This window comes from Squalius cephalus, assembly GCF_949319135.1.
Source record: "Squalius cephalus genome assembly, chromosome: 8".
Lineage (NCBI taxonomy): Eukaryota > Metazoa > Chordata > Actinopteri > Cypriniformes > Leuciscidae > Squalius > Squalius cephalus.
In genome coordinates, this window is record NC_137129.1 from 32,336,265 (window position 1) to 32,397,212 (window position 60,948).

Here is a 60,948-nt window from a genome sequence, read left to right on the forward strand (position 1 = left end):
TTACATTAACTATTTATATGCAAAGGTAGTCTACTGAGTTGTAGGCTACATGCTGTACAGTCGGTACAGTGTTTTAACGCCACACACACATCCCAGAAAGCAGTGACCGAGAGCCTGAACACACAGCAGTGTGATGCTGACCAGTGAAACACACACACACACATCACACAAAGACATAGATAGCATGCATAATCATTCATTCACACACACACACACACACACACACAGCACACACACACACACATGAATCTTTCGTTCTGTTAGTATAATGTTCAGATATTCTCAGCTGTTGTAACAGTGATGCTTTGTTGTTTTATTGCTGCCAAATAAAAGCATTTTGACTCAAATATGGTGTTGACTTTCTTGCTGTAAAACAACCTAAAATAAGAAATCCCACTTTTTATTGATTTTTTTGGGGTATGTCCATTGCGATTATTGTGATGAAAAGCATGATATTGCAATAATATTTTACTAAAAATATCGATTACAGTAAACGAGATATTTATGTTAGTATGACATCTTAATCGTATATATAATGAAATAAAATATTTCAGCTACATTTAATTTATAAAAATATACATTAAATAAACTCTAAAATAAGGTATTTGAGAAATCCTTTATTTTAATCTTACATGAAATAGGAAAAAGGGTCTGAATTCTGACTGTCAAGATTTATGCATTTACTGTAAACAGGATGAATAAAAAAAATTAAGGCAATGCACGAGAGACGAATAGGGTAAAATGTATTATTATTTTTTAATTAAAAAACAACGCACATTATGGCGTGTAATATGCACGCCCTCCTCACCCCTAATCCTACCCAAGGGGTTTACAGTGCGTATCATTTGAACGCAAAAACTCGTTTTGGCGTATAAATGATACGAGAAATATCATTCGTGCTATAGATACGCACTTTCATGAGATCGTGTTGGATTTTCTGTCTCAGTGCATGCGAAAAAATCATTTTGAGAATGGCCTTTAAAGATATATAGCCTAAGTATACAGACAAAAATAGATGAAGTGCAATAAATGTTTTTGCATGTGTCTTGCCTTAACTTTTGTCACAGAGTCATAGACAGAATGTGTAGATTGATAACCTATTCTGTTCACACTGAAAAATTAATTTCTCATTTAAAGTAAATGAGTTTATTTAGTGTGTGAGTAAATTCATTGTGCGTCTGACTGAGGGAAGTTTTTGTACAATGCCGTTTCGCTGTATGAATACTGATCCAGAATAAAACACCATAATAAAGGACCAGAATAAAGATAATTTTTTTTTGAATACTTACGAAAATTATCTTTAAAACTTTAACTGTTGCTCAGCTGTTGTACAAGGCAACTACCCTGAAATGAGTCTCATGTTCTCTGTAGCATCTGACTGAGAGAGGTTTTTGTACGATGTTGTTTCACTGTGTGCACACTCCGGACCAATAATAATACCCCATACAGTAATAATCTCCTGCATCGTCAGGCTGGACTCCACGTATTTTCAGCATAAATTCATATCCAGAATAAGTTCCACTGAACCGGTTTGAAACTCCAGATGCAAGGTTACTCGATCTGTAGATCAAAAGTTTAGGAGCTTCTCCAGGTTTCTGCAGATACCAGCTCATGTCATAATTAATTCCAGAAGACGCAGTGCAGCTTATAGAGACTGAATCTCCTGCTTTAACACACAGAGACTCAGGAGTCTGGACCTCTTGATGAGACACTGAGAGAGAGATAAAGGATAGATAAAAAAGGGTAAGTGTTACATTTAGAAAATTATTAGACATTTATGTCCTTTATAAAAACACTTGTATTTAAAAAAATAAAACAAAGCACAACATAATCCAAAGCTTTACAAAATGAATACCAAACTTGGATAATGCATTTTAACCTTGAGCAAGCAGAGCCTATAGCCAGAATTAGAAGAGCCATTATTGTTTGGTGTGTGAGTGACTCTGGCGGGACTGAACACACACTGATCATGAGGAGTTTTGTGAGTATAAACATGCAAAACACTCTCCACTCAACAGACTCCTGTTAAACACACATTCAGTTTCCTCCTGGATTTACATAATGTGATAAAACAATCAAACATGCATTTTTGCAGGATTCTATTACTGACTTCTATTGCTCTTTAAATATTCTGGAGGTTTTTGTTCATTGAATGAATGAGAATCACTGTGGACTTTCAGTGGAGGAACTAAACTGAGTGCTGGAAGTAAGTGCAGAATGAAATAAGAAATTAAATATTATACTCAGTTAATCAAATTATAAATGTCAACCTGAAGAGAATCTTTAGCATTTTTCAAAAAAGTAATCTTTTCATTATGTCCTGTAAAAGACTGTAAATGGTAAAATTACCTTAATATTTAATTAAAGAAAACTACATTAACGAGATGCATTCAAATATAAATCTACAGGAACTGAATGATGTACATGTATTTAAATCAATATCATTAGTAATATTGTATTGATTGTATTTTTATATTTTATATTTAGTATTCTGATTATACAAAATGCAAAAGTAATTTATGTGATGGACATTTGGGAAATTTCTAATTTTGCTGCTGTATCTTACATAAATGTTTATTATTAGATCAGAGACAAAGAGTCAACTGATGATGTCAGCTCCATTTTGAAGACAAATAATTTCCTTTACTTTCCATACATTTCACATTTAATTTAAAACACAATTAAAATTCCCATTAGATATATTCTGTTTTAATTGGAATAATTTAATCAGAAAAAAAATATAAATATTTTTCAAATATACAAATATATCGACATATATTGGAAGGTCTGTGAATTTGGGAATTTTAACCCTGAGATATGTTAGTTTTCAGCTTGTACAGAGTGTAGCGTCTGGACCAATCGGACACACACAAATTATTCATTTATTTAATGAATAATCCAGCAAACTCACTGTGAAACCTTCACCAAAAACTAACATCCCAAATGAGGCTAACACACTGGCAGGACGGTGTCTTGTTACAGGGAACACAGACAGTTTTTACGATCGAAAGGTATGTGGCCGCATGTGCAAGAGAGAGACAATGGGAAGAAACAATCTTCCATGCAGACTTCGCTGCATTAATCAGAGACGAACTGAGCTAGAAATGAACGTGCCTCCCAGAAACTGTGTGAATGAGTGTGATGTTTTGTGTCCTATTATGTATACACCATGGTATGTATTTCATTATACAACCAGCGGTCAATGTAACTTTACCTGTTTCATGTCTCCTATCTAATTAATCCTCATTTGATGACTCATGCTTTGATGTACATCACCTTCTCTTAGAATGCAGTGTGGATTTGTTATATCTATCTGAGTATTAATTAACAGAAAAGAGGTAAGGCAGATTTGAGATAGCATCATAAATCTTCACCACAGAGGAAACTCCCGCCAGACAGTCCACCCTTCTCATTGGTACAGAAAACCCAGAGAGGGGTGGCCATTCTCAGGCTTTATTAGAGACTGACCACAGTGACCGCCCTCTCTTCTCAGCGCTTCTCATCTGACAACAACGCAGTTTCTGCTGTTACTGGGAGGGGGGGGGGACCCCTTTCCCCCCCCCCACTGGGGCCCTGGGCCCAGCAGGCCGGAGCACTGCCTGCCATGCTTTCACGCTCCCCAAAGGGAGACACTCTGCTTCTTCTTCCATCTGGAAAAACTGCAACTTTACCATCATTGAATTGGCAACGATCAACTCCTGGCCTTCTGGGCACTTCAGGAGGCCGCACCGTCCAGCGTGCACTCAGCAGGCCAGGACAGCAGGCTTCGACTCACCACAGCCATGTGCTCGAAGCCACCATGCAAGCTCCGACCCACAACAGCTAAAATAAAATATCAGTCTGGATTATGGAAATAGATGACTATATGTTACAGGAGAAGGAGGATGGAATAGAAATTTAAATACATATATTATTGTTTGGATGATTAATAAGATTAGTGCGTGTGTGTATTTATTCCACTTGCAGCTTCATCAGAAGATGTTAATAATGTTAGCAATCTGATTCTGAAGAAGGGAGGGTTTTTGTAAGGGGTCTTTTCACTGTGTGAACACATAACTATCACTGATCTCATGATAACTCTGACAGTAATAATCTCCTGCATCTTCAAGCTGGGCATCACTGATGGTCAGAGTGAAATCAAGACCGTTTCCTTGTCCACTGCCACTGAATCTTGAAGGAATTCCTGACTTTTTTTCATTTGTAATAAACCAAGAGTTTTGGAGCATCTTCAGTTTTTTGGCTGTACCAAGACACATAATAACATCCTTTAGATACTGGCCTTGCTCATATTTGTAAACCACAGTATCAACTTTACAGTCAATAGAGACGGTTTGACCGTGCTGACTGATTTAACCTCAGACTGAGTCACAACTATTTGTCCTAAACAACCTGTGTAGAGCAAGAGATAACAGCACAGATTATTATATAATATATATCTTATATTAATACTGAAATATATTTAAAAAAGTCACATGTAACTGTCTGTACATTGCATGCTGTAGAGTGTCCAAATGATAAAGGAGATCAGAGTCATTTTGGCTGTTAGATCTGTTATCATGAAGAGAAGCTCAATGAAGAGTTAAACAGACTTATGAACATCTCAGATCACTGACACTGTCTATGCAAAGCATCAAATATGACCAGAAGTGTCCCATACTGGCAGTTTCCTGAAATCTGTTCATTATTTTACAATTATGCAACTGAAGGCTGGACGCATTTTGCATTTCATGCCCCTTATTTATCATTAAAGAGCCAAGCGGAATGAAGTGTAGAATGTGAAAAGAATGAAAAGTATTGTACTGTATATTTTTATGAAAGCACAATTTTAAATGACATGTCATTTTTCTACTTGTAACTTACTATGTCAACATTACAATATACAGTTTCTTTGATTTCCCCTGTGAGTGAGAAGACACTGTAAAAGTGATTCTGGATTGTAATGTGCAGAAGAAGGATGGACTGTGGAAACATGATTTTGCCATTTAGTTCATCATATATCAACATCTTGTTTGTCCTTGTTGTCAGTTAATTGGACTTTGGAGTATAGGGAAAGTGTTATATTTAGGTTATTGACATTTTTATCAACATATAATGTCCCTCTGATTTGTTTTATGTGGTTAGTGTTGGATTGAGGAAATTACGATATTTCTTTGACACTCATTTTGTTCAAGGACCAACTGATACAAGAACAAGTCTTGGCATTTAAAGACATTCTCATGTTGTCATGTACCAGCAACTTTAAATACATTTTTAAATACATGTAAAATATATTTTTTTATGTTTAATAATTACTAGTATACATTTTTAAACAAAGCATACTTTACCTTGTAGATATGAGTAACATGATACTAACATCATATATTTTAATATTGAAAATATCTCTTAAAGAGAATAGTTTCAGTATGTTAAGATGGCATGAGTTCACATGTTCATATACAGTATAATGTGATGTCAGAATGAAATATGTATTCTGCATATAATAAAGCTTATAATTCCAGTCTTTAAAGATAAAAACAAGCTTCTGTCCACAATGATGCTAATCTCAAAATTTCACGTATTCATTTCTGCTGAAATCAATAATGAAAATTAAAGTGAAAATTAAACAAATGATGAAATAACTGAAAATAAAATCTTCATTGTTGCTTTAACTGTTAACAGGGCAACTAGCCTGACTTTGCTATAAACAGTTCAAATGAATGCATAGAAATATAAAACAAAGTACAAATAAAAAAAAAGAGTTAACAAATCAATTAAAAATTGTATCATTATAATGTAGAAAACATATTTTTGAACCTTGAGCGAGCAGACCGAGTGTCCACAGCATTGGAATAAGAGAAATCATTATTGTATGTGTGTGTGTGTGTGTCGGTGTCACACACTAATAATCATCAGTTTTAAGCGCAGTGTTCAGTTAATATGCAAAACACTTTCAGATGCATCATGGAATAAACCTCAAAAAACAATCAAAATACATTTAGCAAGATTTTATTCATTAAAAATGTATTTCTTTTTTCAGCTGACTGAGCGAAACTAAACTAAGATACAGTTTCAGTGTCAGTGTCAGTGTTAGTGCTGATGTTAGTGTAACTCTGTCAGTGTCAGTTTTAGTGCAGGAGGTTTTTGTACAGCCGCTCATTGGGTTTGTATCACTGTGGTACATATTCGGTGGAGGAACACGACTCTCAGTTGGAAGTAAGTAAATCTCTTTCTGTTTCAAAAAAGAAATATGTATATATTTATAAAAATACATAATTGTTAATAAATATTCTTGACTATATTTATGTTTACGATAATACAGAAATATATCTAACTTCGGTTTCAGGTGTTAATTATTACTGTACGGTAATTATATGCTGTATAACTGGGCACTTAAAAAAATAAATATATAACATATTGTTATAATTTAGACTTGATTATAATACTTAATGTGTATTCCCTAGTGAAAAATAAATACATTAAAATGTATTTGAAATACATTTTATGCTAAGTACTACAAATACATTTATATTTATGTACCTGTAATATAAATATCCTGCAATTGTACTTTTAGTATACTGAATTAGTATACTTAAAGTCTGCTAAATTGGAACAACTAATTTTGTACTTAATGCACTTTAGTTATTCAGAAATAGTGCTGAGTTCCAACTAAAGCTAAGTATATTTGATTGTGCTAAAGTGGAACTATTGCAATACTTTATAGGTAGACTTTAAATATCTTGTATTTAAAGAATCATATTATACAGAGATCATACTATCCTTAATAATGGTGATTGTAAAACAGATTTTAGGCTTAATATTAAGAAATGTGTACTCCGAATAAAGTTATGTCAATAAGTCTCATGCAATATGTCAGTATATATGTTAATGGATTTGTAGTATTCTGAGTAAATAAATATATTTTAAAAAGATTTTCGTATAGTTTTTTTTTATACTGAATATATACTGAAAAGAAATGTATTGTTTTACTCTTGATATTTTTTAATATTAAGACAAAGTAAATTATCTTAATTTTCATGCTTTATAAAATACAAAATCACTTTCTTATTAAACTCTATAGATAATAGAATAGATAAAAATGTAATATATACATTTTAGTCTGATATGTTATCAATTATATTATTATATTATTGTTATTACTGAATATATTAATGTTATTATTCCTGATTAGACTAAAATCAGAATAATATGATTCAGTAAAATGTGTTTTTACGGGCTGTTGCTCTTCAGATCTGCTTGATTAACTCTGAATCTCTTAAAGGGAAGTGAAAGACTGATAGAGCTGTTTTTAAGAAGAATGAAACTCTCTCTCTCTCCCTCTCTCTCTCTCTCTCTCTCTCTCTCTCTCTCTCTCTCTCTCTCTCTCTCTCTCTCTCTCTCTCTCTCTCCCTCTCCCCTCTCCCTCCCTCTCTCTCTCTCTCCCCTCCCTCCTCTCTCTCTCCCCCTCCTCTCTCCCCCCCCCTCTCTCTCTTTCTCTCTCTCCCCCCCTCTCCCTCTCTCTCTCCCTCTCTCTCTCTCTTTTCTCTCTCTCTCTCTCTCTCTCTCTCTCCCCCCCCTCTCTCTCTCTGTCTCTCTCTCCCTCGCTCTCTCTCTCTCCCTCTCCCCCCCCCCCCTCTCTCTCCCTCTCTCTCTCTCTCTCTCTCTCTCTCTCTCTCTCAAATTCAAATTCAAATGAGCTTTATTGGCATGACTTGTACAGTATTGCCAAAGCATTGGCCATTACATAAATGGACATTACATACACAAATAATCAATAAATTCAATAAATCAATCAGTAAATAAATGCATGAATACATTTATATATATAAAAAAACAAAAAAAAAACCTATGTACATTAGTACCAACATTCAGACAAGATAAGGATGATTCTGACTTTAGTTTTGTCCACTGGCTGACTCTCGTAGTTTGTGGCAGGCTGTCACATATTTTGCTGCTGTTGTGATTGAGCTGGAGTTCTCTCCCAGAATATGCTTTAATTTTTCTGAATTTGGTAGTGCCATAAAATTTGGTTCTATTTGTTGGAATCTAGTGAAATAGTCTGATCTAATGCTGTAATAGAGATCACAGTGTATCAGGAAGTGTTCTTCTGTCTCCACCTCTTTCTGAGAGCACAGTGAACACAGCCTCTGCTCTCTCGGCTGCCATCTCTGCCTGTGCCGGCCTCTCTCTACAGCCAGACTGTGGTCACTCAGCCTGTACTTGGTCAGGGTCTTTCTCATTTTATGCTCTTTCACACAGCTCAGGTATTCTGCTGGTGTATAGTCTCTTTTCAGGTGTAAATAGAGTTCCATCTTGTTTTGTGCTTTAGTAGCATCTTTCCAATAGTTAATGTAATTTTGTTTTTGTAATTTAATAATTTGGTTGGGCCAGATAGTGCTGTGCTGGTCTGGCTGTAGTTTCAGCATGAGCTGTGAGAGTGCGCTCCGGTGCCGGTTCTGCTCCTGACACCGCAGGGCCTCAGCCTGGTATGAGCTCGGGTCACTGCGCTTTAGGTGCTGGTAGAACTTCACAGCTCTTTTCTGGATAGTGATCAGCAGGGGGTATTGTCCTAATTCAGCTCTGCACGAGTTGTTTGGTGTCGCTCTGTTTACTTTTAGGATGCTTTTACAAATTTGGGTATGCAGAGTTTCGATTTCCTCTTTTTCCCATTTTGAGAAATCTTGGGTTTTGAGAGGTCCCCATATCTCGCTGCCATACAGAGCAATGGGTTCAATTATTTATTATTATTTATTTATTTATTCAATGGGTTCTCTCTCTCTCTCTCTCTCTCTCTCTCTCTCTCTCTCTCTCTCTCTCTCTCTCTCTCTCTCTCTCTCTAGCTGCCACTCGCCCCACCCTCACGGTCCTGCCCCCCTCCAGAGCCGAGCTGCAGCAGGGTAAGGCTACAGTGCTGTGTTTGGGCAGTAAGGGATTCCCCTCTGACTGGAAGCTGAGCTGGAAGGTGGATGGCAGTAGCAGGAGCTCTGCTGTGAATCTGAGTCCCAGTGTTCTGCAGAAGGATGGACTGTACAGCTGGAGCAGCAGCCTGAGTCTCACTGAGAGTGAGTGGAGCAGAGCAACAACCATCAGCTGTGACGCCACACACACATCCCAGAAAGCAGTGACCGAGAGCCTGAACACACAGCAGTGTGATGCTGACCAGTGAAACACACACACACATCACACAAAGACATAGATAGCATGCATTCATTCACACACTCACACACACACACACACACACACACACACACACACACACACACACACACACACACACACACACACACACACACACACACACACACACACACACACACACACACACACAAACTTACATAGGACTGTCCTAAATCAGTCAACGCTCAACAATGAATCTTTCGTTCTGTTAGTATAATGTTCAGATATTCTCAGCTGTTGTAACAGCAATGCTTTGTTGTTTTATTGCTGCCAAATAAAAGCATTTTGACTCAAATATGATGTTGACTTTCTTGCTGTATTATTGATTTTTTTGGGATGTTCATTGTGATTATTGTGATGAACAGCATGAATATTAAAATCATATTTCAATATTGAAAATATTGATTACAGTAAATAAAATATGTATGTTAACATGTCATCTTAATAATATATATAATGAAATAAAACATTTTAGCTACATTTAATTTATAAAAATGTATATATAAAAAAAACTCTAAAATAAGGTGTTTGAGAAATCTTTTATACTATTTTTACATGAAATAGGAAAAAGGGTCTGAATTCAAGGGGTCAAAAAGGGTCTGAATGAATAGGGTAAAAAAAAAATGTAAAAAAAAAAATGAAAGAACTAGTAGATTTCACCGTACTTCCCCAATTGATTGATACATTAAAAATCACAAACATGTTTTATCTAGTTTTCTAACATTGTATGTTTAAATATACAAAATTTTCTAATTAATTATGCACTAATTTGCATTTATTTCCAGAACAGAAATCTGAACATTAGATAAAGGCAGTTTTCAAAATTGTGTTTGTCAGATTTAGTTGACATATTGTCAAGACTTTGTATGGGGGTGTTTTTGGAAATCTCTTTTTATCATTTCAAAATGTTGATAATATCATTAACAGCCAGATTTTCTGTCTCAGTGCATGAGAAAAAATCATTTTGAGAATGGCCTTTAAAGATATATAGCCTAGCTAATCTACAGACAAAAATACATGAAGTGCAATAAATGTCTTGCCTTAACTTTTGTCACAGAGTCATAGACAGAATGTGTAGATTGATAACCTATTCTGTTCACACTGAAAAATGATCATTTAATGTAAATGAGTTTATTTAGTGCATGAGTAAATTCATTGTGCGTCTGACTGAGGGAAGCTTTTGTACAATGCCGTTTCGCTGTATGAATACTGATCCAGAATAAAACACCATAATAAAGGACCAGAATAAAGATAATTTTTTTTTTAATACTTACGAAAATTATCTTTAAAACTTTAACTGTTGCTCAGCTGTTATACAGGGCAACTACCCTGAAATGAGTCTCATGTTCTCTGTAGCGTCTGACTGAGAGAGGTTTTTGTACGATGTTGTTTCACTGTGTGAATACTGTATAAGAATAATACCCCATACAGTAATAATCTCCTTCATCCTCAGGCTGGACTCCACGTATTTTCAGCATAAATTCATATCCAGAATAAGTTCCACTGAACCGGTTTGAAACTCCAGATGCAAGGTTACTCGAATAGTAAATCAGGAGTTTAGGATTTTTTCCAGGTTTCTGCAGATACCAGCTCATGCTATAACCAATTCCAGAAGACGCAGTGCAGCTTATAGAGACTGAATCTCCTGCTTTAACACACAAAGACTCAGGAGTCTGGACCTCTTGATGAGACACTGAGAGAGAGATAAAGGAGAGATTAAAAAAGGGTAAGTGTTACATTTAGAAAATTATTAGACATTATGTCCTTTATGAAAACATTTGTATTTAAAAAATTAAAACAAAGCACAACAGAATCCAAAGCTTTAAAAAATTAATACCAAACTTGGATAATGTATATTAACCTTGAGCAAGCAGAGCCAGTGTAGCCAGAATTAGAAGAGCCATTATTGTTTGGTGTGTCAGTGACTCTGGCGGGACTGAACACACACTGATCATGAGGAGTTTTGTGAGTGTAAACATGCAAAACACTCTCCACTCAACAGACTCCTGTCAAACACACATTCAGTTTCCTCCATTCAGGATTTACATGAGATAAAACAATCAAACATGCATTTTTGCAGGATTCTATTGCTGACTTCTATTGCTCTTTAAATATTCTGGAGGTTTTTGTTCATTGAATGAATGAGAATCATTGTGGACTTTCAGTGGAGGAACTAAACTGAGTGCTGGAAGTAAGTGCAGAATGAAATAAGAAATTAAATATTATACTCAGTTAATCAAATTATAAATGTCAACCTGAAGAGAATCTTTAGCATTTTTCAAAAAAGTAATCTTTTCATTATGTCCTGTAAAAGACTGTAAATGGTAAAATTACCTTAATATTTAATTAAAGAAAACTACATTAACGAGATGCATTCAAATATAAATCTACAGGAACTGAATGATGTACATGTATTTAAATCAATATCATTAGTAATATTGTATTGATTGTATTTTTATATTTTATATTTAGTATTCTGATTATACAAAATGCAAAAGTAATTTATGTGATGGACATTTGGGAAATTTCTAATTTTGCTGCTGTATCTTACATAAATGTTTATTATTAGATCAGAGACAAAGAGTCAACTGATGATGTCAGCTCCATTTTGAAGACAAATAATTTCCTTTACTTTCCATACATTTCACATTTAATTTAAAACACAATTAAAATTCCCATTAGATATATTCTGTTTTAATTGGAATAATTTAATCAGAAAAAAAATATAAATATTTTTCAAATATACAAATATATCGACATATATTGGAAGGTCTGTGAATTTGGGAATTTTAACCCTGAGATATGTTAGTTTTCAGCTTGTACAGAGTGTAGCGTCTGGACCAATCGGACACACACAAATTATTCATTTTTTTTTACATTGAATGAATGAGAATCACTGTGGACTTTCAGTGGAGGAACTAAACTGAGTGCTGGAAGTAAGTGCAGAATGAAATAAGAAATTAAATATTATACTCAGTTAATCAAATTATAAATGTCAACCTGAAAAGAATCAGACAGCATTTTTAGAAAGTAATTTTTCATTATGTCCTGTAAAAGACTGTAAATGGTCAAATTACCTTAATATTTCATTAAAGAAAACTAAATGATGGAGATGAATTCAAACATAAATCTACAGGAACTGAATGATGTACATGAATTTATCAATTTCATTAGTAATATTGTATTGCTTGTATTTTAGTTTTTATATTTAGTATAAGTATTCTGATTAAACACAATGCAAAAGTAATTTCTATGTATAGTAGGATGGACATTTGGGAAATTTCTAATTTTGCTGCTGTGTCTTACATAAATGTTCATTATTAGATAGGAGACAAAGAGTCAACTGATGATGTCATTTTGACATTTTGAAGACAAATATTTTCCTTTTCTTTCCATACATTTCACATTTAATTTAAAACACAATTAAATGCCATTATATATATATATATATATATATATATATATTTTTTTTTTTTACAATGAATAATTTAATAATTAAAAAAACAAATAGACAGTTATTGGAAGGTCCAATAGACAACATTTGTGAATTTTGTTTAGTGAAGCCTGAGATATGTTAGTTTTCAGCTTGTACAGAGCACAATAATAAACAAACAATACAATAAAACATATGAGCATAAATATTGTAAAATTATATATACATATATACATATGTTCATATACAGTATAATGTGATGTCAGAATGTGATGTATTCTGCATATAATAAAGCTTATAATTCCATAAATACAATAATTCCATAAATACAAGCTTCTGTCCTCAATGATGCTAAGCTCAAAATTTCACATACTCATTTCTGCTGAAATAATGATAATTAAAGTGAACAAATAATGAAATAACTGAAAATAAAATCTTCATTGCTGCTTTAACTGTTAACAGGGCAACTAGCCTGAGTCTCATGTTCTCTGTAGCGTCTGACTGAGAGAGGTTTTTGTACGATGTTGTTTCACTGTGTGAATACTGGACCAGAATAAACCCCCATACAGTAATAATCTCCTGCATCCTCAGGCTGGACTCCACGTAGATTTAGTGTGAAATGAAGTCCAGCTTGACTTCCACTGAACCGATCTGGGACTCCAGATTGAAGTCGACTTGCTTTATAGATCAGGAGTTTAGGAGCTTCTCCAGATTTCAGCAGATACCAGCTCATGTCACTATCAACTCCACTGGTCCCAGTACAGCTTATAGAGACTGAATCTCCTGCTTTAACACACAGAGACTCAGGAGTCTGGACCTCTTGATGAGACACTGAGAGAGAGATCAAAAACAAATCAAAAGAAGCTTGCATTCGCTATACAACAGTTCAAATTAATGCATAGAAAATAAAACAAAGTACAAATTTTAAAAAAAGTTAACAAATAAATTAAAAATTGTATCATTATAATGTAGAAAACATATTTTTGAACCTTGAGCGAGCAGACCGAGTGTCCACAGCATTAGAATAAGAGAAATCATTGTTGTATGTGTGTGTGTGTGTGTGTGTCGGTGTCACACACTAATAATCATCAGTTTTAAGCGCAGTGTTCAGTTAATATGCAAAACACTTTCAGATGCATCATGGAATAAACCTCAAAAAACAATCAAAATACATTTTGCATTTTACATTTTACTTTAAAAACGTATTTCTTTTTTCAGCTGACTGAGCGAAACTAAACTAAGATACAGTTTTAGTGTCAGTGTTAGTGTTAGTGTTAGTGTTGATGTTAGTCTCTTTCTGTTTCAATTTATATACAGTATATACATTTAATTGATATAATAGTTAATTTTGACTATATTTATATATTTAAGATAATAAAGAAATAAATCTAATTTCTGTTTCAGGTATTACAGTTTTTCTCGATTGGCTGGCAAACTAGGCTGGTTTTATCAAAATGCTTACAGTAACATGGCATCTTAATCGTATATCTAATGAAATAAAATATTGTAGCTACATTTAATTTATAAAAATGTATATATAAAAAAAAACTCTAAACTAAGGTATTTGAGAAATCCTTTATTTTAATCTAACATGAAATAGGAAAAAGGGTCTGAATTCTGACTCTCAAGATTTATGCATTTAATAAATAAATAATGTAATAAAAAAATTAAGGCAAGGCACAAGAGTAATAATATAATAAAGAACTAATAGATTTCATCATACATGAAGAATCACAAACATTGTTAACTAGTTTTCTGAAATTATATGTTAAAATATACAAATTAGGCCTTTTCTAATTAAATATGCACTAATTTGCATTTATTTCCAGAACAGAAATCTGAACACTGGATAAAGCAGCTTCAAAAGTTTGTGTGTCAGATTTTATTGACATATTAGAGTCAAGAGTTTGTATGGAGGGGAGTTTGGAAATCTATTTTTATCATTTCAAAAATCTGAAAATATCAACAGCCAGAAAGAAAAACACTCCATATTTTTAGGAATAAAATGAAAATCAGGCATATGTGAACAAACCCCTCTGTAATATAGGAATACATCTGTAAAGTAAGTTCTTTACTGAAGTGAAGATTTTGGCTTTTGAGTATAATCTACAGACACGAATAAATGTGCAATAAATGTTTTTGCATGTGTCTTGCCTTAACTTTATCACAGAGTCATAGACATAATGTGTAGATTGATAACCTATTCTGTTCACACTGAAAAATGATCATTTAATGTAAATGAGTTTATTTAGTGCGTGAGTAAATTCATTGTGCGTCTGACTGAGGGAAGTTTTTGTACAATGCCGTTTCGCTGTATGAATACTGATCCAGAATAAAACACCATAATAAAGGAACAAAATAAAGTGAAAAAAATTTTGAGTACATAAGAAAATCTTCTTTAAAACTTTAACTGTTGCTCAGCTGTTGTACAAGACAACTAGAAATGATTCTCATGTTCTCTGTAGCGTCTGACTGAGAGAGGTTTTTGTACGATGTTGTTTCACTGTGTGCACACTTCACTACTAGCATAAGCCCCCATACAGTAATAATCTCCTGCATCCTCAGGCTGAGCTCCACGTATGTTCAGTGTAAATTCATATCCAGAATAAGTTCCACTGAACCGGTTTGAAACTCCAGATGCAAGGTTACTCGAATAGTAAATCAAAAGTTTAGGAGCTTCTCCAGGTTTCTGCAGATACCAGCTCATGCTATAACCAATTCCATAAGACGCAGTACAGCTTATAGAGACTGAATCTCCTGCTTTAACACACAGAGACTCAGGAGTCTGGACCTCTTGATGAGACACTGAGAGAGAGATAAAAGGAAGATGTGTTACAGTGTTAAATACAAATAATGAGATATTTATGTCCTTTATGAAAACATTTGTATTTAAAAATGAAAAAGCACAAGAGAACCAAAGCTTTACAAAATGAATACCAAACTCTACTAATTAAGGGAAAAAAATGTAACCTTGAGCAAGCAGAGCCAGTGTAGCCAGAATTAGAAGAGCCATTATTGTTTGGTGTGTGAGTGACTCTGGCGGGACTGAACACACACTGATCATGAGGAGTTTTGTGAGTGTAAACATGCAAAACACTCTCCACTCAACAGACTCCTGTCAAACACACATTACTCCAGTTTAGACTAAAATCAGAATAATATGATTCAGTAAAATGTGTTTTTACAGGCTGTTGCTCTTCAGATCTGCTTGATTAACTCTGAGTCTCTTAAAGGGAAGTGAAAGACTTGACCCGAAACTCACTTTTAAAAAACATTTTAAAAATTGAGTGTTCACCAGAGGGGTCTAAGACCTTAGGACTTTTGACACACTTGAACCACGAATAGCCTACACACACACACACACGCACACGCACACGCACACGCACGCACAAACAAAAGTAATGGATTCGAGGAGTATTGTGGTTGAAATTTAAAAAAGTAACAAATCCTTCCCTTGCTGGTCAATTTGACCCACTTAGGAATTAATGGAATGTGAGGAATGCTTCAGTAGCCTACACATAGAAAAACCTAAAAATGATCAAAATTCAAACTAAAAATGCTAAAACTTAACCAAAGATTATTTTATAATGTCTACATGTGTATGATGCACTCTGAAGAGAAACTGACTTTAGGATCCAGCGAAACAGCTCATTTACTGTTCATGTATAGAGATATAAGGTCATCTAGTGGCAAGAGTCATGATATATCGTTATATTATTCAAGAGGTCGGCAAAGACACCCAATGTAAGATATTTTAAGCTGAATTCAAAGGGTTATGTGTGAAATTGTGTTATTTTGAATTTAACTTAAAAAAATGAGGAATGTGCTTGAATTACTGTTTATTTATTATTTATTGATCAAATCTAGTAATTTAAAGGTAAAAAAAAAAATTGCATTACAGTTTTTTTGGATTGCTTAAGCACAATTTTCAAAACAGGGCCCGTGTTTTCAAAACACTACACACAATTAGCATAACCACACACCCAATTAGCAAAACACTACAGATCCTTTGCATAATTAAACACTCTTGTAAAAACTATACACTTCTGTTTAAAAACCACACTTTGTTACCATATGAAACACACACGTTTCACATTACTATACTCTGTTTTCACGAGTTACACTCTGCTGTGATAAACCTAAAACACTTTTAGCACTTCTACTTCCCTATGATTAGAGTATGCTACCCATACACAAAAGCAATTTGTTTGAAATATATTTTCAGAGTATATTTTGGAATATATGCAAATATTTGAAATTGCCCCAATAAATATATTTCACACTTAACATCATATATTTTTGTTATATTTCAATGTATTTTGAATATATGCCACATTTATTTTTGACACTTTTGGGGACCCATACAGAAAAAAAATACATTGAAATATATTCTGAAATATAACAAAAAATATATGATGTTAAGTGTGAAATATATTTATTGGGCCAATTTCAAATGTTTGCATATATTCCAAAAAATACTCTGAAAATATATTTCAAATAAATTTCTTTTGTGTATGGGTACCATCAACAAAGTACAAATATAATGTAAATTCACCAAACACTACACAAGACCAATGTTGCATAGTGAAGAAACTCATTTATTTCTCAACACGCCCAAAATGTTGACATGGAGATTCATAATACTGTAACAAAATGTCACTTTACGTAGTGTACTGTAAGTTTACTGTTAAAAAAAAAAAAAAAAAAACCTAGACATTGTCTCTTCGCCTAGCTGGATCTGGCCAGAGAATTTCATCAACATCGCAGGCAATGTTGTCATTAGCATAGGCGCCGATTTATGTTTTCCTCCGTGGGTGCTCATGGGAGCACGCCCTTTAAAAAAAAAAAATGTAAAAAAAAAAAAAAAGTTTGCATTTCAGAACCTTAGGAAATGGACAGCGGCCGACACGAACACTACACACACCTATTTACTTGATAATAAAGCCGTAAAGTAGGCTATCTTTCAACTCAGGACAGCGCCACTTCTCACTATACAGACAGGATTGGAGATGAAAAGTTTAACTGACTCGTAACCGCGATCAGCTAAGCCTTTCACAACATTGTTTTCTTCAGTTTTCACTAGCTATTATTTTCTTCAACTCCTCAGCATCCATCTCGACTGCAAGCAGATCGCGCGCGCGGTTATGATGACTTTTTAAAAGTGAAAGTAGGTATAGAGACTCCTGGGAGGGCGTGGGCTCAAGGCTCAAATAAACTGATGTGGATTTTAAATTATTTTATTAACTTGAAATACAGGCATATTTTTGTACATGTGTTCCTAAAAATGTGCATATATTTTTACGTTTGCACGTGATTGTTTTAAACCCGTGTTTAGACCCGTGTTTCCCCCGTGACCGACCCGACCTGCACCCGTTTGAGTAAAATTTGCGGGTCACCCGTCGGGTACCCGAACCAGTGCAGGACTCTGTCACACAAGTCCACACAGTATAAATTTGATTTGTTGACTCACCATTGTGGTTAATTCTTCAGGAGGAACGTGTCTCTGCGTACAGAGCGGGGTCACTAAAGAGGCGTTTTCATCCGAGAAACGCTGTGATTGGTGGAAAGGATATGGAGCAGGCGACTGACAGCGACATAACCAATCACAGTGTGACAGACGCTTCACATAGCACCAACTGCTATGTTTAATTTTAAATCAATGTAGCCTACTGGCAGTCCGGCACACGTGGGTGCTCGGTATTTTCCGTGGGTGCTCGAGCCCCGGAGCACCCACGGTATCGGCGCCTATGGTCATTAGCAAGACACCTTGGTAAGAAACTTGCACTCTTGAATGACTGCTGCTTTTTATAGTGCTTATACACCTGATTGGTGTGTCTACAATTAAGCAAACAAGTGTTTGCACACCTGATGACTGTGTTGAACCAATTGGTTGGACGGTGCGGTAATTTGACAGTCAGTGCTTTGGTATTGCAAGGAAGTGACTTCATGATAGATTTTTGTGTGTAATGTATGTTAAGTGTGTTTAGTGTTTTGCAAATCACTGTGTGTAGTTTTGCAACAAGTGTGAGGTTGACAATGTGCTTATAGTTGTGCAAATATGGGCTGATGTTTTGCTTCTTGAGTGTAAGGTTTTGCTAATAGTGTACTACTTTTAATTTTAGTGGGTAAGCAATCCAAAAAAAACTGTAATATTATCAAAAATAAAAGTTACATAAAGTTACATCTTTCATAAATTTGACACCTGATTTCATGAAGTTACATCACAGCCTGGTGGATATCATAAATGTATCTCACCCCAGGGTATGTTAACTGACCCGGACTGTGGGGTGAATTGTAAAAAAAAAAATTGAAACACATCTTACAAGAAAAAATGTCAAATTCACACAGTTGCCTATTGGCCTATATTGATCTATCCAACACTCAATTAAAATTAAGTATAATTAATGTTATTCAGTTGTGTTGTAGGCACTAAAGGTAGGCTATTTTTTACTTCTATACCGAACAGCCTCTTTTAAAAAAGAATCAAAATGAACAAATGTAATATGACTACAGCATCTATTTTGAATAAAAGACACGTCCACTGAAGAGCTTTACATCTGCTTGTCCACCACTAGATGTCGCCATTAGACACTTGATGTCACCAGAAATCCAACAGAACAAGCATCCCACATCCACGTTGGCAAAAATAGCCTGGATCTCCTGTATGAAACGTGTCATAATTCCACATTTTCAAGGCTCGTTGGTCTAGGGGTATGATTCTCGCTTAGGGTGCGAGAGGTCCCGGGTTCAAATCCCGGACGAGCCCAATCTTTTTAAAGGCTTTAGAATCTTGGAACTGACAAAACTTTAAATTAACTATTTATATGCAAAGGTTGTCTACTGAGTGCTGTACAGTAGGTCCAATGTTTTCCAACAGCGAAATAATTATCTCACAGTTATCTTACAATAATTATAATATATATATATATATATATATATATATATATATATATATATATATATATATATATATATATATATATATATATATAGTTTTTCTGATGACATGAACCTCTCTAAAGTCAACATGAAATCAAAATTTACAAATCTTTTTTTATGGACTATTGCAGTATTTAACATCATTATTTAAAAAAAAAAAAAAAACATGTTTATTCAAAATAACTTCCCTCCCTCTTCTCTCTTCTCTGATGACGTGTTTACTGGCGCGAGGGCGGGACAACTCACTCACATGAGATCACAGCAACAGCAAACCACAATGAGCCAACAAACAATTCCCAACAGACAAAAATCAAGTCCTGCCCCACATTTTTTCTTGTTCGAGAAGTCATTTCACTCGGATATATTACAACAGGGAAGAAAGGAATAATCGCAACTTCAGTGTCATGCCGAATTTTTTTTTTTTTTTTTTTTTTTTCAATAGCTTCAACATTTAAGTGTCCAATTGATTTTTATAAATTCTTTTTTGCCTTGAATACATTGCCCACCCTTCAAATTTACTCGAAAATCTAGACAATCAAAATGTAATTGTGTCTGTTGACTAGTCAGATTAGATGTGGCTTTAAGTTACTGCCACGGAGACAGTAAATCGAATGCTCGAATCTTCAATGTTTTAAGGCCAATCTTTATTCTGACTGTTTTCTCCTAAAGTGAAAATCATATCCCGGCCTAGACCAATGAGCCAGTAGCAAAAAAAAAAAAAAAAAAGGAGAAAGCAAATAAAGCCAGGATAAAGTCCTACAAATAATGTCCTCAGTTTTTAAGGTATAGTCAGTGTTCTATACAGCTGATTCCCGCTGAGAAGTTTTATTGAGGGATTTTCAAATCACACCTAGCCAAACAAACACAAAGTAGGCCTCTACCATGTTGGTACAACAACTATCATATTTTATTCAGCAACATTGTTTAGTTTAATGTCTTAATTCCTTTGTAAATGTTAAGTCTTAAGAGTTATTTTAAGATTATTCTTTTTTTCAGAACACATGGACATTAACCTTTTCAATTATCTGCAGACTATCAAGCAGTGCTAATCCAGCCTCGGTGTCCATGTAATGCTTGGCTATGTAACTGGCCACTGAACGACCTCTGTAACTGCAGATTGATGCCACCAGATGGCGCCATTCGTCAAAACCAAAATAAGATCGTGTTGAAACTCACTCCATCGAATGTCCTATGGTCTTGGAGCTTCTCCCTATGCAACGTGGCACACCATATACCAAATTAACTGTCTGGCTCGTTGGTCTAGGGGTATGATTCTCGCTTTGGGTGCGAGAGGTCCCGGGTTCAAATCCCGGACGAGCCCATTTTTGCATAGATTTTTTTGTTTTAATACTTTTTTTTTTTTTTTTGGAACTGCCCTTCTATTAACCACATATAGCCTACAGAGAAATACTACAATTATTCTTAATCAGTATTGGAGTGTATAGGCTATAGTGTTAAATATAGGCCTAAAACGGGGTTCTCTTGAACTTACTGTTATAAATAAAATAAAAAACAATAATATACTTTTATGTGTGTTCAAACTTTTAAAACTGTTATGTTTCTATCAATATAGAGTACATATCTATCAAATGATGTAGCTATAGCCTACTTTAATTTTTGCATGTGCGATCATTGAATGTAATCTAGAGCTATTTGTGCAGTCTGGAAAATTCTGGACGTTCTCAGTAGTGTAAAATGACAGCAGAAGACAATCTTAATTTAATACTGTAATATATAGTCTTTATAAAAAGACATTTGTGACAAAAATGAAAACACGATACAAGCTAAAAATATTTCACACTGGTACGTGGTACATGTCGAGAGGGAATATGCATAATTTGCACTTTATGCACAACATCTTCATTCTGTTTTGGAGCGCACCACATTTATATAGTAATAGATGGTGTTTTAATACAGTGTTAGATCTACTACCTCTCCATAGGCTTCACATACTTAAAAGAGTGTGACACAGCCCCGGAGGATTACAGACACGCCTGTGAGACGTGATCGCAAAGTCCGATCCCTGCAGGCGCTCAGTCCGGGCCTGGCCTGTCACTTTTAGGGGTTTAACATTGGCTCAAGAACAGCACAGTGATTTGAAAAGGCAGTTGTTAAGCTTCAGGCTATACTAACAGCTAGGTACGTTCACGAAGTAAGACGACCTGGAGTCAGTGTAGGAAACTAATAATTACCCTCTTGAATTGTGCTCAGGGTGGGATACGAGGCCTGGGTCAAGTTTCAGTGGCGCTCTAGGCCCGAGTCAAGTTTTTGATGGCTCCAAATATAATTTACAAACAATTTTTATTGCCAGAAGCGAAATCTGACAGAAAAAAAAAGCAAATTCCATATAATCAAACAGGCCGTGTGTCTTTCTAAACAGATAGCTAACATGATATGGATAATTCTCAAAATATTTAATGAACACATACTGAACATTAACCCTTGCGCCCTAAATACAACTACGTTTTGAGTTAGCCTAAATTAGTTTACTCAAAAAAGTCTATAGGCTAATTCTTAACTGAAATGTCTTTTCATGTATTCTTTAATGTCAGTATTTGATATCTGAATGCAGTAACAATGCTTGCCTATTTAAGATTTATTTAGCTTCCAGAAATTAAATAGGGACTGGTTTTGTGTTTGAGAAAGGTCTTCAACATGTTAAAACATATAGGGGTCATTGAAGCCAATAATTTAAGGGACCATTTCTTTGTTAAAGCCTCACTTAGACTAAAATGTAGCTCTCCTTGAGAAAGAACGCATTATCTTGATGTTTTGAGACGAGACTCCTGTTTATAGTTAGAGCCTGGCCAAATCCAACCTTGGAAAAGATGTGTGTCGGTGTGTGTGTTAGTCTTCTTGGTTACAGGTTAAGGAACCACTGGCATTGTTGGAGATTAACTGAGTTATTGTTCGGGACATGCTGGCACCCAGCAACCCAAATCCCCGACCTGGAAGGTCACGACGTGCCTAACTTCAGGGTCCGAGTGTCAGCGGCATAATCTATGGAGATATGCTTCAGTCTATCTGTATATGTGTGGAAAATTACTATGTTTATCAATTTCTTAGCCAATCAGAATCATTCAGCCTGTAGCAATGACGTAGCTTAGACCTTGGTGAAGGGTATAACTGCTGTGATCTTTGTAACTGTAAGCGGGGCGGCCTACGAACTCCTGTGTGAGTCTTGAAGCTGAACTTCTGCTGATGAAACTGCAAACTATCTTCAGTAAAACTATTCTTCAATTTATTATAATTCTGACTCCGGGTCTTCTTTCAAACATCTGGTTCTTGGGTCCTAAGAAAGAAGAAAATATTTGAATATTAAATTATTAATATACAGTTTTTCTCAATCGATTTGGTACATTTCTCCAAACTCAGGTAACTGCTCTCAAAACAGTTAACACAGTGATCTGTACACTTTGTAATTGTCCTAAACAGATATTAAATGCTCCTTCATTTCATACAAATTACAAATCAAAAGCATAATTTTCTCAAAACACTGTGCACAAAATTCCCTAATGTTATCACAGCAGTTCATACAGCCAACCAAATCTTTAATATATCAGGAAAAACATTTGCAACTTTTTCATTGGTCTTCTCAAAGATCACAAGCATTTTTGTACCATTTTCAAAACACAACAAACAAAACTCTGTGAATTGTAAAATAGTCAGTTGCACACCTTATGTCCTCAATTAACCCAAAATTGATATCTGATGAGTTAGTAATCCACTTAAAACAGAAAAAGCCAATTTCCTAATTGTTCACACAGCTGTCTTAATTACAACAACTACAAAAGGGGAAGAGAAAAACAACAAAGAAGATGAATGTGGAGAAAAGACAATAAAAAAGAAGAAAAATGAGCAGTGGAAATGGAAGAGGTGTAAGAGTGAGAGGTGGTGGACAGGGTAGAGGGAGAAGAAGAGGAAGAGGAGATGGAGACAGAGCAAGAAGAGCTGAAGATGTAGGAGAAAGAGAAAGAAGAGCTGAAGATGTAGGAGAACGAGAAAGAAGAGCTGAAGATGTAGGAGAAAGAAGAGCTGAGGATGTAGGAGAAAGAGAAGGAAGAGCTGAGGATGTAGGAAGAGGAGAAAGAAGAGCTGAGGATGTAGGAAGAGGAGAAGATAGAGGAGTAGAGGGAGAAGAGATGGATAGATTGGAGGGCAATGGTATAGTGGAAAGAGAAAGAGTAAGAAGAGATGGACCGAGAGGAAGAGGAGGGCAAGGTGTTAGAAGAGGGCAAGGTGTTAGAGGAGGGCAAGGTGTTAGAGGAGGGCAAGGTGTTAGAGGAGGGCAAGGTGTTAGAGGAGGGCAAGGTGTTAGAGGAGGGAGAAGAGGTAGAAGGATAGGGTACACACGTGTTTCAAATGAAATCAGAGCCACACTTATTGACCATGTCATAAATCATGGTCTCTCACTGAGAGAAGCTGGGCAGAGAGTTCAGCCCAATATAAACAGATCCACAGTGGCTTCAATTATCCGCACATTTCAGAGGGAAAACCGGTAAGTAACAATATCATTCAACTTCTACAATGAGAGTCCATGTAGTCTTGTTTGACACAGGTCTAGATTTCTACAGTAAATGTTCCTGCTTGTCCAAACATTTTTCAGAATTGAAGTTAGAGAACATTCAGGTGGACGAACAAGACTTTTTTCAATTGAACAAGAGCATGCCATTGTTGACATGGTGGTCCAGAACAACACCCTTCGCCTCAGAGAAATTCAGCAAAGAATAACAGAGGACAGTCAACTGTTCCACAATATCCACCAATGCAGTCTCTCCACAATTGATCGTGTTCTAAGGAGAAATGCAATCCGAATGAAGCAAGTATACAAAGTGCCCTTTGAGAGGAACTCTGTTAGAGTGAAGGAGTTGCGATTCCAGTTTGTTCAAGTATGTGCAACCCAATTACTGCACTTTTACTGTCAACACAAAGATATATTTTTCCTGAATTGTAAGTGTCCATAAACTATCCCATGCTACTGTAAGTGAAAAGATTTGATTGCACATTGAAAAGAACATTGATTGCAGTCAATACTACTGTGAAACTGTTGCTGAAGTTTGAGTTCACACTTTGAAGCAGCAGTATACTGTACATAGATATGCCTCCATTACTGTAAAACACTAACTTACTGTATTGTACCTTGTGTTCTTTTTACTCTAGAGAATCTTGGAGTTGGATAGCAGTGCAACTCATTATGAGTACCTGTACATTGATGAAGCAGGCTTCAATCTTCACAAAAAAAGGAGAAGAGGGAGAAATGTGATTGGCCATCGTGCTACAGTCAATGTCCCTGGACAACGAGGAGGCAACATCACTCTCTGTGCCACGATTTCTACAACTGGTGTTGTGGCACACAATGCTGTCTTGGGACCATACAACACAGCAAGGCTCCTACATTTTTTAAACCTCCTCAATGAAATCCTATTTCCGCAGGGTGATCAGGAGCAAATGGTACGGAATTTTGTAGTTGTTTGGGACAATGTCCAATTCCACCATTCAGCACTGGTGCGAGAGTGGTTTGAGAATCACCCACATTTCAGGATGGTGTTCCTTCCACCATATTCTCCTTTCCTGAATCCAATTGAGGAATTCTTCTCCTCTTGGAGATGGAAAGTACATGATCGCAACCCTTACAACCAAGTAAGTCTTCTTCAAGCGATGGAAGAGGCCTGTGGAGATATTGGGGCACAAGGATGGATACAGCATTCAAGGCGTTTTTTCCCACGATGCATGACTCGTGAAAATATTTTTTGTGATGTTGATGAAATTCTCTGGCCAGATGTAATTTTTTTTTTTTTTACCTATGTACTTATTTGCATTAAAAAAAGAAATTGTGCGGTGACAACTCATTGTTATACACCTGAACTCCTCATTAAATAACTTGATGAAAAACATGTATTTTCAATTATTTCTTTGTGTATCTTTTGCTGAATTTGTTATCAAATCAACAGAGAACACACTTTTAGTTTTGATGTTAATATTGAATTTTAATAAATGTATTACTAGAATAAAATGCTGTGTTTCATTGTGCAGTGAATACTTAACTGTTTCGTCAACATAAGAGTGCATTTAGTTTGCTGTGTTAACTGTTTTGAGAGCTGTTACCTGAGTTTGGAGAAATGTACCAAATCGATTGAGAAAAACTGTAATACATTTTAATGTATAAATGAATATATTACTGTATTAGCCTATAAGTTATTAAAAAAATCTCTCATGTTTTTTTTCTCTCAATAAAATGGAAGTCAGTAGTGTCAAAAATGTTGTTTTGGACCCCACTGACTTTTATTCTATTAGGAACCTTAAAAATGTCACAATAGGGGCACTTTAAAAATCGGTGCCAAAATCAACTGGAACTGTAGTTGGAGCTATTCATGATTCCTTCCACCTTCAGTAAAGCCCCAGTCCCAGCTGAAGAAAAGCATCCCAGAGCGTGAGGCTGCACCATGTTTTACCATAGGAATAGTGTTTTTTTGTTGATGTCAGTTCAATTTTGGACTTGTTAGACACATATTTCCACATGCTTTTGGGAGCATGCTTTATATGTTTTTGCAAAGTTTGCAAACTTCGAACTTCGAAAAGTCGAACTTGGATATTTTTTAGTCAGAAAATATGTGTGTCTCAAAGCCCAGACAGATAGTTTATAGTTGAAAGTGCTGCGACTCTTTTACAGTAATGTCGCTGTAGGCTCTTGACAGTCTCCCGGCCAGTTTTCTCTTTGTCTTCTCATCAATTTTGGAGGGCAAATTTTCTTGACATTGTCATTGTTGTGTCATGCTTTTTCCACTTGTTGATGACTGTTGTCACTGTGTTCTGTGGTATATTGAATGCCTTGAAATGTTTTTGTAGCCCCTCACTTTAGTGATACCTTTCAAAAATAAGATCCTGTTGATGCTTCATGAGCTCTTTGTGGCCCATGGCTCTTATTAGTGTGAAACCAAGATGATGTTGGAAAAATCTTACAAGAACAGTTGAGATTTATTTGGATTTATTTTAAATTTGTGTTAATTGTATGCATTTTGTGTTAAAGCAACAAGAAATGTGTTAATAGTATAGCTTACACAGCCGGATGTAGTGCTAACTGTGTTAAGAGTTTTGGAAAATTGTTAAATGTATTGAAAAATCTGTCATAGCAATCGTAAAAAACTGTAATCAGAGTCACTTCAGGTGAATACAGGCGTGTACTATTACACATGAGCATGAACACCCATTCGTCACTTATCTTACGGATACTTACCAGCATCTTCAAGCTGGGCATCACTGAGTGAAATCAAGACCGTTTCCTTCAGAGTGAAAACTGCCTCCACCGCTCATTCTAGATGGAGCACCTGAGGGCTTCATTGTTGTGTAATGAGTTTAGGGGGTTCCTCTGGGCTCTGAATGAACCAGGAGATGTTGTAATCTTTGGATATTGATCCAGTTGAATGTCTATAAACTGTGTTGACCTTACAATCAATAGAGACTGTTTGAGCAAACTGAACTGAGTTAAACTCAGGTTGAGTCACAACGACCTGTCCCGAAGAGCCTGTGAGACAAAGAAAACTCAAATTCAAATCACATAATGCATGAGAAAAATAAATAAATAATAATAAAGGCTATATGTATATGCCTATGTATATGTGTGTGTGAAGTAAAATGCCCAAATGAAGAGAATCTTGTATGTTAAAATCGTTCACAGGACTGTATTAAATATATTACAATGCCTATAGTCATATGAGAGAGAAGATGTTTCAGTTCAGAAAAGGGTTTTTGCACTGTAATGTAATTTTGCATTGGCAGCTCATGCTTCAGTGTATATGTTTAAATACAAACAAGGCATTTTCTAATTGCACTAATTTGCATTTATTTCCAGAACAGAAATCTGAACACTGGATAAAGCAGCTTCAAAAGTTTGTGTGTCAGATTTTGTTGACATATTAGAGTCAAGAGTTTGTATGGAGGGGATTTTGGAAATCCATTTTTATCATTTCAAAAATCTGAAAATATCATCAGCAGGCAGAAAAAAAATCACCATATTTTTAGGAATAAAATGACGTAGCCCATAAAATCATGCATATGTGAACAAACCCCTCTGTAATATAGGGAATAAATCTGTAAAGTGTGTGCTTTACTGAAGTGGAGTTCTTCTGGCTCAGCATGAGGAAAAATATATTTGGCCTTTAAAGATATGTATAATCTACAGACACAAATAGATGAAGTTCTATTGATTATTTTAGTTTACATGTTATTATTCGTATGAATGTTAAACTTCAACGCCATGAAAATAAACTTTTTAAATATTTGATCTTAATAATCATACAGGAAAACTTACTGTGGTTGTTAGACTGATGTGAAATCTTCATGTTCATTACATAGGCATTGATCACGGTGAGCTTTCTTTCATATTAATTTTGGATGTATTTTATTGTTATTATAATTTGTAATTCATGTGTAATTCATGTTTTGACATTCTGATGTTTTTTATATAAAATAGAATGTGTTGATGAGTGTGTGACTATGAACATCAACAGTTCATCAACTGTCTTTGTATCTGTGTGTTTGTGTGTAAAGTCAGTGAGGTGAATAATGATCTTCAACTTCAACATCTGCAGAAGTCTCAGCCGAGGAGGTTTTTGTATGATGCTTTTACACTGTGTGAACGCCCAGTCATAGTTCTTTGAATCTCCTGTCCTAGTGTGTTTACTCTGACAGTAATAAACTCCTGAATCTTCAGGCTGGACTCCACTGATAGTCAGAGTAAAATCCATGTGGTCTCCACTTTCACTGCCACTGAATCTAGAAGAAACACCTGAAGCTCTCTCTGATATGTAATAGATCAGGAGTTTAGGAACTTCTCCAGGAATCTGATGGTACCAGGACATACATTTCTTAGAGGTATCACCTATCTTATAACAGTCTATTGCTGGTTTATGATTACAGAGAATAGAGACAGTCTGACCAGGCTCCACTGTTTGAGCTTCAGATTGAGTCAGAGTTTGTCCCACAGAACCTGAAGAGAGAGAATAAAATACATAAAATGAAGTCTAAATCTTGATCAGAGCATCTGTGGACTTGTTGATTTCTTCATTTCTGGCTTTAGGCTTGAATCTAATTATATTAATTTCGACATACTTACTCCATATGCAGGTTGTGAGTGTCCAAATAATGACGGCTATTAAAGTCATGTTTGCTTTTGGATCTGTTATCATGAAGAAGAGCTGTCAGTCATAAAACCATAAACTCACATATCTATAAAGACCTCCAGTGCACTGAAGCGTGCAGTTCATATGCAAAGTGTCTTCAATGTAAATGTCCTTTCTGAGAACAAGAAGCTCTTACTATCAAGAAACATATTTCAGGTGGTAAACAGAGACAGATCTTTTTTTTTTTCTTGAACATCTTAAAAAGTCTAATGATCTCAGTTGCTGACAAATAAAAGTAATAATCAATTTAACTGATTTCACTCTTGTTCTGCTGTTACACTGTTAAGCAGTGTAGAGTTATTGTGCAGTTGAGTTCAACTTTTAACCCTTGTGTGGTGTTCATATTTTTGTTATTCAGCCAGTGTTCGTGGGTCTGGACCTGCTGCATTTTTGGGTTTTTAATTCAACACAATCAACATTTTATGTTAAAATACATCAATCACAATTGCAAGCAATATAAACAAATATAAAGCATTAATATTTTTACCTTTGTTTACGGAGACTCTCCATAGGCATAATAGTTTTTAGTACAAAATCTATCCCCCTACACTAACCCTATCCTTAAACCTACCAATCACAGAAAACTTTTGGCATTTTTTGAACTTCAAAAAACACCATTTAGTGTGTTTTTTAAGCCGTTTGGGTGTACAGTGTGTGGTCATTGAAAATGTGTTCTGATATATATTCTTCACAGAAAATGAGCCACGGCCAATGAGTCTGAGTGTGAAACAAGTAATAAAAACTCAGTGAGTGTTTTAGCGCAATTTTCTGACGTCATGGGATCACAACACTAAGAGATAGTAAATCTTTTCCTGGATTTTTTTGTGCGTTCCCGAGATTAGACCTTCCTTAACATAATGCCGAAAACCCGAAGTCTCTAGGTGGTCTGGTTGAGGAGGAGATAGAAGTGCAAGATTGGTGCGCACAGACGCACAGAACAGAAATCATGAGTTAACAATCGCAATTTGTCCGGTGGAAAATTGCGCTAAAAATAATGAATCGTATCATTTTTCTTTTGATGAAAAATGAAAACGGGTCCTACATACCCGAACACCATACAAGTGTTAAATGGTTTTAATTACAATAAGGAGCAATAATTAGATTTTTCATTATTATTTCACTCTAATGCTAATTAACTCTGTACAACAATTACTTTATAAAATTATAAAATGTATAATATTGTTGCTGTCGGGCAGAAGCTCCATATTTCGTCATTTGTCATTTTCGTCATACATCATCATTTGTCACCCTTTACGGTTGTCTGTGCTTTGCAAATATTCAACAAATGAAAAGTATTGACAAGAGTTTGTGCCTAAACCTCAATGATTTTGGTCCGTCTCTGCTTGTTTTCAAGGGTAAATAAAGAACTGGTTCTTTGAATAAGTACAGCAGTGTTTTCTTTACTAAAAACACTATATAAATGCTTACGTTTTATGTATTTTTGTGGTACGGTGAACAGTGTAGTCAAAAATGTATTTTGCCTGTCACAAATTCACAATTTGAAGTAAATCTGGCTTTGACCACATCTATTCTGAATAAAAGACGTGTAGCAACTCATAATGTAATAACAAAGCATAATGTAATATAAAAGCATAATTTATTATGGTATGACATTATTAATGTAATAAACTGCTTATAATGTAAAAAAAATAGGTGCTGAGCTATGTATCAAATCAAAAATGCAAGAAAGGTCACTCTAAAAATCTTTTATTAAAGACAGGAGATAAAGTTGACATAAGTTTCTGCTCTTTGCCTTCGTCAGTGTCAGTGAGCAAGCAGAGTCAGTGTAGCCAGAATTAGAAGAGCCATTATTGTTTGGTGTGTGAGTGACTCTGGCGGGATGGAAATAGCCGTCAGCTCCATTTTGATGACAAATTTTTTCCTTTACTTTCCATTTCACATTTAATTTAAAAAACAATTAAAATTCCCATTAGATATATTCTGTTTTAAATTGTATAATTTAATCAGATTTTTTTTTTTTTTTCAAATATACAAATATATATCGACAGGTTATTGGAAGGTCTGTGAATTTGTGAAGTTTATAATGAACCCTGAGATATGTTAGTTTTCAGCTTGTACAGAGCATAATAACAAACAAACAGATATTTGCATAACATATTTAAAATAAAATTTAAATAAATGATCTGTCTGGATTATGGAAATAGCCGACTATGTTACAGGAGAAGGAGGATGGAATAGAAATTTAAATACATATACTGTTGGTTTGGATGATTAATTATATATATAAGATTAGTGCGTGTGTGTATTTATTCCACTTGCAGCTTCATCAGAAGATGTTAATAATGTTAGTAATTGATTCTGAACAAGGGAGGGTTTTTGTAAGGGGTCTTTGAACACCCAGTTGCCACTGATCTCATGATAACTCTGACAGTAATAATCTCCAGCATCTTCAAGCTGGACATCACTGATGGTCAGACTGAAATCAAGACCATTTCCTTGTCCACTGCCACTGAATCTTGAAGGAATTCCTGAGTTTTTTTCATTTGTATAATAAACCAAGAGTTTTGGAGCCTCTTCAGTTTTTTGGCTGTACCAAGACACATAATAACGTCCTTTAGATACTGAGCCTTGCTCATATTTGTAAACCACAGTATCAACTTTACAGTCAATAGAGACGGTTTGACGGCGCTGGACTGATTTAACCTCAGACTGAGTCACAACTATTTGTCCTAAACAACCTGTGTAGAGCAAGAGATAACAGCGCAGATTATTATATAATATATATCTTATATTAATACTGAAATATATTTTAAAAAGTCACATGTAACTGTCTGTACCTTGCATGCTGTAGAGTGTCCAAATGATAAAGGAGATCAGAGTCATTTTGGCTGTTAGATCTGTTATCATGAAGAGAAGCTCAATGAAGAGTTAAACAGACTTATGAACATCTCCGATCACTGACACTGTCTATGCAAAGCATCAAATATGACCAGAAGTGTCCACCATACTGGCAGTTTCCTGAAATCTGTTCATTATTTTACAATTATGCAACTGAAGGCTGGACACATTTAGCATTTTATGCCCCTTATTTATCATTAAAGAGCCAAGCGGAATGAAGTGCAGAATGTGAAAAGAATGAAAAGTATTGTACTGTATCTCTTTATAAAAGCAGAATTTTAAATGACATGCCATTTTTCCACTTGTAACTTATATGTGAACATTACAATATACAGTTTATTTGATTTCCCCTGTGAGTGAGAAGACACTGTAAAAGTGATTCTGGATTGTAATGTGCAGAAGAAGGATGGACTGTGGAAACATGATTTTGCCATTTAGTTCTTCATATATCAACATCTTGTTTGTCCTTGTTGTCAGTTAATTGGACTTTGGAGTATAGGGAAAGTGTTATATTTAGGTTATTGACATTTTTATCAACATATAATGTCCCTCTGATTTGTTTTATGTGGTTAGTGTTGGATTGAGGAAATTACGATATGTCTTTGACACTCATTTTGTTCAAGGACCAACTGATACAAGAACAAGTCTTAGCATTTAAAGACATTCTCATGTTGTCATGTACCAGCAACTTTAAATACATTTTTAAATACATGTAAAATATATGTTTTTATGTTTAATAATTACTTTTATAGTATACATTTTTAAACAAAGCATACTCTACCTTGTAGATATGAGTAACATACATCATATATTTTAATATTGAAAATATCTCTTAAAGAGAATAGTTTCAGTATGTTAAGATGGCATGAGTTCACATGTTCATATACAGTATAATGTGATGTATTCTGCATATAATAAAGCTTATAATTCCAGTCTTTAAAGATAAAAACAAGCTTCTGTTCACAATGATGCTAAGCTCAAAATTTCACGTATTCATTTCTGCTGAAATCAATAATGAAAATTAAAGTGAAAATTAAACAAATGATGAAATAACTGAAAATAAAATCTTCATTGTTGCTTTAACTGTTAACAGGGCAAATAGCCTGAGTCTCATGTTCTCTGTAGCGTCTGACTGAGAGAGGTTTTTGTACGATGTTGTTTCACTGTGTGCACACTCCACCACTGTAAGCCCCCATACAGTAATAATCTCCTTCATCCTCAGGCTGGACTCCACGTAGATTTAGTGTGAAATGAAGTCCAGCTTGACTTCCACTGAACCGGTCTGGGACTCCAGATTGAAGTCGACTTGCTGTATAGATCAGGAGTTTAGGAGCTTCTCCAGATTTCAGCAGATACCAGCTCATGTCACTATCAACTCCACTGGTCCCAGTACAGCTTATAGAGACTGAATCTCCTGCTGTAACACACAGAGACTCAGGAGTCTGGACCTCTTGATGAGACACTGAGAGAGAGATCAAAAACAAATCAAAAGAAGCTTGCATTCGCTATAAAACAGTTCAAATTAATGTATAGAAAATAAAACAAAGTACAAATAAAAAAAAATTGTATCATTATAATGTAGAAAACATATTTTTGAACCTTGAGCGAGCAGACTGAGTGTCCACAGCATTAGAACAAGAGAAATCATTGTTGTATGTGTGTGTGTGTGTGTGTGTGTGTGTGTCGGTGTCACACACTAATAGTCATCAGTGGAGTTTTAAGCGCAGTGTTCAGTTAATATGCAAAACACTTTCAGATGCATCATGGAATAAACCTAAAAAAACAATCAAAATACATTTTGCAAGATTTTATTTATTAAAAATGTATTTCTTTTTTCAGCTGACTGAGTGAAACTAAACTAAGATACAGTTTTAGTGTCAGTGTCAGTGTTAGTGTTGATGTTAGTGTAACTCTGTCAGTGTCAGTTTTAGTGCAGGAGGTTTTTGTACAGCCGCTCATTGGGTTTGTATCACTGTGGTGGACGTTCGGTGGAGGAACACGACTCTCAGTTGGAAGTAAGTAAATCTCTTTTTGTTTAAAAAAAAATAAAAATGTATATATTTATAAAAATACATTATAATTGTTAATAAATATTCTTGACTATATTTATGTTTAAGATAATACAGAAATATATTTAACTTCTGTTTCAGGTGTTAATTATTACTGTACTGTAAATATATGCTGTATAACTGGGCACTTAAAAAATATTAATATATTGTCATATTTTAGACTTGATTATAATTCTGAATGTGTATTCCCTAGTGAAAAATAAATAGAATAAAATGTATTTGAAATACATTTATTTTATGATAATTACACTACAAATACATTTATATTTATAATATAAATATCCTGCAATTGTACTTGTACTATACTAAATTGGTAAAGTCTGCTAAATCGGAACAACTAGTTTTGTACTTAATGCACTTTATTTATCCATATATCATATTGATTGTGCTAAAGTGGAACTATTGCAAATATACTTTAGGTATACTTTAAATATCTTGCATTTAAATAATCATACAGAGATCATCCTTAATAATTGTGAAACACATTTTAGGCTTAATATTAAGAAATGTGCATTGTGCAATAGAGAAGTACAGATAAAGTTTAATTATAATATTTATATCAATAAGTCTCATGCAATATGTCAGTATGTTAATAGATTTGTAGTTTCCTTAGTATGAAATAAATGTATTTTAAATACATTATTGGTGTTTTTCACAAATGTAATATTTTACTCTTGATATTTTTACAATAGTAAAATTAACTTATATTAAAACAAAGTGAATCATCTTCATTTTCGTGCTGCATAAAATACAAAATCATTTTCTTAATAAACTCTGAATATATTTTTAAATCAGAATAGATAAAAATGTAATATATACATTTTAGTCTGTTATGTTTTTTTTTGTTGTTTTTTTTATATTTATAAGTACTGAATATTAATGCTATTACTGAATATATTAATGTTATTACTCCAGTTTAGACTAAAATCAGAATAATATGATTCAGTAAAATGTGTTTTTACAGGCTGTTGCTCTTCAGATCTGCTTGATTAACTCTGAATCTCTTAAAGGGAAGTGAAAGACTGATAGAGCTGTTTTTAAGAAGAATGAAACTCTCTCTCTCTCTCTCCCTCTCTCTCCCTCTCCCTCCCTCTCTCTCTCTCTCTCCCTCTCTCTCCCTCTCCCTCCCTCTCTCTCTCTCTCTCTCTCTCTCTCTCTCTCTCCCTCTCCCTCTCCCTCCCTCTCTCTCTCTCTCTCTCTCTCTCCCTCTCTCTCTAGCTGCCACTCGCCCCACCCTCACGGTCCTGCCCCCCTCCAGAGCCGAGCTGCAGCAGGGTAAGGCTACAGTGCTGTGTTTGGGCAGTAAGGGATTCCCCTCTGACTGGAAGCTGAGCTGGAAGGTGGATGGCAGTAGCAGGAGCTCTGCTGTGAATCTGAGTCCCAGTGTTCTGCAGAAGGATGGACTGTACAGCTGGAGCAGCAGCCTGAGTCTCACTGAGAGTGAGTGGAGCAGAGCAACAACCATCAGCTGTGACGCCACACACACATCCCAGAAAGCAGTGACCGAGAGCCTGAACACACAGCAGTGTGATGCTGACCAGTGAAACACACACACATCACACAAAGACATAGATAGCATGCATAATCATTCATTCACACACACACACACACACTCACAAACTTACATAGGACTGTCCTAAATCAGTCAACGCTCAACAATGAATCTTTCGTTCTGTTAGTATAATGTTCAGATATTCTCAGCTGTTGTAACAGTGATGCTTTGTTGTTTTATTGCTGCCAAATAAAAGCATTTTGACTCAAATATGGTGTTGACTTTCTTGCTGTATTATAAAACAACCTTAAATATGAAATCCCACTTTTTATTGATTTTTTTTTGGGATTATTGTGATGAACAGCATGGATATTAAAATAATATTTTACTGAAAATATCGATTACAGTAAAAGAGATATTTATGTTAGCATGGCATCTTAATCGTATATCTAATGAAATATTTTATTTAATTTATAAAAATGGATATATTAAAAAACTCTAAACTAAGGTATTTGAGAAATCCTTTATTTTAATCTAACATGAAAAAGGAAAAGTGTCTGAATTCTGACTCTCAAGATTTATGCATTTAAACAGGGTGAATAAAAAAATTAAGGCAATGCACAAGAGTAATAAAATAATAAATAACTAATAGATTTCATCATACATGAAGAATCACAAACATAGTTTTCTGAAATTTTATGTTAAATATACAAATGAGGCATTTTCTAATTAAATATGCACTAATTTGCATTTATTTCCAGAACAGAAATCTGAACACTGGATAAAGCAGCTTCAAAAGTTTGTGTGTCTGATTTTGTTGACATATTAGACTCAAGAGTTTGTATGGAGGGGATTTTGGAAATCTATTTTTATCATTTCAAAAATCTGAAAATATCATCAACAGCCAGAAAAACACACCATATTTTTAGGAATAAAATTAAATCAGGCAAATGTGAACAAACCCCTCTGTAATATAGGGAATAAATCTGTATAGTAGGATTTTCTGGCTCAGCATGAGAAAAAATATATTTGGCCTTTAAAGATATGTATAATCTACAGACACAAATAAATGTGCAATAAATGTTTTTGCATGTGTCTTGCCTTAACTTTATCATAGAGTCATAGACAGAATGTGTAGATTGATAACCTATTCTGTTCACACTGAAAAATGATAATTTAATGTAAATGAGTTTATTTAGTGCGTGAGTAAATTCATTGTGCCGTCTGACTGAGGGAAGTTTTTGTACAATGCCGTTTCGCTGTATGAATACTGATCCAGAATAAAACACCATAATAAAGGAACAAAATAAAGTGAAAAAATGTTGAGTACATAAGAAAATCTTCTTTAAAACTTTAACTGTTGCTCAGCTGTTGTACAAGACAACTAGTCTGAAATTATTCTCATGTTCTCTGTAGCGTCTGACTGAGAGAGGTTTTTGTACGATGTTGTTTCACTGTGTGCACACTCCACCACTGTAAGCCCCCATACAGTAATAATCTCCTGCATCCTCAGGCTGGACTCCACGTATGTTCAGTGTAAAATCAGGTTCATATCCACTTCCACTGAACCGGTCTGGGACTCCAGATTCAAGTCGACTTGCTGTATAGATCAGGAGTTTAGGAGCTTCTCCAGGTTTCTGCAGATACCAGCTCATGTCATCCTCAACTCCACTGGTCCCAGTACAGCTTATAGAGACTGAATCTCCTGCTGTAACACACAGAGACTCAGGAGTCTGGACCTCTTGATGAGACACTGAGAGAGAGATAAAAGAAAGATGTGTTACAGAGTTACATTTAAATACAAATAATGAGATTTGTATGTCCTTTATGAAAACATTTGTATTTAAAAATGAAAACAAAGCACAAGAGAAACGAAGCTTTACAAAATGAATACCAAACTCTACTAATTAAGGAAAAAAATGTAACCTTGAGCAAGCAGAGCCAGTGTAGCCAGAATTAGAAGAGCCATTATTGTTTGGTGTGTCAGTGACTCTGGCGGGACTGAACACACACTGATCATGAGGAGTTTTGTGAGTGTAAACATGCAAAACACTCTCCACTCAACAGACTCCTGTCAAACACACATTACTCCAGTTTAGACTAAAATCAGAATAATATGATTCAGTAAAATGTGTTTTTACGGGCTGTTGCTCTTCAGATCTGCTTGATTAACTCTGAGTCTCTTAAAGGGAAGTGAAAGACTTGACCCGAAACTCATTTTAAAAAACATTTAAAAAATGTAGTGTTCCTCAGAGACCTTAGGACTTTTGAACCACGAATAGCCTACACACACACACACACACACACACACACACACACACACAAAGAAAAAAGAAAAAGTAATGGATTCGAAGAGTTTTGTAGTTGAAATTTAAAAAAGTAACAAATCCTTCCCTTGCTGGTCAATTTGACCCCCTTAGGAATTAATGGAATGTGAGGAATGCTTCACTAGAAAAACCTAAAAATGATCAAAATTCAAACTAAAAATGTTAAAACTTAACCAAAGATTATTTTATAATGTCTACATGTGTATAATGCACTCTGGAGAGAAACTGACTTTAGGATCCAGCGAAACAGTTCATTTGCTGTTCATGTTTAGAGCTATAAAGCCATCTATCAAGAGTCATGAAATATCGTTATATTATTCAAGAGGTCGGCAAAAACACCCAATGCAAGATATTTTGAGCTGAATTCAAAGGGTTATGCGTGAAATTGTGAGTTATTTTGAATTTAACTTGAAAGAATATGAGGAATGTGCTTGAATTACTATTTATTTATTATTTATTGATCAAATCTAGTAATTTAAAGGTAAATCAAAAAAATAAATAAATAAAAATAGAAAAAATATTATCAAAATGAAATAAATAGCCTAAGTTTTCTGGACAAAAAAAAAATATATATATATACTTTTAGGGCTTCGGTGTTACATAAAGTTACATCACACCGCGGTGGATATCATAATTTTATCTCACCCCAGGGTATGTTAACTGACCCGGACTGTGGGGTGAATTGTAAAAAAAAAAAATAATTAAACAAATCTTACAAGAAAAAATGTCAAATTCACACAGTTGCCTATTGGCCTATATTGATCTATCCAACACTCAATTACAATTAAGTACAATTAATTTTATTCAGTTGTGTTGTAGGCACTAAAGGTACTTTTTACTTCTATACCGAACAGCCTCTTTTACAAACGAATCAAAATGAAAAAAAGTAATATGACTACAGCATCTATTTTGAATAAAAGACACGTCCACTGAAGAGCTTTACATCTGCTTGTCCACCACTAGATGTCGCCATTAGACACTTGATGTCACCAGAAATCCAACAGAACAAGCATCCGCATCCCACATCCACGTTGGCAAAAATGGGCCTGGATCTCCTGTATGAAACGTGTCATAATTCCACATTTTCAAGGCTCGTTGGTCTAGGGGTATGATTCTCGCTTAGGGTGCGAGAGGTCCCGGGTTCAAATCCCGGACGAGCCCAATCATTTTAAAGGCTTTAGAATCTTGGAACTGACAAAACTTTACATTAACTATTTATATGCAAAGGTAGTCTACTGAGTTGTACATGCTGTACAGTCGGTCCAGTGTTTTCCAACAGCGAAATAATTATCTCACAATTATCTTACAATATAATGATAATATTTGTTTTGTTTTTTTTCTGAGGACATGAACCTCTCTTAAAGTCAACATGAAATCAAAATTTATGGACTATTGCAGTATTTAACATCAGTATTTAAAGAAAAAAAATCATGTTTAATCAAAATAACTGCCCTCCCTCTTGCAATGAAGGGACAACTCACTCATATGAGATCATCATCACAGCAACAGCAAACCACAACGATCCAATAAGCTATTCCAACAGACAAAAATCAAGTCCTGCCCCACATTTTTTCTTGTTCACTAAGTCATTTCACTCGGATATATTATGTCACAACAGGGAAGATAAGAATGATCGCAACTTCAGTGTCATGCTGAATTTTTGTTTTTATTTTTATTTCAACAATAGCTTCAACACTAATTTAAGTGTCCAATTGATTTGTATACATTAGTTTGCCTTGAATACATTGCCCACCCTTCAAATGGACTCCAAAATCTAGACAATCAAAATGTAATTTTGTCTGTTGACTAGTCAGATTAGATGTGGCTTTAAGTTACTGCACGGAGACAGTCAATGCTCGAATCTTCAATGTTTTAAGGCCAATCTTTATTCTGACTGTTTTCTCTTAAAGGAGAACTCCGGTCAATTTTAACATTGAGCTAATTTTTTTGTAAATTTGGAGTGCTGTCAATACAGAGAACAACGACAAAAATCGGTGTTGCCTACACCGTGTTATCCTCTTTTTAAAATTTGCACCCTGTTGACTTCAATGGGGCAAGTTTTAAACCTGCTTTTAGCCTCTTAACATCCTTGATGTGTCATTACAAGTGCACAGGTCATGTGAGTGATTCCTTCAGAGTGAACACGAGTGAATCTGACTGCAGTAGATGTGAAAGAAATGGATAAAAATGATGTTATTTAAGCCAGCGCAAATACCTGTATTTACATCCTGTTTTCGGTTGAAGTCCAAAGTAGTCGATTGTCGAGTTCACGCGCACAGGTTTAGTTACCTATGATCACGCGCGTGAACTCGACAATCGACTACCATTTCTTTCACATCTACTGCAGTCAGATTCACTCGTGTTCACTCTAAAGGAATCACTCACATGACCTGTGCACTTGTAATGACACATCAAGGATGTTAAGAGGCTAAAAGCAGGTTTAAATATTGCCCCATTGAAGTCAACAGGGTGCAAATTTTAAAAATAGAATAACTCGGTGTAGGCAACACCGATTTTTGTCGTTGTTCTCTGTACTGACAGCACTCCAAATTTACAAAAAAATGAGCTCAATGTTAAAATTGACCGGAGTTCTCCTTTAAAGCGAAAATCATACCCCGGCTTAGACCAATGAGCCAGTAGCAACAAAAAAAAAAAAAGACAAAAAAAGGAGTAAACATTTGCAAATGGTAAGTCTTAAGATTTATTTAAGATTATTCTGTTTTCAGAACACATGGACATTAACCTTTTCAATTATCTGCACTATCAAGCAGTGCTAATCCAGCCTCGGTGTCGCATGTAATCATGCTTGGCTATGTAACTGGCCACTGAACGACCTCTGTAACTGCAGGTTGATGCCACCAGATGGCGCCATTCGTCAAAACCAAAATAAACATCCTAAACTCACTCCATCGAATGTCCTATGGTCCTGGAGCTTCTCCCTATGCAACGTGGCACACCATACTACCTAAACATTTAATGGCTCGTTGGTCTAGGGGTATGATTCTCGCTTTGGGTGCGAGAGGTCCCGGGTTCAAATCCCGGACGAGCCCATTTTTGCATAGATTTTTTTTTTTATATATAATTTTTTTTTTTGTAACTGCCCTTCTATTAACCACACAGCCTACAGAGAAATACTACAAGTATTCATAATCAGTATTGGAGTGTATAGTGTTAAAGTAGGCCTATAGGCCTAAACGGGTTTCTCTTGAACTTAGCCTACTGTTATAAATAAAAAAATTATATACTTTTATGTGTGTTCAAAATTTTAAAACTGTTATGTTTCTAGAGTACATATCTTTCAAATGATGTAGCTATAGCCTTCTTGAATTTTTGCATGTGAGATCATTGAATGTAATCTAGAGCTGTCTGGAAAATTCTGGACGTTCTCAATAGTGGAAAATGACAACAGAAGACAATCTTAATTTACTACTGTAATATATACTCTTTATAAAAAGACATTTGTGACAAAAATGAAACCACGATACAAGCTAAAAATATTTCACACATGTCGAGAGGGAATATGCATAATTTGCACTTTATGCACAACATCTTCATTCTGTTTTGGAGCGCACCACATTTATACAGTAATAGATGGTGTTTTAATACAGTGTTAGATCTACTACCTCTCCATAGGCTTCACATACTTAAAAGAGTGTCACAGCCCCGGAGGATTACAGACACGCCTGTGAGACGCGATCGTAAAGTCCGATCCCTGCAGGCGCTCAGTCCGGGCCGGGCCTGTCACTTTTAGGGGTTTAACATTGGCTCAAGAACAGCACAGTGATTTGAAAAGGCAGTTGCTAAGCTTCAGGCTATACTAACAGCTAGGTACGTTCACGAAGTAAGACGACCTGGAGTCAGTGTAGGAAACTAATAATTACCCTCTTGAATTGTGCTCAGGGTGGGATACGAGGCCTGGGTCAAGTTTCAGTGGCGCTCTAGGCCCGAGTCATGTTTTTGATGGCTCCAAATATAATTTATGAACAATTTTCATTGCCAGGAGTGAAATCTGACGGACAAAAAAGCAAATTCCATATAATCAAACAGGCCATGTATCTTCCTAAACAGATTAGCTAACATGATATGGATGATTCTCAAAATATTTTAATGAACACATCGTGGTTACTGATCATCAACCCTTGCGCCCCAAATACAACTACGCTTTGAGTTAGCCTAAATTAGTTTACTCAAAAAAAATCTATAATTCTCTCACCTTCAAGTAGTTCTAAAGACTTTTCAGTGAAACACAAAAGAAAATATTAGAATATTAAAATATTAATATAATACAATTTTAATGTATAAATTAATATATTATAAGTTTTTTTTTTTTTTTTAAATGTCTCATGTTGTTTTTTTCCTCTCAATAAAATGGAAGTCAGTAGTGTCAAAAATGTTGTTTTGGACCCCACTGACTTTTATTCTAAAAGAATATTAGGAACCTTAAAAATGTCACAATAGGGGCACTTTAAAAATCAGTGCCAAAATCAACTGGAACTGTAGTTGAGGCTATTCATGATTCCTTCCACCTTCAGTAAAGCCCCAGTCCCAGCTGAAGAAAAGCATCCCAGAGCGTGAGGCTGCACCATGTTTTACCATAGGAATACTGTTTTTTTGTTGATGTCAGTTCAATTTTGGACTTGTTAGACACATATTTCCACATGCTTTTGGGAGCATGCTTTATATGTTTTTGCAAAGTTTAGTCGAACTTGGATATTTTTTAGTCAGAAAAGATGTGTCTCAAAGCCCAGACAGATAGTTTATAGATATTGTAAGTGCTGCAACTCTTATATAATGTCGCTGTAGGCTCTTGACAGTCTCTCGGCCAGTTTTCTCTTTGTCTTCTCATCAATTTTGGAGGGCAAATTTGACATTGTCATTGTTGTGTCATACTTTTTCCACTTGTTGATGACTGTTGTCACTGTGTTCTGTGGTATATTGAATGCCTTGGAATGTTTTTGTAGCCCCTCACTTTAGTGATACCTTTCAAAAATAAGATCCTGTTGATGCTTCATGAGCTCTTTGTGGCCCATGGCTCTTATTAGTGTGAAACCAAGATGATGTTGGAAAAATCTTACAAGAACAGCTGAGATTTGTTTGGAGTTTATCAGAGTCACTTCAGGTGAATACAGGCGTGTACTATTACACATGAGCATGAACACATTCATCACTTATCTTACGGATTACTAGCATCTTCAAGCTGGACATCACTGATGGTCAGAGTGAAATCAAGACCGTTTCCTTCAGAGTGAAAACTGCCTCCACCGCTTATTCTAGATGGAGCACTTGAGGGCTTCATTGTTGTGTAATGAGTTTAGGGGGTTCCTCTGGCTTCTGAATGTATACAAGATGTTGTAATCTTTGGATATTGAGCCAGTTGGATGCCTATAAACTACAGTGTTGACCTTACAATCAATAGAGACTGTTTGAGCAAGCTGAACTGAGTTAAACTCAGGTTAAGTCACAACGACCTGTCCCGAAGAGCCTGTGAGACAAAGAAAACTCAAATTCAAATCACATAATGCATGAAAAAATAAATAAATATATATATATATATTATATAATATAATATTATATTATATATATTTTTTTCATGCATTATGTGATTTGAATTTGAGTTAATATTATATTTATATAATATGTAATATGCCCAAATGAAGAGAATCTTGTATGTTAAAATCGTTCACAGGAGCACTGAAGCATGAGCTGCCAATGCAAAATTACATTACAGTGGAAAAACCCTTTTCTGAACTGAAACATCTTCTCTCTCATATGACTATAGGCATTGTAATATATTTGATTATGGAGTTTAACATGATAAATTAGTTAAATTAAAACTTAATATTCTGGAGGTTTTTCCAGTGAATGAGAATAAAGAGGATTTTTGGTGGAGGAACCAAACTGAATGTTGAAAGTAAGTGCAGAATAAAATAAAAAGATGTATACACCAAAGAAATGTGGATCTGAACAGGTAGCATATTTAGATATTACTATTCTTGTTTTATTACATACTGCACTGATACTGCTTTGGATTGTAAATTAGAATGAAAGCCATTTAAAATAAAAATCTGTATACAAATTTGAAATATATATTTTTTAAGTGAACTAAATGCTTACGAGATTCAAAATATAAATACAAAGTGACTTAAATATTTAGTTCTTAATTAGTAGTTCAGTAGTGTTTGTCTTAGTAATAATAATGATTATTTTTCTTAGTAAATTTGGGAAATTATCCAAATTAAACAGATTTAATTTAGCAGCTTTATCTGTTTATTTTAATTAATCTTTATTTATTTATTTATTTATTTTGCTATTAGTTATAAAGGAGCAAACTGGTTATTGTCAGTGTCAGTTTTAGTGCAGGAGGTTTTTGTACAGCCGCTCATTGGGTTTGTATCACTGTGGTACACATTCGGTGGAGGAACACGACTCTCAGTTGGAAGTAAGTAAATCTCTCTCAGTTTTGTCTATCTATCTATCTATCTATCTATCTATCTATCTATCTATCTATCTATCTATATATATATATATATATATATATATATATATATATATATATATATATATAAATTATAGTTGTTAATAAATATTCGTGACTATATGTTTAAGATAATACAGAAATATATCTAACTTCTATTTCGGGTGCTGCACTGTTATTATATGCTGTATGGGCACTTAAAAAATAAATAAATAACATATTGTTATATATTAAACTTGATTATAATTCTGAATGTGTATTCCCGTATTCCCTATAGTGAAAAATGAATATACTAAAATGTATTTGAAATACATTTATTTTATGCTAAGTATAGGGCCTATTACAAACACATTTATATTGATTTATTTAATATAAATATATTGAAATTGTACTTTTAGTGTACTAAATTGAAACAAGTAATTTTGTACTTTAGTTGTCCAGTGCTGAGTTCCAACTAAAGCTACTTAAGTATATTTGATTGTGCTAAAGTGAAACTGCAAGAATATTTTAGGTACACTTTAAATATCTTGAATTTAAATAATCATATTTTACGGAGATCATACTATCCTTAATACTAGTGAAACACATTTTAGGCTTAATATTAAGAAATGTGCATTGTGCAATAAAGAAGTACTCCAAATAAAGTTTAATTATAATAGTTCTGCATAATGGATTTGTAGTATTCTTAGTATTTTACTAAGAATTTTGTTTTTACTAAGAAACTTGTTTTTAGTTTAGACTAAAATCAGAATAATATGATTCAGTAAAATGTGTTTTTACAGGCTGTTTCTCTTCAGATCTGCTTGATTAACTCTGAGTCTCTTAAAGGGAAGTGAAAGACTGATAGAGCTGTTTTTAAGAAGAATGAAACTCTCTCTCTCTCTCTCTCTCTCTCTCTCTCTCGCTCTCTCTCTCGCTCTCTCTCGCTCCCTCTCTCCCTCTCTCTCTCTCTCTCTCTCTCTCTCTCTCTCTCTCTCTCTCTCTCTCTCTCTCTCTCCCTCTCTCTCTAGCTGCCACTCGCCCCACCCTCACGGTCCTGCCCCCCTCCAGAGCCGAGCTGCAGCAGGGTAAGGCTACAGTGCTGTGTTTGGGCAGTAAGGGATTCCCCTCTGACTGGAAGCTGAGCTGGAAGGTGGATGGCAGTAGCAGGAGCTCTGCTGTGAATCTGAGTCCCAGTGTTCTGCAGAAGGATGGACTGTACAGCTGGAGCAGCAGCCTGAGACTCACTGAGAGTGAGTGGAGCAGAGCAACAACCATCAGCTGTGACGCCACACACACATCCCAGAAAGCAGTGACCGAGAGCCTGAACACACAGCAGTGTGATGCTGACCAGTGAAACACACACACCACACAAAGACATAGATAGCATGCATAATCATTCATTCACACACACACACACACACTCACAAACTTACATAGGACTGTCCTAAATCAGTCAATGCTCAGATGCTAATGCTAATGTTCAGATATTCTCAGCTGTTGTAACAGCAATGCTTTGTTGTTTTATTGCTGCCAAATAAAAGCATTTTGACTCAAATATGGTGTTGACTTTCTTGCTGTATTATAAAACAACCTACAATATGAAATCACACTTTTTATTGTTGTTTTTTTTGGGACTTGTGTCCATTGTGATTATTGTGATGAACAGCATGAATATTAAAATCATATTTTAAAATTGAAAATATTGATTACAGTAAAAAAAGATATGTATGATAGCATGGCATCTTCATAATATATTTAATGAAATAAAACATTTTAGCTACATTTAATTTATAAAAATGTTTTTTTTTTAAAAACTCTAAAATAAGGTATTTGAGAAATCTTTTATACAAATTCTGACTCCTTAAAGATTTATGCATTTAAAAAGGATGAATGAAAAAATTAAGGCAAGGCTCGAGAGATGAATAGGGTAAAAAATAAATAAAGAACTAACAGATTTCGTCATACTTCCCCAGTTGATTTAAGAATCACAAGAATGAAGAATCACAAACCATGTGTTCATCCAGACATGTTTTAACTAGCTCTAGATTAGATACTGAATCCTTTTTTTGTCCATTTCTTCCTCTGTTAACAACCACAGTGAGTTCCCTTTCGTTGTCACTCCGAGTTACATCGGATGACGACGAATGGGGTTTCGCTTAGAAAGCCTATCATCTTCGAGTATATAAAACGAGCCAATGGCAAAGAAATGCCATGGGTCTGCGGAATTTGCATAGCGTAACTCCGCCCCACCCTGGGAGTATATAAGGAAGTACGCTGGCAACATGCAGATATGTTTTCGCTTCGGAGCCAAGTTGATGTACTTCACTCCACAAGCCAATCCTGAGATTCATCTCTTCTCTTCTCTTCGAACGAGCCTCTCTCCAAGTGTTGGTGTGACAGCGAGTTCCAGCGAGTGCACATTCCCTGCTTATCTGTGCAGTGATTTGCCAGTGTTTGTGTGTTCTCTCCGTGGTCGCTTCAGCATTTGCGGAGAAATCTCCTTTCTAAAAGAGCTTGCACGCGGCACGTCTTTTTAAAGATGCCTCGCCCGTGCACTTCTGGTTGCGGTCTTCTCGTTTCTGACTCTGATGGGCACAATCGCTGTCTTGTGTGTCTGGGTATTGAGCACGCTAAGGCAGCGTTTGTGGATGAGTCATGTTCCCATTGCGGGAACATGCCCATCGCACGGTTGCGGTCTAGACTCAATGACCTTCATGGTAGAGTCCCCTCATCCGCACCCCGATCTACGGGCTCCGCGAGAGCTAGTACTTCGGCTGGCGGCCAGGGTGACCTGAGGATTACGGTGTGGGACAAAGCGCCGACTATTCCACGCTCCACACCGTCCTCTAGCGCCGTGCAAACCGCGAGTGTTTCAAATGAGCCCGCCGTACAGTCTTCTGAAGAGGAAGATTCGATGTCGATCGCTGCATCACAAGGTGGGCAGGAGTCCTTGGGAAGTGAGGATTCGGCTGTGCTGCCACCTTCGGGTGTCCCAGCATTGTCCGAGTCTGATCCCGAGATGACGGCCATGCTTTCCCGGGCAGCCGCGGCCATCGGGCTTGAGTGGTCCCCGCCACCTGGCCCGGTGCGCTCGCGGCTGGAAGATTGGTTTTTGGGTGCCGCCGCTGATCCTCGTCAGCGCATGACCCCAATGCCTTTCTTCCCGGACGTGCATGAGGAGGTCACGAGGTCCTGGAAGGCACCCTTGTCTTCCCGTGATCGCTCGGCGACCTCCTCCGCCTTGCCTCCTCTCGATCAGGCGGCCGCCAAAGGGTACACTGGGGTTCCCCGGGTTGAGCGCTCTGTTGCGATGCAACTGTGTCCTCAGAGTGCGTCTTCTCGCGGGGACCCTAAGCACCCCTCCAAAGCCTGTAGGTTCTCTTCCACACTTGTGGCAAAGGCCTATAGAGCTGCGGGGCTGGCGGCCTCCTCACTGCATGCCATGGCGACACTCCAGGTCTACCAGGCCCAGATGTTGCGTGACATGCACGAGGGGAGGACTGACCCAGGGCTCTTTGATGAGCTGCGTGCCGCCACCGACCTTGCTCTCTGAGCGATGAAGGTGACCGCACGCTCCCTGGGTCAGGTGATGTCCACTTGCGTGGTCCAGGAGAGACATCTGTGGCTCAACCTGGCTGATATGCGTGAGGCCGAGCGGACCCGGTTCCTCGACACTCCCATATCCCAGGCTGGCCTCTTTGGCGGGGCGGTTGAGGACTTTGCCCAGCAGTTCTCGACCGCCCAGAAGCAGACTGAGGCTCTCAAACACGTCCTGCCCCGACGGCCAGCTGCTGCCTCCACCCAGCCGTCGGCACAGGTACCTCAGTCTGCTCGCCGGCGAAGGCGCCCTCCTATGGCTCCCGCCCCTCCCGCACGGCCCCAGCAGCAGCCTCCATCCGGGTCGCGTCGTGGAGGACGTCGTAGGAAGGCACCACAGCCCTCTCCCGCCCCGTGCCCCGCTAAACGCCAGGCCAAGCGGCGCTCCTGAGACGGGCTGCTCAGAGATGGCATTGAGTTCTTTCCAGGAGACGGTAGCAGGGCCGCTCCTTCCCCCGGTGGAGGGCCGGGGGAGAATCCTTGGTTTTCCCCACCCCGCTGCTCGTCCCACGACGAGCAGCACCCTATTGTGGTTAAAGAAAGAACTCACTCCCCCATCTCTGAGCACACAGAGTGTCCGGATGACAGTGCGCGCCGCTCACGAGCCTCGCCACTCTCGTCCCCCTCTGTCGCCAGTTCCCCCCCTCTGTCGCCAGTTCCCTGCCAGAGCACGCCCCAGTGGGACGCTGGTCCTCCCCTGGCCTCCTCTGGCAGGACGCGGCTAATGACCGGGCCCCCGCACTGGACCGCTATGCCACCCATGCCTGGGCCGGTCATTCCGCCTCGCTGCACCACCGAGGGTACGTCTGTGGTCCGCATGACCCCGCTGGTTCAGTTCCTGGAAGCCTGGTTAGAGCTTCCCAGGCTGTCCCGCTGGGTCGCGAGGACCATCAGGCTCGGCTACGCAATTCAGTTCGCGCGGTCTCCTCCCCGCTTCAGGGGAGTCCGCTTCACTATGGTCGGTGGCAATGCCCCGGTTATGAGAGCGGAGGTTGCTACCTTACTGGCGAAGGGTGCGATCGAGACTGTCCCTCCAGCCGAAATGAGGTCCGGCTTTTACAGCCCTTACTTCATTGTACCGAAGAAATCCGGTGGGTTACGACCAATCCTCGACTTGCGCGTCTTTAACCGCTCCCTTCACAGGATGCCGTTCAAGATGCTCACGGCCAAGCGCATTTTCGAGTGCATACGGCCGCAGGATTGGTTTGCAGCGATCGACCTGAAGGACGCCTACTTTCATGTCTCCATTCTTCCTCGACACAGACCGTTTCTACGGTTTGCTTTCGAGGGGCAGCCATACCAGTACGCGGTTCTCCCTTTCGGGCTAGCCCTGTCTCCTCGCGTCTTTACGAAGGTCGTCGAGGCAGCCTTTGTTCCCCTTCGGGAACACGGGGTTCGCATCCTGAACTATCTCGACGACTGGCTGATCCTAGCTCACTCTCGAGACCAGGTTTGCGAACACAGGGACATTGTGCTCCGGCACCTAGCTCGTCTGGGCCTTCGGGTCAACTGGGAGAAGAGCAAACTCTGCCCCGTGCAGAGGATCTCTTTTCTCGGTATGGAGATCGACTCGGTCGCCATGTGCGCGCAGCTTACGAGCGAGCGCGCGCAATCACTGCTGACTTGCCTTCGTCAGTTCGAGGGCAAGAGTGTGGTCCCACTGAAACTATTTCAGAGGCTCCTGGGGCATATGGCATCCCCAGCGGCAGTCACGCCGCTCGGGTTGCTTCATATGAGACCACTTCAGCTTTGGCTTCGCGATCGAGTCCCGAGGTGGGCATGGCACCACGGTACGCTCCGAGTTCCAGTGACTCCGACCTGCCGTCAGACCTTCACCCCGTGGTCGAACCTCAGTTTTCTTCGGGCCGGAGTGCCCTTGGAACGAGTGTCCAGGCATGTTGTTGTGTCAACAGATGCCTCCACCACGGGCTGGGGCGCCATGTGCAATGGACATGCTGCCGCGGGGTCCTGGACAGGACCCCAGCGCCTTTGGCATGTCAATTGCCTCGAGTTGTTGGCTGTACGTCTTGCCCTGCACCGCTTCCATGCGTTGCTCAGGGGTCAACACGTACTAGTCCGATCGGACAATACCGCGACTGTAGCGTACATCAACCGTCAAGGTGGTCTGCGCTCCCGCCGTATGTCACAACTCGCCCGCCACCTCCTCATATGGAGTCAGAAGCATCTGAGGTCGCTTCGTGCCATTTATATCCCGGGAGGCCTGAACCAGGCGGCCGACGAGCTGTCTCGGCTTCGGCCTCTCGCTGGAGATTGGCGACTCCATCCCCAGACGGTTCAGCTGATTTGGGATCAGTTCGGAGACGCACAGGTAGACCTGTTTGCCTCCCACGACTCGTCCCATTGCGGCCTGTTTTATTCCCTGACCTAGTGCACGCTCGGCACGGATGCACTGGCGCACAGCTGGCCGCGGGGCCTCCGCAAGTATGCGTTTCCCCCAGTGAGCCTTCTTGCGCAGACCTTGCGCAAGATCAGGGAGGACGAGGAGCAGGTAATTTTGGTTGCCCCGTATTGGCCCAACCGCACATGGTTCTCGGAACTAGTACTCCTCGCGACAGCACCTCCCTGGCCAATTCCTCTGAGGAAGGACCTGCTTTCTCAGGGACGGGGCACCTTATGGCACCCTCGTCCCGATCTTTGGAACCTCCACGTGTGGCTCCTGGACGGGATGAGGCAGGTTTGAGTACCCTACCACCAGCGGTGGTGGCTACCATCACTTCCGCTAGAGCATTGTCCACGAGACATGCCTATGCGTTGAAGTGGAACCTCTTCGTCAACTGGTGTTCTTCTAAAAATCTAGAACCCACGAAATGCCCCATCAGTGTCGTGCTTTCCTTCCTGCAAGAAGGGTTGGAGCGAAGGCTGTCTCCCTCCACCCTGAAAGTGTATGTTGCCGCCATTGCCGCACATCACGACGCAGTTGATGGTAAGTCCTTAGGAAAGCACGACCTGATCGTCAGGTTCCTGAGGGGAGCCAGGAGACTGAATCCTCCTCGTCCTCCCCTCGTACCCTCTTGGGACCTCTCAGTGGTTTTAACTGCCCTGCAGAATGCTCCCTTTGAGCCTTTGCAATCAGTGGAGCTTAAGTTCCTGTCAATAAAGACAGCGCTCCTGGTTGCATTGGCCTCCATCAAGAGGGTAGGGGACCTGCAGGCATTTTCGGTTGACGAAGCGTGCCTGGAATTCGGACCGGCTAACTCTCACGTGATCCTGAGACCCCGGCCTGGATATGTGCCCAAGGTTCCCACCACACCCTTTCGAGACCAGGTGGTGAACCTGCAAGCGCTGCCTTTGGAGGAGGCAGACCCAGCCTTGGCACTGCTCTGTCCAGTACGCGCACTCCGTGCTTACGTAGACAGAACGCAGTGTTTCAGGACCTCAGACCAGCTCTTTGTCTGTCATGGTGGGAAGCTGAAGGGGAAGGCTCTCTCCAAGCAAAGGTTGTCTCACTGGATAGTGGACGCCATTGCTTTGGCATACCAGCAGCAAGGTCGACCATGCCCCCTTGGTGTGACGGCCCACTCCACCCGGAGTGTGGCATCCTCTTGGGCTCTAGCGCATGGTGCCTCGCTAACAGACATCTGCAGAGCTGCAGGCTGGGCGACACCTAACACATTCGCGAGATTCTATAATCTCCGAGTGGAGCCAGTTTCTTCTCATGTACTCGCTTCAACTAGCCGGTAAGAGATTCTGCTCAGGTGTCTTCGCTTGCTCGCCATTCCTCTCCACGGACGGGATACGTGCGATATTTTCCTCAGGTGAGCCTAATAAGCCCTGAGTCTCCTCCAGCACTGACGACGTCAACGCCAGAGTTATGCCACCGGCAGCTTTCGCGCTTGGCTAGGTGCCTCCATGTGCATGGTTCCCCTCCGGGTGACCCCCACATGTGTATTCCACTGTAAGCCTCTTGAGCATGTGTCTTTCCCTTGGCAAGCCACCTTGCCACCCCTGGGGTTGAAATATTCCACCTGCGGCTGGACACCCCAGTGTTACTCCATATGCAGCCCTTCGGGGTCATATGTGTATTCTAAGTCCCCCCCTTCGGGTTGGGCATGATTGCATATTTCCACTGGATATGCTTCCCAGTGTACCTTGGTATTCCTGTGTTAAGTAGGACTCCTTCGTCCGTGCTAGTCTCACGACAGGGAGCTCAGACTTACGCAGGGCACTGGAAGACAGTCGAGAGGTGGCGTGATTACACTGGGAACCCCATTCGTCGTCATCCGACGTAACTCGGAGTGACAACGAAAGGGAACGTCTCGGTTACGTATGTAACCCTCGTTCCCTGAGTAGGGAACGGAGACGTTACGTCTCCCTGCCACTTCCGCTGTACCGCTGGAACGCCTGAGTTCAGTCTCAGCTCCTCAGCGAAGACATATCTGCATGTTGCCAGCGTACTTCCTTATATACTCCCAGGGTGGGGCGGAGTTACGCTATGCAAATTCCGCAGACCCATGGCATTTCTTTGCCATTGGCTCGTTTTATATACTCGAAGATGATAGGCTTTCTAAGCGAAACCCCATTCGTCGTCATCCGACGTAACGTCTCCGTTCCCTACTCAGGGAACGAGGGTTACATACGTAACCGAGACGTTTTCCTGTATGATTATTAAGATCAAATATTTAAAAAGTATATTTTCATGGCATTGAAGTTTAACATTTTAACGTTTGTATATTTAAACATAAAATTTCAGAAAACTAGATAAAAAATGTTTTCTTTTATGGAACAAAGCAAATAGAGATTCAGTTGAACTGCAGACAGCTTGTTATTTATTTATTTATTTATTTATTTATTTATTTATTTATTTATTTATTTATTTATTTATTTATTTATTTATTTATTTATTTAAGGTGCAAAAGATCTCTGATCCTCTAAACAGGTCTGTAAAATGATTATGAGAATATGAGTTTTAACTAAGAGGCTTGATAATACAAGATACATTGATGATATATTAACAATTTCCCAGTCAATCCACTAATAATGTTATTATAGGGAAATATATGGTATTTCATGAGGGACTGATGTCAAATCTTCATTTTCATTACATAAGCATTAATCATGGTGAGCTTTCTTTCATTTTCATTTTGGGTGTATTTTATTGTTATTATAATTTGTAATTCATGTGTAATTCATGTTTGAGACATTCTGATGTTTTTTTTTATATGAAATAGAATGTGTTGATGAGTGTGTGACTATGAACATCAACAGTCCATCAACCGTCTGTGTCTCTGAGTGTTTGTGTATAAAGTCAGTGAGGTGAATAATGATATTTAACATTTGCAGAAGTCTCAGCCAAGGAGGTTTTTGTATGATGCTTTTACACTGTGTGAACACTGAGTCTGTGGTATTGATGAAATGTCTACTCTGACAGTAATAAACTCCTGAATCTTCAGGCTGGACACCACTGATAGTCAGAGTAAAATCCATGTGGTCTCCACTTTCACTGCCGCTGAATCTAGAAGAAACACCTGAAGCTCTCTCTGATGTGTAATAGATCAGGAGTTTAGGAACTTCTCCAGGAATCTGATGGTACCAGGACATACAATACAGGGTGGTGTTTGTTTTAACACAATATACTGCTGGTTTATGATTACAGAGAACAGAGACAGTCTGATCAGGCTGGACTGTTTGAGCTTCAGATTGAGTCAGAGTTTGTCCCACAGAACCTGAAGAGAGAGAATAAAATACATAAAATGAAGTCTAAATCTTGATCTGAGCATCTGTGGACTTGTTGATTTTTTTAATTTCTGGCTTTAGGTCTAAATCTAATTATATTAATTTGGACATACTTACTCCATATGCAGGTTGTGAGTGTCCAAATAATGACGGCTATTAAAGTCATGTTTGCTTTTGGATCTGTTATCATGAAGAAGAGCTGTCAGTCATAAAACCATAAACTCACATATCTATAAAGACCTCCAGTGCACTGAAGCGTGCAGTTCATATGCAAAGTGTCTTCAATGTAAATGTCCTTTCTGAGAACAAGAACCTCTTACTTTCATATAGAAACATATTTCAGGTGGTAAACAGAGACAGATCTGTTTTTTTCTTTTTTTTCTTGAACATCTTAAAAAGTCTAATGATCTCAGTTGCTGACAAATAAAAGTAATAATAAATTTAACTGATTTCACTCTTGTTCTGCTGTTACACTGCGGGCTTAAGCAGTGTAGAGTTATTGTGCAGTTGAGTTCAACTATTTACAGTAAATGGTTTAAATTACAATAAGGATCAATAATAAAATTTTTCATTATTTCACACTAATGCTAATTACTGTAACTCTGTACGACAGTTACTTTATAAAATAATAAAATGTATAATATTGTTGCTGTCGGGCAGAAGCTCCATATTTCGTCATTTGTCATTTTCGTCACCCTTTACGGTTGTCTGTGCTTTGCAAATATTTAACAAATGAAAAGTATTGACAAGAGTTTGTGCCTAAACCTCAATGATTTTGGTCCGTCTCTGCTTGTTTTCAAGGGTAAATAAAGAACTGGTTCTTTGAATAAGTACAGCAGTGTTTTCTTTACTAAAAAACATTATATAAATTCTTATGTTTTATGTATTTTTGAGGTACGGTGAAGAGTGTAGTCAAAAAGTTATTTTGCCTGTCACAAATTCACAATTTGAAGTAAATCTGGCTTTGACCACATCTATTCTGAATAAAAGACGTGTAGCAACTCATAATGTAATAACAAAGCATAATGTAATATAAAAGCATAATTTATTATGGTATGACATTATTAATGTAATAAACTGCTTATAATGTAAAAAAAATAGGTGCTGAGCTATGTATCAAATCAAAAATGCAAGAAAGGTCACTCTAAAAATCTTTTATTAAAGACAGGAGATAAAGTTGACATAAGTTTCTGCTCTTTGCCTTCGTCAGTGTCAGTGAGCAAGCAGAGTCAGTGTAGCCAGAATTAGAAGAGCCATTATTGTTTGGTGTGTGAGTGACTCTGGCGGGATGGAAATAGCCGTCAGCTCCATTTTGATGACAAATTTTTTCCTTTACTTTCCATTTCACATTTAATTTAAAAAACAATTAAAATTCCCATTAGATATATTCTGTTTTAAATTGTATAATTTAATCAGATTTTTTTTTTTTTTTCAAATATACAAATATATATCGACAGGTTATTGGAAGGTCTGTGAATTTGTGAAGTTTATAATGAACCCTGAGATATGTTAGTTTTCAGCTTGTACAGAGCACAATAACAAACAAACAGATATTTGCATAACATATTTAAAATAAAATTAAAATAAATGATCTGTCTGGATTATGGAAATAGCCGACTATGTTACAGGAGAAGGAGGATGGAATAGAAATTTAAATACATATACTGTTGGATGATTAATTATATATATAAGATTAGTGTATGTGTGTATTTATTCCACTTGCAGCTTCATCAGAAGATGTTAATAATGTTAGTAACTGATTCTGAACAAGGGAGGGTTTTTGTAAGGGGTCTTTTCACTGTGTGAACACATAACTATCAATGATCTTATGTCGACTCAGACAGTAATAATCTCCTGCATCTTCAAGATGGACATCACTGATGGTCAGACTGAAATCAAGACCGTTTCCTTGTCCACTGCCACTGAATCTTGAAGGAATTCCTGAGTTTTTTCATTTGTATAATAAACCAAGAGTTTTGGAGCATCTTCAGTTTTTTGGCTGTACCAAGACACATAATAACGTCCTTTAGATACTGGCCTTGCTCATATTTGTAAACCACAGTATCAACTTTACAGTCAATAGAGACGGTTTGACCGCGCTGGACTGATTTAACCTCAGACTGAGTCACAACTATTTGTTCTAAACAACCTGTGTAGAGCAAGAGATAACAGCACAGATTATTATATAATATATATCTTATATTAATACTGAAATATATTTTAAAAAGTCACATGTAACTGTCTGTACCTTGCATGCTGTAGAGTGTCCAAATGATAAAGGAGATCAGAGTCATTTTGGCTGTTAGATCTGTTATCATGAAGAGAAGCTCAATGAAGAGTTAAACAGACTTATGAACATCTCAGATCACTGACACTGTCTATGCAAAGCATCGAATATGACCAGAAGTGTCCACCATACTGGCAGTTTCCTGAAATCTGTTCATTATTTTACAATTATGCAACTGAAGGCTGGACACATTTTGCATTTTATGCCCCTTATTTATCATTAAAGAGCCAAGAGGAATGAAGTGCAGAATGTGAAAAGATTGAAAATAATAAATTTTTTTTTTTTTTGCAATTATTGTATATTTTTATGAAAGCAGAATTTTAAATGACATGCCATTTTTATACTTGTAACTTATATGTGAACATTACAATATACAGTTTATTTGATTTCCCCTGTGAGTGAGAAGACACTGTAAAAGTGATTCTGGATTGTAATGTGCAGAAGAAGGATGGACTGTGGAAACATGATTTTGCCATTTAGTTCTTCCTATATATCAACATCTTGTTTGTCCTTGTTGTCAGTTAATTGGACTTTGGAGTATAGGGAAAGTGTTATATTTAGGTTATTGACATTTTTATCAACATATAATGTCCCTCTGATTTGTTTTATGTGGTTAGTGTTGGATTGAGGAAATTACGATATGTCTTTGACACTCATTTTGTTCAAGGACCAACTGATACAAGAACAAGTCTTAGCATTTAAAGACATTCTCATGTTGTCATGTACCAGCAACTTTAAATACATTTTTAAATACATGTAAAATATATGTTTTTATGTTTAATAATTACTTTTATAGTATACATTTTTAAACAAAGCATACTCTACCTTGTAGATATGAGTAACATGATAGTAACATCATATATTTTAATATTCTGTTATGTCTTGTTCCTGATCTTTCTCTGTCTCCCTCTGCTGTTTTTTTTTTTTGGGTTACTTTCTCTTTCCCTTCTCCCTTCCTCCAGCTGTTCCTCATCTTCTCTGACTACCTCGTTTACTCTCATCCCACCTGTTCCCTCTTCCCTCTGATTAGGTCCCTATTTCTCTCTCTGTTTCTGCTTCTTTCTTTGTCGGATTCTCACTTGAGTTTCTCATGCAAGAAGCAAGCTACAGACCTGTTTGTCTCTGTCCGAGTCCTGTCCTGTCCTGTCCTGTTGGCATCCGCCTGGTGATCGCAATCTATACCATACTAATCATCTTGATCTTTGTATTCTGTCCAGTTCATCTGTTGCTGAAAGAGATCTGGTAACCGCAGTTGTTATTTGAGCCTTGTCATCACTGAGAGACCCGCAGCCTGTCTTCTCTGCCTGCTGCCTAAAGAGACTCTTTTTGAAGTTTTCTGAGATTTCTTTTGCTAAAGTATTTTTTGTTTTATATCGCCCTCTCTGTGGGTTGCCTGTTTTTGCCATTATCTCTCAAGAAGAGGATTTGTGTTCTACATTATTGTCACCCTGTGTTCTCATTAAAGACTCTGTTTTTGTTAATTCGCTATTGGGTCCTCTCTTACCTGCATAACATATTGAAAATATCTCTTAAAGAGAATAGTTTCAGTATGTTAAGATGGCATGAGTTCACGTTCATATACAGTATAATGTGATGTCAGAATGAAATATGTATTCTGCTTATAATAAAGCTTATAATTCCAGTCTTTAAAGATAAAAACAAGCTTCTGTCCACAATGATGCTAATCTCAAAATTTCACGTATTCATTTCTGCTGAAATCAATAATGAAAATTAAAGTGAAAATTAAACAAATGATGAAATAACTGAAAATAAAATCTTCATTGTTGCTTTAACTGTTAACAGGGCAACTAGCCTGAGTCTCATGTTCTCTGTAGCGTCTGACTGAGAGAGGTTTTTGTACGATGTTGTTTCACTGTGTGAATGCTGGAACAGAATAATACCCCATACAGTAATAATCTCCTGCATCCTCAGGCTGGACTCCACGTAGATTTAGTGTGAAATGAAGTCCAGCTCGACTTCCACTGAACCGATCTGGGACTCCAGATTGAAGTCGACTTGCTTTATAGATCAGGAGTTTAGGAGCTTCTCCAGATTTCTGCAGATACCAGCTCATGTCATTACCAACTCCACTGGTCCCAGTACAGCTTATAGAGACTGAATCTCCTGCTGTAACACACAGAGACTCAGGAGTCTGGACCTCTTGATGAGACACTGAGAGAGAGATCAAAAACAAATCAAAAGAAGCTTGCATTCGCTATACAACAGTTCAAATTAATGTATAGAAAATAAAACAAAGTACAAATTTTAAAAAAAGTTAACAAATAAATTAAAAATTGTATCATTATAATGTAGAAAACATATTTTTGAACCTTGAGCGAGCAGACCGAGTGTCCACAGCATTAGAATAAGAGACATCATTGTTGTGTGTGTGTGTGTGTGTGTGTGTGTGTGTGTCGGTGTGTCGGTGTCACACACTAATAGTCATCAGTGGAGTTTTAAGCGCAGTGTTCAGTTAATATGCAAAACACTTTCAGATGCATCATGGAATAAACCTCAAAAAACAATCAAAATACATTTTGCAAGATTTTATTCATTAAAAACGTATTTCTTTTTTCAGCTGACTGAGCGAAACTAAACTAAGATACAGTTTTAGTGTCAGTGTCAGTGTTAGTGCTGATGTTAGTGTAACTCTGTCAGTGTCAGTTTTAGTGCAGGAGGTTTTTGTACAGCCGCTCATTGGGTTTGTATCACTGTGGTGGACGTTCGGTGGAGGAACACGACTCTCAGTTGGAAGTAAGTAAATCTCTTTCTGTTTAAAAAAAGAAATATGTATATATTTATAAAAATACATTATAATTGTTAATAAATCTTCTTGACTATATTTATGTTTAAGATAATACAGAAATATATTTAACTTCTGTTTCAGTGTTAATTATTACTGTACTGTAAATATATGCTGTATAACTGGGCACTTAACAAATATAAATATATTGTTATATTTTAGACTTGATTATAATTCTGAATGTGTATTCCCTAGTGAAAAATAAATATAATAAAATATATTTGAAATACATTTATATTTATAATATAAATATCCTGCAATTGTACTTGTACTAATCTAAATTGGTATACTTAAAGTCTGCTAAATCGGAACAACTAATTTTGTACTTAATGCACTTTATTTATCCATATATCATATTGATTGTGCTAAAGTGGAACTAGAGCAAATATACTTTAGGTATACTTTAAATATCTTGCATTTAAATAATCATACAGAGATCATACTTAATAATTGGGAAACACATTTCAGGCTTAATATTAAGAAATGTGCATTGTGCAATAGAGAAGTACAGAATAAGTTTAATTATAATATTTATATCAATAAGTCTCATGCAATATGTCAGTATATATGTTAATAGATTTGTAGTATTCTTAATATGAAATAATATTTTAAATACATTATTGGTGTTTTTCATAAATGTAATATTTTACTTTTGATATTTTCTTATGTTAAAACAAAGTAAATCATCTTTATTTTCGTGCTGCATAAAATACAAAATAATTTTCTTAATAAACTCTGAATATATTTTTAAATCAGAATAGATAAAAATGTAATATATACATTTTAGTCTGATATGATATGGGTTTTTATTTATTTATTAATATTTATAAGTAGGCTACTGAATATATTAATGCTATTACTGAATGTTATTACTGAATATTTTAATGTTATTACGCCAGATTAGACTAAAATCAGAATAATATGATTCAGTAAAATGTGTTTTTACGGGCTGTTGCTCTTCAGATCTGCTTGATTAACTCTGAGTCTCTTAAAGGGAAGTGAAAGACTGATAGAGCTGTTTTTAAGAAGAATGAAACTGAAACTCTCTCTCTCTCTCTCTCTCTCTCTCTCTCTCTCTCTCTCTCTCTCTCTCTCTTTCTCTCTCTCTCTCTCTCTCTCTCTCTCTCTCTCTCACTCTCTCTCCCTATCTCTCTCCCTCTCTCTCTCTCTCTCTCTCTCTCTCCCTCTCTCTCTCTCTCTCTCTCTCTCTCTCTCTCTCTCTAGCTGCCACTCGTCCCACCCTCACGGTCCTGCCCCCCTCCAGAGCCGAGCTGCAGCAGGGTAAGGCTACAGTGCTGTGTTTGGGCAGTAAGGGATTCCCCTCTGACTGGAAGCTGAGCTGGAAGGTGGATGGCAGTAGCAGGAGCTCTGCTGTGAATCTGAGTCCCAGTGTTCTGCAGAAGGATGGACTGTACAGCTGGAGCAGCAGCCTGAGTCTCACTGAGAGTGAGTGGAGCAGAGCAACAACCATCAGCTGTGACGCCACACACACATCCCAGAAAGCAGTGACCGAGAGCCTGAACACACAGCAGTGTGATGCTGACCAGTGAAACACACACACACAAAGATATAGATAGCATGCATTCATTCACACACACACTCACAAACTTACATAGGACTGTCCTAAATCAGTCAATGCTCAACAATGAATCTTTCGTTCTGTTAGTATAATGTTCAGATATTCTCAGCTGTTGTAACAGTGATGCTTTGTTTTATTGCTGCCAAATAAAAGCATTTTGACTCAAATATGGTGTTGACTTTCTTGCTGTATTATAAAACAACCTACAATATGAAATCATTTTTATAGATTTTTTTGGGACTTGTGTCCATTGCGATTATTGTGATGAACAGCATGGATATTAAAATTATATTTTGATATTGAAAAAATCAATTACAGTAAAAAATATATGTTAAAGGGATAGTTCACCCAAAAACGAAAATTCTGTCAGTAATTACTCACCCTCATGTTGTTCCAACCCCGTAAGGCTTTCGTTCATTTTCGGAACACAAATTAAGATATTTTTGATGAAATCTGAGATCTGGATCACTCCTCCATAGGCTTCTAAGGGATCGAAACTTGCCGGCCCAGAAAAGTTATTAAAGACATTGTTAAAATAGTCCAAGTGACTACAGTGGCTCAACCACAAGTTTACCAAGCGACGAGAATACTTTTTGTGCGCAAAAAAACAACAAAAATAACGACTTTTATTGACCATTTCATCCATGACTGAATTTATTCAGGCCCACACAGATGAAAATGAATAGTTCAATAAAAGTCGTTATTTAAAAAAAAAAGTATTCTCATCGCTTGATAAACTTGTGGTTGAGTTCATCAACTGTCTGTGTATCTGTGTGTTTGTGTGTAAAGTCAGTGAGGTGAATAATGATCTTCAACATCAACATCTGCAGAAGTCTCAGCCGAGGAGGTTTTTGTATGATGCTTTTACACTGTGTGAACGCCCAGTCTGTGGTACCAGAGACCCCCTTGTTATATAGACTCTGACAGTAATAAACTCCTGAATCTTCAGGCTGGACTCCACTGATAGTCAGAGTAAAATCCATGTGGTCTCCACTTCCACTGCCACTGAATCTAGAAGAAACACCTGAAGCTCTCTCTGATATGTAATAGATCAGGAGTTTAGGAACTTCTCCAGGAATC

General features: G+C 37.1%; 1 protein-coding gene, 1 long non-coding RNA gene and 3 gene segments (V, D, J or C); 4 read left to right on the plus strand and 1 right to left on the minus strand.

The window, feature by feature from the left end:
- The first annotated feature begins 23,282 nt into the window (after positions 1-23,282).
- Positions 23,283-25,412, plus strand: LOC307163439 (uncharacterized protein). Its single transcript, XM_079879471.1, has 3 exons — positions 23,283-24,023; positions 24,132-24,414; positions 24,686-25,412. Exons 1-3 carry the CDS (start codon positions 23,380-23,382, stop codon positions 25,403-25,405), a joined length of 1,647 nt encoding a protein of 548 aa, XP_079735597.1. The 5' UTR covers positions 23,283-23,379; the 3' UTR covers positions 25,406-25,412.
- Positions 25,413-33,221: 7,809 nt separating this feature from the next.
- Positions 33,222-35,066, plus strand: LOC307163400. Its single transcript, XR_013822067.1, has 2 exons — positions 33,222-33,578; positions 34,851-35,066. It is a non-coding gene; the product is annotated as an uncharacterized lncRNA (long non-coding RNA).
- Positions 35,067-35,638: 572 nt separating this feature from the next.
- LOC307163370 (immunoglobulin kappa variable 1-6-like) lies at positions 35,639-37,121 on the minus strand. The segment is given in 2 exons: positions 37,051-37,121; positions 35,639-36,877 (listed from the first exon to the last, which is right to left on the minus strand).
- A 5,558-nt stretch (positions 37,122-42,679) lies between these two features.
- LOC307163481 (immunoglobulin kappa constant-like) lies at positions 42,680-60,026 on the plus strand. The segment is given in 2 exons: positions 42,680-42,753; positions 59,514-60,026.
- LOC307163559 (immunoglobulin kappa constant-like) lies at positions 43,197-45,460 on the plus strand. The segment is given in 3 exons: positions 43,197-43,362; positions 43,795-43,890; positions 44,937-45,460.
- Positions 60,027-60,948: the final 922 nt, after the last annotated feature.

Bases quoted from the DNA above. Each gene is read 5' to 3' on its own strand.
- LOC307163439 (XM_079879471.1), top strand. From the start codon at position 23,380: ATGAGCAGTGGAAATGGAAGAGGTGTAAGAGTGAGAGGTGGTGGACAG. The intron at 24,024-24,131 runs GTAAGTAACAAT...AACATTTTTCAG, and splicing joins ACATTTCAGAGGGAAAACCG to AATTGAAGTTAGAGAACATT. The intron at 24,415-24,685 runs GTATGTGCAACC...TTTTTACTCTAG, and splicing joins TGCGATTCCAGTTTGTTCAA to AGAATCTTGGAGTTGGATAG.